The sequence below is a fragment of the Zootoca vivipara genome, chromosome 15 (assembly GCF_965207765.1).
Source record: "Zootoca vivipara chromosome 15, rZooViv2.hap1.1, whole genome shotgun sequence".
Taxonomy (NCBI): domain Eukaryota; kingdom Metazoa; phylum Chordata; class Lepidosauria; order Squamata; family Lacertidae; genus Zootoca; species Zootoca vivipara.
In genome coordinates this window covers 15,832,067-15,884,716 of record NC_142598.1, presented here as the reverse complement: position 1 = coordinate 15,884,716, position 52,650 = coordinate 15,832,067, and the positions used below count along the sequence as shown (strand labels likewise).

General features: G+C 47.2%; 2 protein-coding genes across 4 annotated transcripts; both read right to left on the bottom strand.

Moving 5' to 3' along the window:
* Window positions 1-7,878: 7,878 nt before the first annotated feature.
* C1R (complement C1r) lies at window positions 7,879-38,428 on the bottom strand. Of its 2 annotated transcripts, XM_060268735.2 has the most exons (12): window positions 38,301-38,428; window positions 33,664-33,725; window positions 31,532-31,760; window positions 29,095-29,287; window positions 27,395-27,535; window positions 25,853-26,049; window positions 24,859-25,006; window positions 24,651-24,772; window positions 18,017-18,095; window positions 15,014-15,151; window positions 12,839-12,913; window positions 7,879-11,103 (listed from the first exon to the last, which is right to left on the bottom strand). In XM_060268735.2, coding segments are annotated over exons 2-12 (2,160 nt in total). In that variant the 5' UTR covers window positions 33,666-33,725; window positions 38,301-38,428; the 3' UTR covers window positions 7,879-10,267. The 2 variants fall into 2 exon arrangements, with proteins under 2 accessions (XP_060124718.2, XP_034996830.3); XM_035140939.3 differs by lacking the exon at window positions 38,301-38,428 and having other exon boundaries at window positions 33,664-33,822.
* Window positions 38,429-40,785: 2,357 nt separating this feature from the next.
* Window positions 40,786-51,861, bottom strand: RBP5 (retinol binding protein 5). Of its 2 annotated transcripts, none has more exons than XM_035140940.3 (4): window positions 51,588-51,861; window positions 49,993-50,171; window positions 43,709-43,810; window positions 40,786-40,972 (listed from the first exon to the last, which is right to left on the bottom strand). In XM_035140940.3, exons 1-4 carry the CDS (start codon window positions 51,658-51,660, stop codon window positions 40,919-40,921), a joined length of 408 nt encoding a protein of 135 aa, XP_034996831.1. In that variant the 5' UTR covers window positions 51,661-51,861; the 3' UTR covers window positions 40,786-40,918. The 2 variants fall into 2 exon arrangements, with proteins under 2 accessions (XP_034996831.1, XP_034996832.1); XM_035140941.3 differs by having other exon boundaries at window positions 51,831-51,861.
* Window positions 51,862-52,650: the final 789 nt, after the last annotated feature.

Sequence of the window (52,650 nt, the reverse complement as noted above, 5' to 3'; positions counted from 1 at the left end):
CGGCTCCCTCGGCCAGTAAAGACAGATGAGCGCCGCAACCCCAGAGTCGGTCACGACTGGACCTAATGGTCAGGGGTCCCTTTACCTTTACTATGGTTTGAATCAGCTGAAGAAAACACAGTGCTCATCTCAACTTGTTCAATGTTAGGAATAAATCCTACTCGCAAGTTACAGTCAAATAAATACAGTCTCCTTCTTTGGAGGTCTTTATGCAGAGGCTTGATGCCTATCTGTCAGGAATGCTTTGATGGTGTTTCCTGCTTGGCAGGGGGTTGGACTGGATGGCCCTTGTGGTCTCTTCCAACTCTATGATTCTATGGTATGTATTCTGGTAAGACTAACAGTCTCTTGAACAGAACAAATGAATACAAACAAGAAATGAGCTTCAAGTTTACTAGAGTATATGTTACAACTTAGAAAATAATAGTACATTACAGTGTAAAGACACAAAAGCTATCAACTAATAATATCCGTAAATATCAGTCCGATTCCAAAAGTGTTCAAAAGGGTCGTTATATATAGAGCCGAAATGCCGAGTCGATTCAGTAGAAGAACCCAGGACAGGGTCCTGTTTCGATGTGGATGTCTTCGTTAGCTAATTTATGAGATCGTGTTGACTTGTGAAATAGAATTGTTTTTCAAATATCGTGTCTGAGTTTGTGGAGATCAGCGTGTATCAAAATATTTCTATGCGTTTTCACTCGGCATTCCAGCTCTATATAAAACGACCCTTTTGAACACTTTTGGAATCGGACTGATATTTACGGATATTATTAGTTGATAGCTGTTGTGTCTTTACACTGTAAAGTACTATTATTTTCTAAGTTGTAACATATGCTCTAGTGAACTTGAAGCTCATTTCTTGTTTGTATTCATTTGTTCTGTTCAAGACTGTTAGTCTTACCAGAATACATCCCTTATTTGACTGTAACTCGTGAGTAGGATTTATTCCTAACATTGAAATTTCTGGCCAGAGTTATTGGTGTAAAAAAACCTCTTTTTTTGGTGAATCGGAGCAAACGTCAGTTGGGTTTTCTCCAAACTGAAGTTTGCTCTGAGCGGGTTTTCCAGGGGAGAAGGAGCACAGCCCTTCAGTGGGAGCGGGGGAAGCCAGTTCACACCTTTAAGAAAATGATGATAAAGATGTCCTGCAGTGTTGGAGAAGGCAGCATGGGTGTAGGCAGGGGGGGCAGGAGGGGGCAGCTGCCCCCCTAGAAGCAAAAATAATAATGTATTTTACAGACCATAACCAGCACTTTTCCCCTCCAAAAACTGAAGTGGAAAGGGCTTTGCTTTAGCAAGAGCAGCTAAGTCTCCGCTTGCTGGGGGGGGGGAACACAGCAGTAACAAAAACACATCAAATAAATAAAGCAAAGTGGCCACCAGTAGTTAAGCAGTTAAGACAATGGAGCATATATCCCCAGGCAAGATTCGATAGCTGACCATTTCACCCTATTGTTCTTAAGTGGGAGTTGTTAATGAGCATTCAGGAGCATTAAAAGTTCTATTGGCGATTTAATGAGGGTGCAGACTCAGAGGATTCAATTTGACTAAGGTGGCTCTGCAAGGCTAAAAGGAAGTGAATAAGAAAGGGGGGCTGTAGCTTTGACAGACACAGTGATGTTTATAAAAAGCATTGGTGTTCCAGTCTGCCCCTCCTCCTGCATCTGTATACTGTAAATCAGGGGTGGCCACCTCCCAAGAGACTCTGATCTACTCAGAGTTTAAAACTGGGGGTGATCTACCCCCTTTTGGGGGGTTCAGGTCAAAGCTGTTGAGTTTTTTTAAAAGGAAGGGAAGCCCTGTTTTTTGGGGTTTAGGTCAAACTTGTTGAGCTTCTTTTAGGAAGGAGGGAGGCCCATTTTTGTTTAGGGCTTCAGGTCATAGTTCAACTTTTTTGAGGGAGGAGGAAAATTTTGGGTGAGCTTTTTTTAGGGGTGCCAGTGACCTACCAGTGATCTACCACAGACATCCAGTGATCTACTGGTAGATCACGATCTACCTGTTGGACGTGCCTGCTGTAAATCAAGCAGAGAGAAAGCTGCTTACAAGGCTCCTGTACATGCAGAGTTCCAGCATCACAGCGTCACCCAGAGGCACCCACAAATATGAGTTATCCCTCTCTCTATTTCTTCCTTCCTTCCCTCCCTCTTCCATCGTTAATAAAATACGGGGGGAGGCAGATAAGCCCCACATAGAAAGCCCATCAACATGGGGGGATGACTCTTTCAAATACGGTATTTACCAGTAATTGGGGGGGGCACCTAGGCCTCTAGGAGTTGGATGCTATGCCTAGGAGTAGGACAATTCAAGAAAGCAGAACGATGCATATGGTATGGTAATATATCAATAGAATCGTAGAATTGTAGTCGGAAGGGACCACAAGGGTCATCTAGTCCAACCCGCTGCAATGCAGGATTTTTTTCCTAAGGTGGGGCTTGAACCATGGTTGAAATATTATGCTGATATGCAGCAACGCCTCGGAGCCGTCGTGGCTGCGGCCATGCCTTGCATCGCCCTCGCCCGCCCTGCCACCCCCTCTCGCCTGCCCGACCCTCCCGTCCTCTTGCTGCAGAGTTCCAGCATCACAGCGTCATCCAGAGACACCCACAAATATGAGTTATCTCTCTCTCTATTTCTTCCTTCCTTCCTTCCCTCCCTCTCCCATCCTTAATAAAATACGGGGGGAGGCAGATAAGCCCCACATAGAAAGCCCATCAACATGGGGGGATGACTCTTTCAAATACGGTATTTACCAGTAATTGGGGGGGGGCACCTAGGCCTCTAGGAGTTGGATGCTATGCCTAGGAGTAGGACAATTCAAGAAAGCAGAATGATGCATATGCTATGGTAATATATCAATAGAATCATAGAATTGTAGTCGGAAGGGACCACAAGGGTCATCTAGTCCAACCCCCTGCAATGCAGGATTTTTTTCCTAAGGTGGGGCTTGAACCATGGTTGAAATATTATGCTGATATGCAGCAACGCCTCGGAGCCGTCGTGGCTGCAGCCGTGTCTTGCCTCGCCCTTGCCCGCCCTGCCACCCCCTCTCGCCTGCCCGACCCTCCTGTCCTCTCCAGCCAAGCAGGGTAGCCGCCAACGCTACCAGCCCCAGAAGCACAAGGTGGCCGCTGCTGCCACCGCCACGATGTCATCAGGCCCGCTGGCCCTTTAGCCCCGCCCACTTCATGGCCCCTCCCCTTCCGTGCCTTGGCCCCGCCCCTGAACGACCATGGCTTGCCCCCCCCTAGTTTTGATCCTGGCTACGCCCCTGGAAGGCAGGTGTGACTATGCTTCACAGGGGCCAACATTTCTGACAATTGTGTCACAACCAAAGTCCCAAAAATCATGACAGCGTCCTTCTAGTCACTAGTGCATGTAGAACACAACTGGGGGGGGGGAGAGACAGACTCTCCAAGTGTCCCTATTTTCCAGGGACAGTCCCAGATTTACAGAAGCTGTCCTGGTTTCCGATTTGATCCTGGAATGTCCCGCTTTTCCTTAGGACGTCCCTATTTCCATCGGAGAAATTATGCAAAGAGCACAAACCAAAACCCCGTTAAAAACCATTCCAAAAGCTACATGGACAGGGGGAGAGAAACAGCTCCTCACCCTCAGTGATGTCGCAAGGGCTTTCTAGCAGATGACCATACAATCTATAACGTACAGTACATATCTCTATTGCAGTAAGTTTTCTTTCTGGAGGATGGTTTTGGATTGAAGGAGGTGCCACTTGGAAGTGCAACAAAGTCTGGTTTGCTGCCATTGATGCATAGCGGGGGGAAACCACATGTATTGTGGGCAACAGGAAGACAGGAGTACTTGAAACAAGCCCTCGCTGCTGCTGCTGCTGCTACAGAATCTCCACAGCTTCATTTGTATGTTGAACACAGCCCTGATTTTCCAAATGCAGTGGTACCTCGGGTTAAGAACTTAATTCGTTTCGGAGGTCCGTTCTTAACCTGAAACTGTTCTTAACCTGAGGTACCACTTTAGCTAATGGGGCCTCCCATTGCCGCTGGGCCGCCGGAGCACGATTTCTGTTCTCATCCTGAGGTAAAGTTCTTAACCTGAGGTACTATATCTGGGTTAGCAGAGTCTGTAACCTGAAGCGTATGTAACCTGAAGTGTCTGTAACCCGGGGTACCACTGTACATTACATATTGCTTGTAACACATACTCAGTTGGGTTATATTAAAAAAAGAACCAAATGCAGAATCACGCGTGCTGCCTTCTTGCCCCCCCCCCCCGATAGACTTGAAAGAATCTTTACTGCTTCGTTAATGTATTGCACTGTGGAAATGCGACCAGATGCTCCTGGCAGTCAAATGTCGACATTTTGTGCAACTTTGGGCTTGGCCATATTTGAGCTGAATCTCACTTAGAATCCATGTTGACTCCATTCAAATTTGGCCTCACTAGTCGAAACATGCATGTATTCGCAGTTGAAAAATCAAATCCACTTACCTCTTTGATCCCGTTTCTCTTTGATACCATCTTCTAATTCGTTATTTTAAATGTGTTAATTTTGCACAAACCTATGCGTGCAAGGATGAGATGAGCAGTGTGCATTAAAAAAAGTGTTTGCCTAGGAATTGCACAATAGCACACATCCAGGAATTCCCAACTCAACACAAGCTTGCACGCTCACACTTTATGCTGTCTTAAAACGATGGGCATTTTGCATTCTGAAACCGGAAGTTGATTGTAGGAGAAATCAATATGGTAATATAGAGTTAAATCAATAAGAGGAGAGGAAGCATAGCAGGGAGATCTGGAGAAACCACTGTTTTTCATTATTGTACAAATTGATTTTTTTTTAATGGTTGTGGTTTCTGAAGCTCATTTGAAATCTTAAAAAAAATGTGGTATAAGCACTGATAACTGGGAAACATTGGCCTGCAAGGGCTCCAATTGGAGATCAGCCTTTACCAAAGGTGTCATGTGTTATGTATTCAATGGTCTGTGTTGGCCTGAGCTTGAGTCTGGACTAAGGATTCTGAGCTACTGTGTTCTGATTTGATACATGATATCCAATCACAGAACATTTCAGGATTTGGGCCTCTGCCATTGGCCCTTAAATTCTGAGTCATGATTCGCAGTTTGTAAGTTTAGACAGCCAATCACGTTGGGAGTGGGAGTGGGGGTGGCCCGGGCCTTCAGAAAAGTATATAAGCAGTTGCTTTGTCCCTGTTGTCCAGTTCTGTTAGTTCAAGGTTCTTGCTTGTTATCAAGGTTCTTGCTGTTATCACTGTGTCTTGCCTCGTGGGAACCCAGCTACACTTCATCATGGACTTTGAAGAAGCACGAACTCAGGGCGAAAAGGAGAAACAAGCTAAGAGGAAGGCACGTTTGGGAAACCCTCACCATGATCAACTCCCAGCTAGAAACCAATGTCCCCATTGTGGAAGGACATGCGGCTCCAGAACTAGCCTCCACAGTCACAGACTCACTGTTAAGACTGTGTTCATGGAGACATAACTGGTGGGAAAAGAGACACTTGGAGGGTCTGGAAAATCCATATTACTGGGTCCAGCTTTGGGGGGCGGGGTATAAGCACTCACCCCTTTCCCCCACCCCTGTCTGCTGACTCCTGCAGCATGCTAGTGGTCACATATTATATATACACATACACCCATTTCACAGATTGTTTCCCTTTCCTTTGTAACCTCCCAGTTGCTCCACTTTTTGTTCAGATGCTCAGGCACCCTCTGTGTCTTGAAAAGTACATTGTGCTGAAAGAGGAAGTGGCAAAAGACTATTGCTTTTCCAACTTCCTCCTCCAACAATATATATGTTTCAAGATGGAGACCCCATAACAAAGTGGGAACTGAGCAGTCAGTAGGATACTGGGAGATTTGGCAGCACCAGAGGAAGCCTTCAAGGGTGCATGCCTTAACCTGAGCTAGATAAAATGGCGACATACCTGTAGCTAGAAAGGTGCTTTTTAAAAAGGAAATTCAAGAAATCCAGGGTTCTCTTAGTTATGTGTTGGGATACTACATGTGCAAAATAGAGCTATAGCAGCAGCTGTTTAAATAAACACCAGGGTCAGGATCCTCGGAAATAATGACTAAGCAGGCTGGGATTTTCCCCATCTGGGCTCAATAACTTGGAGAAAACAAAAACACAATTTCATGATATAAGGCTTTTCTACCCAAACAGTAACATTCTTTCCTCATTAAAAAAAATAATAATTCCCAGATTTCTGCATCTTAGAAATTCCTTTGGAGGAGCAGAGCTATCCCAAAGCACTGAATTCAGAGAGTGGCAAAGAGGAAGGGAAGGCTTGAAGGAGTTTCCAAAGAGGAGGGACAGAAGGACTGAAAGGTCACGAGGAACTTAAGGGAGATAGATGTGCAGGGAAGTGGTGTTCCTGCACTTCCCATTAGCCATTTGTTCACAGGCTCTTCTGGGGTGTCATAAAGGTTTGAGTCCTGACTTCCTTTTTCTAAACAGAAAGCTGAAAAATTGCACACAACCCTGCCTCCTTTTTACCTGGGATAAATGATTTTTATGTAGAGGGTGGGTGGATGTGTCCACAAGGTAGGCCAACCCTATGGACCATTATTATTATTATTATTATTATTATTATTATTATTATTATTATTATTATTATTTGAATTTATATACTGCCTTATACCCTGGGGTCTCAGGGCGGTTCACAGAATCAAATGAAGATCTAAAACCACAAAATACATAATAAAAATAAAAACAACCCAATGCCACCCCCCAAAAAACCCCACATTTTAAAAGGGCATAGGATGTATAGGCATAGGCTGAAAAGTGGGACAGAAATTGATCTGCTATCCCCCCCAAAAAACTAATAACTACCAGCAGGTTGTTGAAAGTCTAGAGCAGGCATCCCCAAACTGCGGCCCTCCAGATGTTTTGGCCTACAACTCCCATGATCCCTAGCTAACAGGACCAGTGGTCGGGGAAGATGGGAATTGTAGTCCAAAACATCCGGAGGAACGAAGTTTGGAGGTGCCTGGTCTAGAGGGTAAAACCCAGAGTTTTGTAGGGAAAAGGTGATTATTGAATGACCAAGTGACTTAATAAAAGGCATGGGGGGAGCTGAAGCCTCTTAGATTTTGTGCTTTGTGTAGACACACAGTTTGTTGTCCTGGGATTATTTTTCAAGAATCTTCCCCAGTTTGGTGCCTTTGAGATGTTTTGGACTACTGTGTCCATCACCCCAGACAGCATGGCTGGTTTAGAAGGGGAAAGATCGCTGTGAGACAAGGCTCCCTGTCAAGGTTCTGTTGACCACCTGTCTTTCTCAGGATTAAGGCCAGGCTTTAGCTGCTCTGCAAACAGTTTTCCAAATGCAGCACTTTACCTTTGCCCACTGAAGTGAATGGCAGCCCTTATGTTATGTGGCAGAAAGAAAAGAGGTGCGTTCAGGGTGATGTCTTAACCCCATCTTTGCTCCTGCTGACCCCCAAGTACTGAAAACACAACTGTCCCTCCAACTGCATCGCCAAACCTGTGTACAGTGGTGCCTTGGTTGTCGAACTTAATCCGTTCTGGGAGTCTGTTCGACTCCCAGAACCATTTGAAAACCAAGGTGCGGCTTCTGATTGGCTGAAGGAGCTTCCTGCACTCAATCAGATGCCATGGAAGCCGTGTCGGATGTTCAGCTTCCAAAAAATGTTCACAAACCGGAACACTTACTTCTGGGTTCGCGGCGTTTGGGAGCTGATTTGTTCGGGAGCCAAGCCGTTCGACAACCAAGGTACCACTGTATTTGCAAAGCCCCTATGTATTTCCTGGGTCATGGCAGAGTGCAAAAGAACATTGGGTTAGTGTGATGGCTTTATGTATACAGTGAAAAGAGAAAAGCACAGAAGAGTCTTAAAATAGAACCCAAAGTTTTGTGCAGCAGTAATTTTAATATTTGTAGAATGCTAGTTTTGTGACGCGGTAAATGCAAATTTACAGTTATGAAGGAGCATTCTTTGGGGTGCACATAAGATGTGGTCAAGAATTTCTTAGCCCATAGTGGGACAGGTTCTAGATCTAGAAGTCTGGATTGCACCATCAAGAGTTGGATTAAAAGTATTGCACTAATATAGCTTTACCCAGTAGAGTAGAGTAGTTGCATTAGGAAAAAAACATCAGCAGATAATATGACTAGTAGTGAAGTAGGTTCTTTGGAGAAGTATGACTAATAATAACCTTTTAAAGGAAAACCAACTGGGCTAAAGCCTGACTCACAGATTCACATTTATCACTTGAGTACTGTACACTTGACGACTGTGTGATCATCAGCCCCCCCCCCTTCAAAAGCATTAAGATGTGAAAGTTATGTGTGTCATATTAGATCTGTCATGGCTCCATTGAAACATGAAAGTTTGGATGGGGCAGTCACCAAGCGATAAATATGCATGTGTGAATCAGTCTTTAGTTACCCCTTAACCACAAAGAGCCCAGTTGTAGCCTGGGCACAATGTGAAGCCATTTTATCTAGCTCTCAGTAGTCCTAACAAATTTGAATCGAGGCATGGAGAAATGTTTTATTTGTATCGGGCGGTGGGATTGAGCTCAAAAGTGGTTAGAGATGTTCTACACTTAAACCTCTATTTGGTGTTTGAATGCCATAGCCCAGGAATCCCCAAAAGTGAAGTAGGGTTGGCAACATTTGAACTAGCAACTGTAGCTGTGCCTTTAACAGTAGCTTGCAGACATTAACAGGGAATGATTTCCTCCAAACTGTGAAAAGTATCAGCTGCTAATTTTTGTGGGACATTCTCCTGTTAAAGGCAGAATAAGCACACCAGCCCTTTTTTTGTTGTTCCTTATCCATTGCCAACATTAGTGTAAAACTCACTGCTAGGTGGCGGCAATGACTTTATTTTAGATGAGCCTAAGAAATGGAGGACGGGGACGCGGGTGGCGCTGTGGTCTAAACAACAGAGCCTAGGGCTTGCCGATCAGAAGGTTGGCGGTTCAAATCCCCGCGATGGGGTGAGCATAGCTGCCAAGTTATCCCTTTTTTTAAGGGAAATTCCCTTATGCTGAATAGGCTTCCTTGCGAGAAAAGGGAAAACATGGCAGCTATGGGGGTGAGCTCCTGTTGCTCGGTCCCAGCTCCTGCCCACCTAGCAGTTCAAAAGCATGTTAAAGTGCAAGTAGATAAATAGGTACCGTTCCGGCGGGAAGGTAAACGGTGTTTCCATGCGCTGCTCCGGTTTGCCAGAAGCGGCTAGTCATGCTGACCACATGACCCGGAAGCTGTCTGTGGACAAACGCCAGCTCCCTCGGCCTATAGAGCGAGATGAGCGCCACAACCCCAGAGTCGTCCGCAACTGGACCTTAAGATCAGGGGTACCTTTACATTTACCTTTACCTTTAAGAAATGGAGGAGGATGGAAGAAAGGAAGCCCTTTTTGGACTATGGTATTTAAAGAAATATTATAATGTGAAGGATTTGTGAGCAGGATTTGAACTATGAACACCAGAAATAATTAGAGACTATTGTATTATGGCTATATGTAGTATAGAAGAGCAAAGATAAGTTGTGGCAATAAGTATAAAAAACCGCATCGGAAAATGGGATGGGAAGTCAATAAAACAGAAGAAAAATTATTATGTATGGGAAATTTATGTGACATTTGTGGAAATTCAATAAAACATATTATAAAATGGAGGAGGAGAGGATGTCAGTCTCCTCGACCATCCTTTGGAGAATGGAACTGATCCTGAATTTAGTGTCCCTGACTATCCCTTGTGACAGCCATCCCTGCCTGACATATTTGGATCCACTGACAACTTATGCAGCTGCCTTATTAACCACAAGAAACTAGCATTCTTCCTAGCACAAGGATGTAATCAAAGCCATGCTGTGCTCCTTTGGGGATAGTGACACAGGAATACAATACGTTGTTTTTATCTGTCCATTACTAAAGCAAGTAGTACAGAAATATTTTAGCAATTATTACATCAACACAGTTTCAAACAAGCTCTCATTCCTTTGGTTGTTATATCAACCAGCTCAACCTTAGATCATAGCTGCCAAGTTTTCCCTTTTCTCACGAGGAAGCCTATTCAGCATAAGGGAAAATCCCTTAAAATAAGGGATAACTTGGCAGCTATGCCTTAGATTGATTAATGAAGAGTATTTGCTAAACCATGAGTTAAGGTCCTACTTATTCATTCCTGGGAAGGAGCTATGAAACAATACATTGGAGGTGACAGTTCTTTCCAAAATGGCAGGAGCTTCCATTGATTGAATCACAACGGATGCTTATATTCCCATATGTTAATCTGACCCTTGCATTGAGACCCAATCCTTCCCCACTATGCCCTTGATCCAGTCCAGGTAGTTCATAACTTTGGTGTAAAAGCCATAGCCTTTGCCGCAATCGATGCCCCAAGAAACAATCCCCGAGACCACCCAGCGCCCAGTCTCCGGGTCGCGCACAGCAAAGGCCCCTCCACTGTCGCCCTCACAGGTATCTTTTGCTTCGTGAAGGGAACCTGCACAAAACATGTTCTCAGTGAAGACTGGGTCCTGGTCACCAATCTTCTTCCCTTTCAGCCACTGCTGACAGGATAAACGTCTTGCTACTGGAATCGGTACATATTTTAGCTTGTGAGCAAGGATGTTCCTCTCTACTCCGAAGCCACTGGCATAACCCATCCATCCTTGAGCGTAGAAGGTGCTGTTCCCTGGATCCGGGAGACAGATTGGCAGCACGTTGGGGCCGAGTGTCACTGGGTCCTCCAGCTCCAGAAGGGCAATGTCCCCGTCAAAGTTCTCATCAAGGTCCTGGTTGTACGCTGGGTGGATGTAAACTTTGCGGACGGGGCGATTGCCCAGCTTTATGAGCTCCTCCACGTCCGTGTGGCCCAGGAAGACTTGAGTCTTCTCAATCACCTCGGAGTGCTCAGGGCTCTGAGCCATCCGAGATGCACTGCTCCTCTTGGGGTATAAAGTGTGTGCGGCGGTCAAGATCCAGCGGTCACCCAGCAATGCGCCGCCTCCACGGCCAGTGACGAATGTTTTCGCTTGCCATGGGAAGCTGCCTGGTGGCGCCTCTTGGCCGTCAATAACCCGTTGGATTTTTACAATGGGGTTGTCTGGCCTTCCACAGACTGCAAGAGAGACAATATGGTCAAGAAAGGCAACTGCCTCCCGCCTCCTGGCTTTTCCCTATGTGACATTTCCTTATTTTGTGTGCTTCCATTCGCTCTTAAAAGAACATGTCAAACCTTTCCCACATAATCAATTCCCCCCCCACCAGAATTTGTTCTTATTATTAACATACTTAGCCCACTACCTGGAGATTCAGGACAGATAAAAGAACATACTCTTCTTAAACAGGGCATTGGTAAACTGTGTCATTCACCACCATAAGCTGGGTGGCTTTATCCAGTGCTTTTTTTTCGGGGGGAAGGGGACTCACAGGTACACATGCCCCTAAACATTTTGTGAATCTAACAGGAGAAGAAACTGAAATGTTAAAAAGTTTAAGTTTCTCCTCTAGCATGGTGAATCATCAGTTCCATTGCTACCCCTGATGGCGGCCTCATTTCCGTCTCAGACGGAAGCGAGCATTTAATGCAGGGGTCAGCAACCTTTTTCAGCCGTGGGCCGGTCCACTGTCCCTCAGACCATGTGGTGGGCTGGACTATCTTTTGAGGGGGGGGGAATGAACGAATTCTTATGCTCCACAAATAACCCAGAAAAGGGACACATTCTACTAATGTAAAAACACGCTGATCCCTGGACAGTCTGTGGGCCGGATTGAGAAGGCAATTGGGCCGCATCCGGCCCATGGGCCTGAGGTTGCCTACCCCTGGTTTAATGTGTGAAGCAGTGTGGAATGTGGATGTGTGGAATCAGGAAGATGTTAATGCACACAACCTCATGCCAATGTGGAAGTGACTGTGAGCTGTCAGCTGTGTCATATGAGGTAATGCATGTTCTTTGTACTTTTGTCCATTTACTGTACTTTTTTCCCCCTGATTTGAACTATAAAATGGTGATTTTCTTGAGTCAAAATGAGAGTGCCCCTAAACATTTTTTAAGGAAAAGAAAATCACCGGCTTTATCATAGAATTGTAGAGGATAAGGCTACCATGTTTCTCCGAAAATAAGACACCGTCTTATATTTATTTTTCCTCAAAAAAACACACAATGGCTTATTTTTCAGGGGATGTCTTATATTTTTCCTCCTCCTGCTGCTGCGGTTGGTATTGCTGCTGCGCCTATCACTATGTCTTATTTTTGGGGTATGGCTTATATTCCTTGAATGCTTAAAAATCCTGCTATGGCTTATTTTATGACTACGTCTTAAAATAGGAGAAACAGGGTATAAATGGCTACTTTTCATGATGGGTAAACTCTAGCAGCAGGACTTGAGGCAGAATAACTCCAAATACTAGTCAGTGGTTCATTGATCCTTCTCGCCTCTTCAATGGTGTCCCTCAGCTTTAGCTTCGACTTCTCATCTGAGCTGTGGACTCCACCCCTAACCAATGCCTCTGCTTTCAGCAGCCTGTTCACCTGAAGGAATCTAACCTTCAGGACACTAAGGAACTGAGTGCCTGACACAAAAAACTGTTTCTCCTCTCCCCCCCCCACTCCGACAAAATAAATCACCCATCCCTGGCAAAGATCCCTTTTAACTGGGAATTGCTCAAACCTCAGAACCTTAGGGCAGAAAGAATGTGCTTCACCGTCAGGCTGTTGTGTCTCTGTTTTCGATCCCATCTTTTCTCCCTCCTCTCCCTTTACCCTTATGTTCTGCCTTGTTCTTTTCTGCAGTGTTTGCCTGGTTGTTGTCTTTAGGCAACAGGAGGAGGAGGATGGAAGAGTGCTGATTACCTGGCAAGCACACGGGGATGTCCTCATGGTCATCTTGGTCTATCCAAGACCCCTTAGCAGAGCAGGTATATATATCTGAGGAAGGAAACAAGAATCATGAGAGCACAGTCTGAATAAACTTTGCCTGCTTAAACACCTCAGTTTTTCGACTCTGTAAGGGCACATCTGCACAGGCTGGGATGGAAGGAGCCGTTCTTGGAAGGAACAATTCTCTCAGTTTCTCATTTTTTTAAAATCACAAATTCAGTTCTCTCTCCACATACCTGCAACAACTTGTGATTATTTTTAAGCTCCAAAAGACAAGACCCAGCAGTTGTACTGCTTCTCTTGTCTTAACTACTTTCCCACCTTCATTGTGTCTTTAATGCAGAATAGCATTAAAATTGGGAAAGGAGTACGACAAGGTTGTATATTGTCTCCCTGCTTATTTAACTTATATGCAGAATTCATCATGCGAAAGGCTGGACTAGATGAATCCCAAGCCGGAATTAAGATTGCCGGAAGAAATATCAACAACCTCAGATATGCAGATGACACAACCTTGATGGCAGAAAGCGAGGAGGAATTAAAGAACCTTTTAATGAGGGTGAAAGAGGAGAGCGCAAAATATGGTCTGAAGCTCAACATCAAAAAAAACCGAGATCATGGCCACTGGTCCCATTACCTCCTGGCAAATAGAAGGGGAAGAAATGGAGGCAGTGAGAGATTTTACTTTCTTGGGCTCCTTGATCACTGCAGATGGTGACAGCAGTCATGAAATTAAAAGACGCCTGCTTCTTGGGAGAAAAGCAATGACAAACCTAGACAGCATCTTAAAAAGCAGAGACATCACCTTGCCGACAAAGGTCCGTATAGTTAAAGCTATGGGTTTCCCAGTAGTGATGTATGGAAGTGAGAGCTGGACCATAAAGAAGGCTGATCGCCGAAGAATTGATGCTTTTGAATTATGGTGCTGGAGGAGACTCTTGAAAGTCCCATGGACTGCAAGAAGATCAAACCTATCCATTCTGAAGGATATCAGCCCTGAGTGCTCACTGGAAGGACAGATCGTGAAGCTGAGGCTCCAATACTTTGGCCACCTCATGAGAAGAGAAGAATCCTTGGAAAAGACCTTGATGTTGGGAAAGATTGAGGGCACTAGGAGAAGGGGACGACAGAGGACGAGATGGTTGGACAGTGTTCTCGAAGCTACGAACATGAGTTTGACCAAACTGTGGGAGGCAGTGGAAGACAGGAGTGCCTGGCGTGCTATGGTCCATGGGGTCACGAAGAGTCGGACACGACTAAACGACTAAACAACAACAACAACAACAACAGCATTAACCTCCACCCCAGAATTGACCCATTTCTGCTTTTGCAGCTTCTGCAACACAGTGCTGTACTTTTTTGCCTATAAGATGCCCCCATGTATAAGACACCCCCTATTTTTGGGAACTCAAATTTAAGAAAATTGAGGGGGGGAGAGATAGCACCGGGTTGTCGACCTTTTTATGGGGAATTGCCCAGAGTTTTTGAGATTGGGGAGGGATCACCGAGGGTTGTTAAGCTTTTTGTTAGGGGGGGGGTGCCAAAAATAGCTCACCTGCACACATTGCAAAATCTGCCTCTCTTCTGTCCCATCTCCAGCAGAAGCTGCCAATCACCCACACAAATGCCCGATCACCAGCCAATCAGCACCACCCATTGACGCAGCAACCAATAACACGCACAATAGCTGCTGACAGCTGCAGCAGCAACCAATCAAACGCCCACCCTATGCACTACCGATGTATAAGACGACCCCCACTTTTTAGCAATATTTTTAAATAAAAAACATAGTCTTATACACGGAAGAGTACAGTAAGTACAGTGATGCTAGAGCTACACCCTGTGCTGCTTCCCTAATGTGATCGTGCAGCCTTTGTGAGGCAGTTATTTTCCATGGGTAGATGCCACAAAAGTGGAATCCCCCTAGTGAAACGGCTGTGAACATGGCCCCTCGTGGAATGGAGGGGAATTCCTGTGTCCACACTTCACATTTAAAGCACATTCAAAGCACATTCTTTCCTGGGAACCGTAGTTTTACCTGCCACAGGGATACTGCGTCAGCAATGCTTACCAGACTATAGAGTGTAGACAGAATGGAAAAAGGAATGGGGCTGAGGGGGGGCACGGTTTGCGCTGGGCAGGACTCACCTCCTCCCTTATTGAAAAGGCGGTAATAGCGTTCTTTGCAGCTGTACTTGACAACTGACAGGTATTCGTTATTGTTCGGCTGGGACTCATAGCTGAAGTCCCCGTTGGTCAGGCTTTTCGGCTCGCCGCAGTTCACAACTATGAGACAAATTTGGCAAATAAGTGAATGGGAGGGAATCTCTCTTTTAGGAATCCTTTCAACGTCCAGCTCAGTCACAATCATTCAGTGGTGCTTTCCTGCTATCAGTTGCCTAGTAAAAAAAAAAAGTCATACCCCTCAAGATGGCTTCCCACCCATGGGGAAATGATTACAGACCCTCCAAGTGTCCCTATTTTCCAGGGGCAGTCCCAGTTTCTGATTTGATCCCAGAATGTCCCGCTTTTCCTTAGGAACAAGAGTCTCCTAACAATAATCAGCATCTTTAACAAAAAGCTTCCCTTTGGGGGGAAGAAGCCGTGACTGCTTAAAGAGGTATGCTGCTCAGGGGCGTACCCAGCACCCGGCAGGTTAGGGCTCCTGCCCCCCTCTAGAAGCAATAAAATAAAAATAAAATAAACACCCGACACGGCAGCTTGCCGACCAGCTCCCTGAAAAGCAGCTCCTGCCCCTCCCTCGCCGCCTGACTGTCGGGCAAGGCAGCGGCTCGAGTTGGGAGAAGCAGCCTCGGCAAAGCTGCTGTTCTCCCTTCGGCTCCTTCCCTATCTCGCAGCCCCAGCGGGGCTCCTTCCCTCCCAGCAAAGTGGCTTCCCCTCCCCCTCCCCACCCGGCAAGGCAGCGGCTGGAGTTGTGAGCAGCAGCCTCAGCAAAGCTGTTCCTCTCCCTCCCTGACTCGCTGTCAAACTGAAGGAGGTTTTCCTGCAAGCTCTTCCTTCCTTCTTCAACCCTCCTTTTTAGTTCACTTTGGTCTGGCAAATTGTGAAAATTATTACTGTATGATAAATGGCCTCAAAAGTTTTGCTTTTTAAAATATCTTTTTTGCAGCAGCTCCTCCTGTGCCCAGCCCATTGTTGTTCGTTTGAGCTCAACAGCCACATAAAGAAGGAGCTGTGAGCTCAAATCCAATTCACACCCCAAGTAGATTTGCCTGGGGGCAGGGATTTAATTTGCATCTTGCAAATCCCTGACATTCTTTTGTTTCAAAGGAAGAACCTGTGTATTTCAGTTCTTCACCTCAAAGAAATGCAAGCCCCTCTCTTGAGCTGGTTTAGGTATCCAAAGCTTGCCAAATTATAGCAAACTGTTATTGTCCTTTCTTAAGTGCTACTCTGGTTCCTAGTTTATGCTTTCTGGGCTGTAGCTCAGTATAGATCAACTGCCTTGCATTGCCCTAGGACGGTTCAGTTGCAGGCATGTCCAGGTAGAGTCAGAAACTCCGGAAAGCTGCTGCCAGTCAGTGTAGACAATACTAAACAAGATTGACCAATTGACTTAGTATAAAGCAACTATAAACAAGCAGCTAAGCAGTTTACATTAAATAATAGGATGAATGGTTGACTCAGTGGATCATGTACCTGTGAGTACCATATTTGCAGTTTATCAGGTAGTAATTGACAGCATGTACACGGAACAAAACTGAAAGGCTATGTTGCTGAAGGTTGGGTCTATGAGAGCATACTTATTGCTATGGCAGCAAAGCACATTATTGGCGGGGCGGGGGAGTGACCAATATGATCCAGGGGTTGGAGCAATTCCCCTATGAGGAAATGTTACAAAACCTGGGGCATTATAACTTTTAGAAAAAAGGCAAGTAATTGGGGGTGGGAATGAGAGATTTTTATCCTTCTCATAATACTAGAACCAGGGAATATCCAATTAAGTGGATGTGAAATTCAATCTATTTCAGCATTTTAACTTTTTGTACATTTTAAAGTGGGGGGGGAATCAAGTTTTGTAAGAACAGAAGGCACCCCACCTATCAAGTCTTTGCTGGAGAGAAAATATGTCTGAAGATCTGCATATGACCTTCTCCACCTGCCCCCCCTTCTTATTTCTCTTCTTCCCAGGAGGGGTGAGGGGTTAAAATTAGGAGCTGGGTTTGATTTGATCACTGGCAGTTTATTAATCTTTAAATCCTACCTAAGATAAAATGAATCAGCCCTATAGATAGGTATAGATAGATCCCCAGCCAAGCTCTCCTGGGCAGCCCCATTGCCACTGCAGAGCACTCCTTCAGCTCACCAGGTCTCACCTGGTGAATGGGGCTTGGGCTAGAGGGTGGTTTGGCAGGGCACATACCAAACTTTCTGTGGGATGGCCGCCCCTGGAGCCCTTTCCAGTGACTGCCACAGAGAAGCCTGTTTGTATATTTCTTGGAGTATTTAAATCATAGGATCACAGAACTAGATGGTTGGAAGGGACCCCCGAGGGTCCTCTAGACCAACCCCCTCCAGTGCAGGAATCACAGCACAAGCATCTCTCCCAAAACAAGTTTGCTCTATCTTTCCTGTGAACAGCCCTTCAGATACAACAGAATCATTCACATAGTTGGAAGGGAACCACCAGGATCATCTAGTCCAACCCCCTGCAATGCAGGAATATTTTGCCCAACATGGGGCTTGAAACCACAACATTAAGAGTCTCATGCTTTACTGACTAAGGTTTGTTTATGTTTCCTGTTTTATTTTCCCAAGCAGAGATAATGTGTAAGCGTGGTGTCAGCTCCCCAAAAAAAGGTCAGTTTCACCTGGGCTCCGTAGCCCCGCCCACATTCCCACTTTGTGGCCCCTCCCCTCCCATGTCTTGGCCCCGCCCCTGAATGACCATGGCTTGCCCCCCCCCTAGTTTTGATCCTGGGTACGCCCCTGATGCTGCTGCTGTCAACGTTGAGTGCAGATAGGGCCCTAGACCTTGGGAACAGAGCCTAGCCCTAGATGTTTCGGCATTTGAAGGCTGCCCCCCACCCCTGTCCCTCTAGCAACTAAATGACCTTAAAATAAATGAATAAAATGATTGGCAACTTGCCACCCTTTAATAGTACTTCAGATCTGTGGCTAGCTACTCACTTTCACATCGGGGCATAGGGCGGTGCCATGTCCCATCCTTTTGGCAGACAGCGGTGAAGGATTTCAGTGCTTTGTCGCCCTGCTCAAAAACAGAAAAGCAGTCAAGAGTTGGGCAAGTCCCTAAACACAACTATGCCCCTTACCTTTGTCTCAGGCAGTGTAGAAATTAGCCAGGTGCGAATGCACCTGGCTATTGGCCACTTGCAATGCCTGGGGATCACTGGATTAGGACTGATTTCACACACAAATATCACATCCTGTAGAAATCGACCGGCTATATTTTATCTGCATAATCAGAATGAATTTCAGGAAACAAAATGCTTTTTCTGTGCAGCCTGAGCAGGAGCAGCAACAATGTTATAGCTAATTGTTGTCGCTTGGCTTCACTTACCCCACCCCCTGCCCTGCTCATACTGTAGTTGGGAAGACCATCCCTACATTTATGAATGGTCCGTGTCACCTTTAAGAAAAAGCAGTTGGAATAAGCCAATAGATATGTGGACTGTCCCTGGATCAAGTGACTTTTCTTCTTTAAGTTCTCAAAGCTCTTAATTTTAGCTCAAGGTCAGGGTCGGCTCTACAGCCAGGCTGGGTGGCGCAGCACAGCTGTGTCCGCCCGCCACAGAGCTGTGCCCCTGGCAGCCGCGCTGTGCGCTGTGTCCGCCCGCCCACCACGCTGGGAAATGGGGCGGGGCGGGGGCGCCGGAGGGATCAGTCGCACCACGGCGCCAGGGCACCAAATATACTTAAGACGGCCCTGCTCAAGGTTGTCATCTGAACTAACCAGATGAATCAATCACAGTCAGTCCAACATTTGAAAAATAAGAGTTAAGAGCCGTCTTGCCCCAAAATGGCAACTATACATTCAGTTTGGGATTAAGGAGTCATTTGTTGCCTAACTTATATGCTAACTTATATATCTGAGTTTCTAACACTGGCCTTAGGTTATCTGTTCTCCTGCCCCCAAACTTCTTGTAGCATTACTACTAAACAAAAACCAATTATTTGTACACTTGTTGTTAGTCAAATGGCTGAGAAGCTATTGAAAAGCAGTGGTTTTTTATTTTGTTTTTAATAGAAAAGACTTGTAACCACTACATAACCCACCCACCCACCGTAGGGGACTCTTCTGAGTTCTAGCCCCCGGCATACTTCCATTTTCGGAGAAGTCTGGGAAGGCATAAAAACAGCCTAGGAAGTGAACAGAGTGTCCCTGCGCCATAGAGTGTCCCTGCGCCATAGAGAGCTCCCTCACAACAGACACAGCTCCAGACACAGTTGACAAGAATTATCTTTCTTCTTTTTTGTTTTGTTTTGTTTTGTTTTGCCTTTCTCCTGACACTTTGCAGCACTCGTGAAAATTGACAAAATGAGCAATGTGTTCTAGCTCAGGCTCCTACATATAGTGCTCCTTTGCTTTGGTCAGCCTTAGCTGGAGTCCAAAATGACAGGAACAGCTTTGCTGCGCCCCACCTGGGATGGCTTCATGACCCACCGGTTGCATCCTGGCCAGTGGGTGGAAGACCTATATCTTAAGATAGCAAATACTGTTTTAAAAATCTGTTAATTTATTCAAAAGTTCTACCTCAGATTTAGGATCACTGAGTGGCAGTTTTTATTTTTTTCATTGTGGGGACTACGCCCTCTGCCTTGAATACCCTGCTACCCTAGATATCAAGTGTGGAAGGTGCTGGAGGCTAGCATGTTTAGGAAAATCCCCTTGGACATGCTTAAAGGAACTCACCATTGCTACTTTAAACCAGCCTTTCCCAACATCTCCCACCATCTCTGGTTTGAGGCCAAAACATCTGGAGGGCACCAGGATGGGGAAATGCGGTTTTAGATGCTGGCAGAGCTGAGTCATAACAGCCAAAACAAATTCCGGGGCTGAGCTCTGGATCAATTTAAGGCCTGCTTGTTTGTTATGCTCTACTTTCGATTTCCCCACTTATTCATCACGCTGGCCAGAAATTATGCAATCGCCACATCTCTTTCTGCCTTTAATCAGATCCACAAGCGCGGATGCCTTTGGGAGATAAATATTTGTTGAATAAAATGTTTCTCTTGCCCTGACGTATTCCTTAAACTGTTCCTAGGAGAAACGCTGGGAGATGTAAAAGGGAAGAGAAGCATTTAGGAATGGAGGAACACACACACACAGCCTGAGGGATCATGAGGTCAAGAGGAGGGAAAGGCTTAGAAGACAGAGAGATAAAGTAATGGAGAATCCACTCAATGTATATATTATACCTTTAAAAACACATCCAAAGCACATTATTTCCTTCTCTAAAGGGTTTGAGGCATTTAATTAGCGTTTACGTGTATCAGACCTTGAGAATGTAATCGAGATTCATGTGTGTAAACCTGCTTCTGAGCATCAGCAATTAGCATGTCATGAGTTAATTAACCTGGGCAAAGGTCCAAAGTGTGTACCAGCCTTTAACCCTAGTCCATCAACAGGTGTTGATGAAGTCACACAAGGAATCATGCTTGTATGTGCCCTGGAGACCAAGATAGGCTGCAGGACAAAAAAGGAGGCTGGTGACGCTTCCGTAAGGATACGCTGGCACCTTTAGGGGTGCGCCTGCTGTGCGCCCCTTCATTGCAGGGGGTTGGACTAGTTGGTCCCTTCCAACTGCAATTCCATGTTTCTATGACTGAAGACTAAAGGTTGTACATACCGTGTTTCTCATATTTTAAGGCATCCCCAAAAAATAAGCCATGACAGGATTTCTAAGGGTTGGTGAAAAATAAGACATACCCCGAAAATAAGCCATGTCGTGTAGCCCCGACCGAGCGAGAGGCGAAGGCGCGGGACCCAGCAGGAGCTCCCTGCCTGCTTCCCCGAGCCGTCGCGCATCGGGGGACAGAGCCGAAGATCGGCGGGCGCTCCTTGCTGGGCTTGACAAGCCCGGCAAACAGCGCCCGCCGATCTTCGGACCTGTGCTGTGTGACAGGCAGGGGTGGGGGGAAGCGGAGATCGTTCTCCGCTCTCCCCCCACCCCCGCCTGTCACCGAAGATCGGCGGGCGCTGTTTGCTGGGCTTGACAAGCCCGGCAAACAGCGCCCGCCGATCTTCGGACCTGTCCTGTGTGACAGGCGGGGGTGGGGGGGAAGCGGAGATCGTTCTCCGCTCTCCCCCCACCCCCGCCTGTCACCAAAGATCGGCGGGCGCTCCTTGCTGGGCTTGACAAGCCCGGCAAACAGCGCCCGCCGATCTTCGGACCTGTCCTGTGTGACAGGCGGGGGTGGGGGGGGAAGCGGAGATCGTGCTCCGCTCTCCCCCCACCCCCGCCTGTCACCAAAGATCGGCGGGCGCTGTTTGCTAGGCTTGTCAAGCCCAGCAAGGAGCGCCCGCCGATCTTTGGTGACAGGCGGGGGTGGGGGGAGAGCGGAGATCGTTCTCCGCTCTCCCCCCACCCCCGCCTGTCACCGAAGATCGGCGGGCGCTGTTTGCTGGGCTTGACAAGCCCGGCAAACAGCGCCCGCCGATCTTCGGACCTGTCCTGTGTGACAGGCGGGGGTGGGGGGGAAGCGGAGATCGTTCTCCGCTCTCCCCCCACCCCCGCCTGTCACCAAAGATCGGCGGGCGCTCCTAGCTGGGCTTGACAAGCCCGGCAAACAGCGCCCGCCGACCTGTGCTGTGTGACAGGCGGGGGTGGGGGGGAAGCGGAGATCGTTCTCCGCTCTCCGCCCACCCCCGCCTGTCACCGAAGATCGGCGGGCGCTGTTTGCTGGGCTTGACAAGCCCGGCAAACAGCGCCCGCCGACCTGTGCTGTGTGACAGGCGGGGGTGGGGGGGAAGCGGAGATCGTTCTCCGCTCTCCGCCCACCCCCGCCTGTCACCGAAGATCGGCGGGCGCTGTTTGCTGGGCTTGACAAGCCCGGCAAACAGCGCCCGCCGATCTTCGGACCTGTCCTGTGTGACAGGCGGGGGTGGGGGGGAAGCGGAGATCGTTCTCCGCTCTCTCCCCACCCCCGCCTGTCACGGAAGATCGGCGGGCGCTGTTTGCTGGGCTTGACAAGCCCGGCAAACAGCGCCCGCCGATCTTTGGACCTGTCCTGTGTGACAGGCGGGGGTGGGGGGGAAGCGGAGATCGTTCTCCGCTCTCCCCCCACCCCCGCCTGTCACCAAAGATCGGCGGGCGCTGTTTGCTAGGCTTGACAAGCCCGGCAAACAGCGCCCGCCGACCTGTGCTGTGTGACAGGCGGGGGTGGGGGAGAAGCGGAGATCGTTCTCCGCTCTCCCCCCACCCCCGCCTGTCACCGAAGATCGGCGGGCGCTGTTTGCTGGGCTTGACAAGCCCGGCAAACAGCGCCCGCCGACCTGTGCTGTGTGACAGGCGGGGGTGGGGGAGAAGCGGAGATCGTTCTCCGCTCTCCCCCCACCCCCGCCTGTCACCAAAGATCGGCGGGCGCTCCTTGCTGGGCTTGACAAGCCCGGCAAACAGCGCCCGCCGATCTTCGGACCTGTCCTGTGTGACAGGCGGGGGTGGGGGGGAAGCGGAGATCGTTCTCCGCTCTCCCCCCACCCCCGCCTGTCACCGAAGATCGGCGGGCGCTGTTTGCTGGGCTTGACAAGCCCGGCAAACAGCGCCCGCCGACCTGTGCTGTGTGACAGGCGGGGGTGGGGGAGAAGCGGAGATCGTTCTCCGCTCTCCCCCCACCCCCGCCTGTCACCAAAGATCGGCGGGCGCTCCTTGCTGGGCTTGACAAGCCCGGCAAACAGCGCCCGCCGATCTTCGGACCTGTCCTGTGTGACAGGCGGGGGTGGGGGGGAAGCGGAGATCGTGCTCCGCTCTCCCCCCACCCCCGCCTGTCACCGAAGATCGGCGGGCGCTGTTTGCTGGGCTTGACAAGCCCGGCAAACAGCGCCCGCCGACCTGTGCTGTGTGACAGGCGGGGGTGGGGGAGAAGCGGAGATCGTGCTCCGCTCTCCCCCCACCCCCGCCTGTCACCGAGGATCGGCGGGCGCTGTTTGCTGGGCTTGACAAGCCCGGCAAACAGCGCCCGCCGACCTGTGCTGTGTGACAGGCGGGGGTGGGGGAGAAGCGGAGATCGTTCTCCGCTCTCCCCCCATCCCCGCCTGTCACCGAAGATCGGCGGGCGCTGTTTGCTGGGCTTGACAAGCCCGGCAAACAGCGCCCGCCGACCTGTGCTGTGTGACAGGCGGGGGTGGGGGAGAAGCGGAGATCGTTCTCCGCTCTCCCCCCATCCCCGCCTGTCACCGAAGATCGGCGGGCGCTCCTAGCTGGGCTTGACAAGCCCGGCAAACAGCGCCCGCCGATCTTCGGACCTGTGCTGTGTGACAGGCGGGGGTGGGGGTGGGAAGCGGAGATCGTGCTCCGCTCTCCCCCCACCCCCGCCTGTCACCAAAGATCGGCGGGCGCTGTTTGCTGGGCTTGACAAGCCCGGCAAACAGCGCCCGCCGACCTGTGCTGTGTGACAGGCGGGGGTGGGGGAGAAGCGGAGATCGTTCTCCGCTCTCCCCCCATCCCCGCCTGTCACCGAAGATCGGCGGGCGCTGTTTGCTGGGCTTGACAAGCCCGGCAAACAGCGCCCGCCGACCTGTGCTGTGTGACAGGCGGGGGTGGGGGAGAAGCGGAGATCGTTCTCCGCTCCCCCCCATCCCCGCCTGTCACCGAAGATCGGCGGGCGCTGTTTGCTGGGCTTGACAAGCCCGGCAAACAGCGCCCGCCGACCTGTGCTGTGTGACAGGCGGGGGTGGGGGAGAAGCGGAGATCGTTCTCCGCTCTCCCCCCATCCCCGCCTGTCACCGAAGGTCGGCGGGCGCTCCTAGCTGGGCTTGACAAGCCCGGCAAACAGCGCCCGCCGATCTTCGGACCTGTCCTGTGTGACAGGCGGGGGTGGGGGGGAAGCGGAGATCGTTCTCAGCTCTCCGCCCACCCCCGCCTGTCACCGAAGATCGGCGGGCGCTGTTTGCTGGGCTTGACAAGCCCGGCAAACAGCGCCCGCGTGCACTTTATTAAAAAATAAGACATCCCTCAAAAATAAGCCATGTCGTGTTTTTTTGAAGAAAAAATTAATATAAGACATGACTTATAATATGAGAAACACGGTAAGTGTAAAATAAGCCATATGTTATTAAGACACTAGCCTCCATTTTTGCAGTGGTGGGTTGCCCAAATGCACAGAGGAGGCACCGGCCTAGGAACCCCATGCCTTTTAGGGCCCCCGCAACAATGGATCAAAATAATATTGATTTAGCTTATTAAAATTGTTGCTTGGTAAAAATTTTAAAAAAATGTCTTAGGAGATAATTTGCAAGGGGGCTCTCGAGATTTTGACTGTCTAGGGACCTCCACAGGGTTTAATCCTGCACTGCCATTGTGCCTCATTTCCCCATAAGAACACAGAGGTCGATGGAGGGCCAAGACCCCCTGGAATCTTCTACACTGCTAGGCAGAGATTGGTGTGGCTTGCAACCCTGGTGTCAGAAGTGGAGTCTCTTCCTTGCCCTGCTCAAAAGGTTCTGGGCGCTGCTGTTTATTAAGGCTTGCTGGGAATTGTAACTCTATGAGGGGTAAACCGGGGTGCCGGTAATTCTTTGAGGGGTGAAATGCACTCCAAATGTGCTTTAATGTGTCCGCAGTCCTAGATAAATGAGTCCCACCTCCATCAGCCGGTATCCAGTCCTGCAGCTGGCAATGAAGTAGTCCTGGTATTGATACGACGGCTGTAGGTCTCGAATGATGGTGAACTCATCATTTGGAACAGGCTGCGGGCAAGGGACTCCTGTTGGAGATAAGAGAGGAATGAAGGAAGCGCTGGCAGATGGCTGAGTACCATTTATCTCCGTCTGCTGGATGGGGATACTTTACTTTCTGTGCTGTACCGGATCTTCCACCCACGGCTGTATCCTGAATCATCCGTGTGGAAAAGTACATCCACCGAAGAGCCATTGGTTTCGATGCTTCCTGGAGACATTGTGCCACAGAACTCACCAAGCTCTTCCCCACCAACTTGGATCTAGTGAGAAGCAGAGAGTTTGGGAGCAAAGGATTTGCAGTCCGTACGAGTGTGAACGCTATTCTGCACTACACTTACTACTACTACTACTAATAATAATAATAATAATTTATTTGTACCTCGCCCGTCTGGCTGGGTTTCCCCAGCCACTCTGGGTAGCTCCCAATAGAATAATAATAATAATAATAATACTAAAGTGATAAAACATCAAACATTAAAAACTTCCCAAAAGAGGGCTGCCTTCAGATGTCTTCTAAAAGTTAGTTGTTTATTTTCTTCACATCTGATGGGAGGGTGTTCCAAGTGGTGGGCACCACTACCGAGAAGGCCCTCTGCCTGGTTCCCTGTAGCTTCACTTCTCGCAGTGAGGGAACCGCCAGAAGGCCCTCGGAGCTGGACCTCAGTGTCTGGACTGAACGATGGTATTGGCGAATAAATCAGCTATTTCAAAAAACACTCTAATGATTTCTCTTTCCAAAAGAAGTGCAGCCCAGGGAGAAGGTGGCAGTGAACATACAGAACACCATTCTATATTCCAAAAATGGCTTTCTTTATTCCACATGCTGAGAACTAGATACTCCAAAGACCGATTGCAGACCTTGGACACTTCGGAGCATCCCCCTTTCCTCATTTGTGATCCGTTTGGGGGTAAGCAGGGCTGAGCGGGACAGCCCCAGCCGGGGGTCCAGTGATCTACAACAGTGTTTCCCAACCTTGGGTCTCCAGCTGCTTTTGGACTACAGTTCCCATCATTCCTGACCACTGGTCTTGCTAGCTAAGGATGATGGGAGTTGTAGTGCAAAAACAGCTGGAGACCCAAGGTTGGGAAACACTGATCTACAATACCTTGAGCTGGTCATAAGGACAGTGGACTTGCTGGTGATCATCAATTTCGAAAGGCTCCAGGAATTTGAGTGTGATGAGCAGGCCTGCCTCCACTCGTATGCTGTAGTTACAGCGCAAATCAGCTGGGTAGGGCTGAGGATAACCAGGGCTTGACAAGTACCCGGATTGCTCCGTGAACAGTTCGTTGCTGCAATTCACTGCAGGGCAAGGAAACAAAATAAGGTTTGCCAAAAGCCAGGTACGCACAGAGCATCCTTTCCTTGTAGGTGGTCCATTTCTCTCTCTTTCACCACACTATTCAACTGGAATAACGATCGGTCCCTGTTCTGTAGTCACAATTTCTAACACAGATTATAGACCTCAACACGGATTGAAAGTGCAGGAAAAGCTCCCCTTTCGTCGCTCCGATGACCCATACTGTGAGCGCAACAGATTAAATGGGATTATGAAGGTAGCTAATCCATACTCAGTTTTATCTTCGGTATGGACCACATGGCTAAAACAGGAATACCGAGCATTTGTACAGCATTTGCCATGTTCAAAATACTTCACATGCGTGATTACAGAAATATTTACATCCGCACTGTAGCGAAAACCACTACCATTTCCTATACATTGCGGGTGTGAGACTGCGGCCAAGAGAGAGTGGCTTACTTAAGAAATTAATAATGAAGATGATAATAATAATAATAATAATAATAATAATAATAATGCCCCATCTGGGTGGGTTTCCCCAGCCACTCTGGATAGTTTCCAGCACATATAAACACATAATAAAACATTCCCGATAAAGTTTCTAATGTTTAGCATTTTCTTCTGTTTTTATGTGATTATAGACTAGAATGGGTGACATCTTAGACCACAGCTCTCCATAGGCACTGCAATGTACCAGCCCTCCGTATTCCCACCCATTATCTTTCTGCAATACCATAAAGAAGGCTGATCGCCGAAGAATTGATGCTTTTGAATTATGGTGCTGGAGGAGGCTCTTGAGAGTCCCATGGACTGCAAGAAGATCAAACCAATCCATTCTGAAGGAAATCAGCCCTGAGTGCTCCCTGGAAGGACAGATCGTGAAGCTGAGGCTCCAATACTTTGTCACCTCATGAGAAGAGAAGACTCCCTGGAAAAGACCCTGATGTTGGGAAAGATGGAGGGCACAAGGAGAAGGGGATGACAGAGGACGAGATGGTTGGACAGTGTTCTCGAAGCTACGAACATGAGTCTGACCAAACTGCAGGAGGCAGTGGAAGACAGGAGTGCCTGGTGTGCTCTGGTCCATGGGGTCACGAAGAGTCGGACACAACTAAACGACTAAACAACAACAACATCTTTCTGCAATATACACACTATAACTTTAAAGCGTGCATTCGAAGCACACTGTTTCCCTCAAAGAATTCTGGGCGCTGTTGGTTAAAGGTTGCTGGGAAGTGTAACACTATGAGGCATCAGCGATGGTGCCCAGAATCCTTTGCAGCGGGAAATATGCTTCAAATGTGTTTCAGAGGTATAGTGTGCATAAAGCCTGACTTGTCCTCTTACCTTTACAGGAATGTTGGTCACTCTGGAGACGGTAGCCGGGCTGACAAGAGCAGAAGTAGCCCCCTATGTAGTTGTGGCAGAAGTGCTGGCACCGAGGTGCGCCATCTTCAATGTCGTTTTCAAGGGCGCACTCATCCAAGTCTGGGGATATCCCACAACGAGAGTTAGAAAAGGTTTATACATTAATTTGGCTTAAAGGTATGCAGGGGATTGGACTTGATGACCCTCAGAGTTAAAGCTTACTGGGAATTGATATATAATGAATTGAAAAAAGAAGTTTAAAATAACATTTGTAAAAACAAACAAACCCAGAAGCTTTCCTTTGGGGAATTATAGGGACAGAACTACTCAAGCGGTATAGAAATTTATTTATGTTATGCGACTACAGCGGCAAGAATGTTATTTGAAAGAAGAATGGATACAAAAACTAATGGAATATGCAGAAATGGCAAAACTTTCCGGAAAAATAAGAAATCAAGGTAACAAACTTTTTTTTTAATAAAAGAATGGAAATGGTTTATTGAATATTTACAAACAAACTGTAAACCGAGAAGAACATTGGCAAGATTGTTGCAATAACCTGCAGTTTTATAAGAGTATACATTTAAAGTAGATGAATAAATGATTAAGTTAATTTGGAATATGCAGAAAATATTGAAAAATAAATTTAAGGAACTGCAGAAAGAAGGGGAAGGAAGTCGAGTTTCAAAATGTTAAAATGATTGTAAAATAATTGAAATGTATAAAATTGAAAATCATAAATATTTTTTAAAAACAATTCTATTCGGACTGAAGCTGGATTGGGAAAAAAACCCACATCAAACAGCAGTGTTTGTCAAGAACAGGATCAATATGAATTGTGCCTAATATTGTGTGCATGCAGCTTTGAAAACTAGCAGTGAGAGCACAATGGATGGCAGCCTGAACACACCTGACACAGGGGGGTGACTTTATACTGAGAGACCCCTCCCTACTCAAAGTAAGCTTTGTCCATAACTCCCCAATCAGGCCTCTGCCTGTATAGTCATACCTCGGAAGTCGAACGGAATCCATTCTGGAAGTCCTTTCAACTTCCAAAACGTTTGGAAACCAAGGTGCGTCTTCCAATTGGCTCCAGGAAGCTCCTGCAACCAATCGGAAGCCACAGAACCCGCACCGGACGTTCGGGTTCCAAAGAACGTTCGCAAACCGCAACACTCACTCACCTCCGGGTTTGCGGTGTTCAGGAACCCAAATGTTCGAGTCGAAAGGCGTTTGACTTCTGAGGTACGGCTGTAGTTAGACTGGCATCATTTGCACCAGCCCCACCTGTCCCCTTCATAGCTGCCAAGTTCCCCGTATTCCCTGGGAAATCCCCATTTTTCCAGCTGTTCCTAGCTGAAAAAAATGGATTTTTTTTGTTTTTCCCCGGTTTATTCTGACGCGGCGGCCATTTTGGAACTGGGCGGAGCATGCTCAGAAGCGACTTTTGATGCTACTCTGCCCAGTTCCAAAATGGCTGCAGTGCGACTTCTGGCGCGGTGGCCATTTTGGAACTGGGTAAAGCAGCATCAAAAGTCACTTCTGAGCATGCTCCGCCCAGTTCCAAAATGGTGGCAGCGCTACTTCCGGTCTGCTACTTCCGCCCGGTCCCTTATTTCTCCGACAGCAACTTGGCAGGTATGGTCCCCTTCTGCAGAGAATGGAGGCTCTATGCTCACCCACTGCTTGATAATAAGCCTGGAAGCCCTTGTAGAAAACATTGGTGCCATTTTCTTCATTGGAGAAGTCAGAGTGGAACAGCAGCCGCACTCGGTTCCCGGCCGACAAAATCTCTTTGCCTCCAGGGTGGTTGCCGGTGGTTGAGTCTTGCTGGCCACAGTACCGGCCTAAGTCTTTCTTGTTGGCCGTGATCTGCCAGAACCCAATAAGGCGAGGAGAAAGCATTAGAAACGGTGCTGTTAATAGACCAAGATCTAAAGAACCTCATCCCTAGTTCAGCATGCACCCAAGCCAAGCGGGTTTCCGGCTTCCATTTCTTAAGCAGTGGTGTCTCTTTGAGGAGGACTTGTTTTTGATACTGGGGTGTGTGTTAGAGAAACAGTGCTGCTGCTGTATGTTGGCCTGCTGTTTGGAAAAAAGGGAAAGGCAACACCTCCAAGGTGTGGGCCCTTGGATGGGCCTAAAGTAGCTCAAAAAAGAGGAGGGAAGGTAGGTTGCTGGCATCGTTCTGCCCGGATACTGAGGTCCAGCGCTGAGGGCCTTCTGGCGGTTCCCTCACTGCGAGAAGCAAAGCTACGGGGAACCAGGCAGAGGGCCTTCTTGGTAGTGGCACCCGCCCTGTGGAATTACCCTCCCATCAGAGGTCAGAGAGATAAACAACTACCTGACATTTAGAAAATACCTAAAGGCAGCCCGGTTTAGGGAAGTTTTTAATTTGTGATATTTGATGTATTTTAATGTTTGTTGGAAGCCGCCCAGAGTGGCAGGGGAAGCCCAGCCAGATGGGCGGGGTATAAATAATAAATTATTATTATTATTATTATTATTATTATTATTATTATTATTATTATTCTGTCTCAAGAGACAATGGAGTGCACCTCCAGGGGTGAAGACAAACTGCTGCTTGAGCAACACCAAAGTGACCTCCCCTGGGTGCAAGTCTGGGCAGTGTGTATGGAGGTCCTGGGCTGCCCAGACAACAAGACCCCCTATTGGTCTTGCTGATATGGTCCAAAGGAAAGCAGGACAATACGTTTGGCACCAGCTTGGCTACAGGAGTTGCTGGAAGGGGGCTTACAAGGCGCCATCCACTCTGGATTTGCATAGGTTTTTTTTCAGGAGTCTAGGTTCCCAGCTTGATAACACAATAAAGGTAAAGGTAAAGGGACCCCTGACCATTAGGTCCAGTTGTGACCGACTCTGGGGTTGCGGCGCTCATCTCGCGTTATTGACCGAGGGAGCCACAGCTTCCAGGTCATGTGGCCAGCATGGCAAAGCCGCTTCTGGCGAACCAGAGCAGCACATGGAAACGGTGTTTACCTCCCTGCCATCTACTTGCACTTTGACGTGCTTTCAAACTGCTAGGTTGGCAGGAGCTGGGACTGAGCAATGGGAGCTCACCCCGTCACAGGGATTCAAACCACCAACCTTCTGATCGGCAAGCCCTAGGCTCTGTGGTTTAACCCACAGCGCCACCTGCCTCCCTGATAACACAGTAAGCGTAGGTAATTGAAAAGGAGGATTTATTGCAAAAAACAAACAAACATAGCTCCGGACGGCTCTGACAAAGCTTCTGGCATCATTACTCAAGATGACCCTTCTGAATACTTTTTCCGGCTGCGACAGAAGAAATTTAACTTCTGATTCTTACGTCTCTTGTTTTGCTTCCTATCTAACAGCCCTCGCATTCATCGACTCTTAGGGCTGAGTGGATCAGCTCCAACCTCTTCCTGGGAGCTTTGGCTGTGTTCCCACCTGCTCTCAGCTACTGCCTTAATAGCCGGTCAAGAAGAGCCGAAGTCTGCAGCTGCCGGCTCTCTCCTGTCTGACTAACATCTAAGCCTCTCTGTTCCTGGCTGCTTTCTGCAGTTGGCTGCAAATCTTCTCTTGGAGCTGGCTCATTCCTGACAGGTTTACTCCTTAGCCTTTTCTTCTCCTGAAGATGTCCTGCAATGCAGCAGGGGTTTAGAATCAGAGCTTTCCTTCTCCTAGATGGGCTATCTTCCCAGATGGATGAGCTCCATCTTCCCCTCACTTCCCTCCGCAGCACATGCAGAAACCGCCTTCTTGAGCGATGGAGACCCACTATTGGTCTCATCTGCTCAATCCACCTGAACCTGTCTTTGCATGCAGGGGAAGTCCCTAACTCACCAGCTACCCTCACCTGGTTTACCCAGCCAGTGGAAGCCATTCCTGGGGTGTGGCTGCTGTCACATGCTGACAGCTTCTAGGTGCCACAGAAGGAGTGCTTCATGTCCCCCAGCAGAGGTACTACCCCACCCCTAATACCCCATACACCCTGGGGAGAGAGGGAAACAGAGCAGAGACTTGTGGGGCCAAGCTACGCAAAATGGAGATTCAGCCACTTGGAAATGCAGCAATTCCTCTACCACCCACTCTGCATCCCAGTCTCTGTCCACACACACACACACACACCTTGACGTAATCGTAAGTGCAGTCCTCGGATGGCTCCAGATCGAACTGCCAGAAATTCAGCTTCACTCTGAAGCCCTTTGGCACAGAAATGTCCCAGGTACTGTCATTGTTGTTTGGGTACGGCTTGGGGTAATTGGGGGACCTGATCTCCCCAAAGAGCTTCCTTGCAGTTGGGGTGGAACTGACAGCTCCGAAGATCAAAGCTCCCTGCAGAAGGAGTCGGAGGAGCCTGTAAACGCAACACACACATTTGAGAATGGAAGGCATGACCAAAAGGAAAAGGAACTATGAAACATCTGCTTATGTTGAAATGTTTTTGCATCTGCTTCTGATAGTCACAGGATGGGCAAAGGAGCTAGGTTGTGATCTCAAGTCATATTAAATATCTGACTTAGCTACTATTCCTGATTTTGAGGTTTCACCAGGGATTCCCCGTGTAATCTTAAGCTTATATGTGCAGCCTTAAGGGCTGAAAATTTGCTTTTTAAAAAAGTTTTTTTAAAAAAATAGAAGCTTATATTTAGCAGACTGGTGAATTCTGCACTCATTTCTGCACTTGTGCAGTAGTGATTTTTGCATAATCACACTATAACACATCTCTTTATGTGGGCTAGATATGGAACTGGGTCTTGAATCTTTGGGTAGAATTATGGATGTGCTGGAAACTGATCAACTGCACTAAAAAGGGTCCTAATTTTTTTTTCTAGAAAAGGCGTAAATCAGCACCCATTAAATGAAAGGTAGCTAGTCTTTGGCCCTACAGATGTTGTTGGTTTCCAGGTCCCATCAACCCTGGTCATTAACCATGGTGACTGGAGCACTATAAGACCTGGATCCCTCAGAATTGGCATGACAGCCAGAGAGCATCACAAAACTTGGTGGTCCTTGATGGCTATGCACATCTGTTCAGAGACCCTGGAACCAGTGAGGAAGAGTTGCAGGCAGCACTGAGGCCTAGTGAGAAGCCACAATCCTCTTGTACAGTTCTTAGTTGTGCTTTCATTACTCCCAAGGCAGCAGCTTTTGTTTTTGCTATTTTTCTGAGTATGTTCTAAGCACAGCTCTTTAGACCTGAAGGCCTCAAACTTTCTGGAGAAGGGCTGGGAGGGAAATCACCAGCCATTCGCAAGAACTAAAGGCTTTGGGTCTACACACCCCTGCCTTGACTAGTGTAGTTGTGACTAGAAAGGGTCTTGGAAGAAGCACCCTGTTGAGAGAAGAGAAGGATCTAAATGGTAGTGCCAGCCTCTTCAGGGGGCTGCTAGAGCAGACTGAGAACATGCCAGGTTAGAGACATCAGACTATACGTTGCACTCCCCTAAAGCTAAATGCTGCTCTATAGGTCACTTCCCAGGGGTTTCCAGTTGAGGTTAATACTGCAAATGGGCCATTCAGATATTGCAAAGGGGTTGTTGGCAATACCTTGTTGTTGTTGTTTCAAACCTTATTGAAATTTCTCCAGAAAGAGTGAATGGGGACTAAATGGGGAAAAGGGACGCAGGTGGTGCTGTGGGTTAAACCACAGAGCCTGGGGCTTCCCGGTCAGAAAGTCAGTGGCTCAAATCCCCGCGACGGGGTGAGCTCCCATTGCTCGGTCCCTGCTCCTGCCAACCTACCAGTTCGAACGCACGTCAAAGTGCAAGTAGATAAAAAGGTACCACTCCGGCGGGAAGGTAAACGGCATTTCCGTGCGCTGCTCTGGTTCGCCAGAAGCGGCTTAGTCATGCTGGCCACATGACCCGGAAGCTGTACACCAGTACAGCTCGGCCAGTAAAGCGAGATGAGTGCCGCAACCCCAGAGTCGTCCACAACTGGACCTAACAGTCAGGGGTCCCTTTACCTTTAAATGGGCACAAAATATAGGCTGGCATTTTGATGCCAGTGAAGTCGGGTGAACGCTACGGGAAAAATCTGTGCGCATGAAGCGCACCCATCCCACAACAAACACCCATCTGGCAGCAGCCCCAGACACCATACTTTGTCCAGGCATCCAGCATCATTTGATAACGGAGAACCCTGTAATATAGTCTTTGGGTATTAGATTTGACCCCAGGCTTTTCCAGAGTAAAGTGAATCCTTTTGCTACCGTTACCCATGCCACCCTCTCCCTTCGCGGCACAGTCAACACTCACATGCTTCCAGACTTGAGTTAACTCTCTTTCTCTCTCCCGTTCTGGTGGTCTCTGCTTGGGAGCTGCAAACAGATTTCCACAAACACTTAACCCTTTTAAGCCGTGATTCGGGGAAGCTGGGGCAGACCTTGCTGAGAGGGAGGGAAGGGGGAGATAACTGGTTTCCAAAGTCAGTTGGGCAAGAGAGGCGCTTTCCTTTCTGCTGTATTCTGCTGCCCTCTGCTGTCTCCACAGAAGCTTTCACAATCAGAATCCAGAAGAGTAAAACTGTTGCACAAACAGTTCGGTTGTGCCTTAACTGCAAAGGTTGCGACCCTTGCAAAGCTCCAACCCACATCAGATGCAGGACAGCCTCAAGCAACACTCCCCCCCCCCAAAAAAATCACACATTCCCAGTGCCTTCTCCTCCAAAGGAAATCAAAGCATGGGGAGTGCTCCCCTGAAATAACTCACTGCTTGGGGAAATGGGGAGCTTGGAAGAAAAGAAATAAGTAACATCCCTGGGACATAGAATCATAGAATCATAGAGTTGGAAGAGACCACAAGGGCCATCCAGTTCAACGCCATGCCAAGCAGGAAACACCATCAAAGCATTCCTGACAGATGGCTGGCAAGCCTCTGCTTAAAGACCTCCAAAGAAGGAGACTCCACCACACTCCTTGGTAGCAAATTCTACTGCCGAACAGCTCTTACTGTCAGGAAGTTCTTCCTAATATTTAGGTGGAATCTTCTTTCTTGTAGTTTGAATCCATTGTTCCATGTCCGCTTCTCTGGAGCAGCAGAAAACAACCTTTCTTCCTCCTCTATATGACATCCTTTTATATATTTGAACATGGCTATCATATTACCCCTTAACCTTCTCTTCTCCAGGCTAAACATACCCAGCTCCCTAAGCCGTTCCTCATAAGGCATCGTTTCCAGGCCTTTAACCATTTGGGTTGCCCTCTTCTGGACACGTTCCAGCTTGTCAGTATCCTTCTTGAACTGTGGTGCCCAGAACTGGACACAGTACTCCAGGTGAGGTCTGACCAGAGCAGAATACAGTGGTACTATTACTTCCCTTGATCTAGATGCTATACTCCTATTGATGCAGCCCAGAATTGCATTGGCTTTTTTAGCTGCTGCATCACACTGCTGACTCATGTCAAGTTTGTGGTCTACCAAGACCCCTAGATCCTTTTCACATGTACTGCTCTCAAGCCAGGTGTCTCCCATCCTGTATTTGTGCCTTTCATTTTTTTTGCCCAAGTGTAGTACTTTACATTTCTCCTTGTTAAAATTCATCTTGTTTGCTTTGGCCCAGTTGTCTAATCTGTTAAAGTCATTTTGAAGTGTCATCCTGTCCTCTGGGGTATTAGCCACCCCTCTCAATTTGGTGTCGTCTGCAAACTTGCTCAGGATGCCCTCAAGACCATCATCCAAGTCCTTGATAAAGATGTCAACACGGAGTTCGCCAGTCCTTAGGTAAAAAAATAAAGGACCCCTGGACAGTTAAGTCCAGTCAAAGGCAACTATGGGGTTGCAGCGCTCGGCCAATAGTGCGAGATGAGCGCCGCAACCCCAGAGTCGGTCACGACTGGACCTAATGGTCAGGGGTCCCTTTACCTTTTAAACTTCTGGTATGTGCTAGCATCTCTCCCACAAGACAGAGACAAGCTGGAAGCATCCTAAAAATCAAAATGAAGATTCTCCAAAAGCTGAATTCTTTAGTCAGGATGGCCATCTTATCCTATTTTTTCTGTGCTCTTGAAGAAGCCAGGCAAATGCACAATTTAGCTCAATCCACACTTTCACTTGACCTGTATTTTGATTGTGCTATGTACCAATTAGTTCCCCCAGGTCTGAGAGCTTTTCCTGTTGCTCTGCAGCTCTGCCTTATGAAAACCTTACCCACTGAACTGAAGTTTGGCTAAGCAAAATCTCTCTGTGGGTTTTCTCTCTATGGGTTTTCCATGAATCAGATCCAATTCAGCAGGTGCGATCAGATATTTCACAAGGCACAGCCATGGAATGAGAAAAGCTCCTGTACCCGAGGAAATTCATTACACAACATTACCATGTGATCAAAATATGGGTCGAGCCCTAAAAACCAGAATGTTGCTCTACTGCCCCAATGCCACTCCACACCCTTAGGAAACCACAATACTTAATTTTCTTCTTCTTTGTCCCTGCACCAGGCTCTGAGCTCTGAATATTCATTTGCATTAGGCTGAATTTTAGAGTTCTGTGGATAAAGTTAGTAACACTCAATATGGTTGCAGACAGTTCCAATATCTATGCCCTCACCCACGAGACCATCAAGTTTATAACGCTTCTGAAAGATAGGAGGGGGTATATGGGACTTGTGGGATAGAGAAAGGAAGAATGTGGGCAGGGGACCGGCTGGTGAGGTTTGGCAAACGGTGCAATTGAACATTTAGATTAAAATTGGGGAAAAGGGGGAGGCAGAACTGCAGGAGTTTGGATGGGATGACTAGCATGGCCCAAGCAGCTATTCAGAGAAACCATGGTAGGGTTAGTACAGGCATCCCCAAACCGCGGCCCTCCAGGTTTTTGGCCTACAACTCCCAAGATCCCTAGCTAACAGGACCAGTGGTCAGGGATGATGGGAATTGTAGTCCAAAACATCTGGAGGGCCGAAGTTTGGGGATGCCTGGGTTAGTACCTCTTTTGCAAAGGGCCAACTTTAGCACTTAAAAGCTGAAAAAGGAGTGCAGATCTGGAATGAAGCCCAATACGTTCCCATTCATCACCAGCGCAATCTGCATGCAGATCAGCCTGCACACCTGCTTTGATAGTCTTCCAAAGCAACTACAGTGGTACCTCACTAGACGAATGCCCTGCTAGACGAATTTTTCGCTAGCCGGATGGGTTTTGCGATCGTAGGTTGCCTCGCAAGACGAATTCGTTTTGTGAAAAATTTGTCTAGCGAATTGCGGTTTCCCATAGGAATGCATTGAAATTCAATTAATGCGTTCCTATGGGGGGGAACCAATGCATTCCTATGGGATTCACAAGATGAATTTTTCGCAAAACGAATTGACTCACAGAACAAATTAAATTCGTCTTGCGAGGCACCACTGTACTCTATTCTGAACTTAAAAATGGTAAGCGTAATGCTGGTGGTCAACAAAAGAGGTTTAAAGACTGTCTCAAGGCAAATCTTAAAAAATGTAGTATAAACACCGACAACTGGGAAACATTGGCCTGCGAGCGCTCCAGTTGGAGAACAGCCTTTACCAAAGATGTCACGGGTTTTGAAGACACTCGATCTCAGGACACAAGGGAGAAACGTGCTAAGAGGAAAATCCACACTGTGATCAACTCCCGCCCGGAAACCAATGTCCCCACTGTGGAAGGACGTGCGGATCCAGAATTGACCTCTACAGTCACTTACGGACTCATTGTTAAAACCATGTTTATGGAAGACAATCTTACTCGGCTACGAGTGATCGCCAAAGAAAGAACACACCTATAGCTGGGAAAGTCAGCAGGGGAAAGGAAATTTGCAAGTACTTGATATGCTTTCAGACAGGAGCCTTATATCGCAGCTAGGTCACAAGGATCTGGTTTTCCTGTGCATACTTTTGGCCCATTAGCTTTCCCCACTTTCCTGTTTCTTGGTTTCAACCATGGATTTTCATTGTTACTTTTCTGCTTTGCCGCCCAAGCCGGTGAGCAGAGCTTAATGGTATGTATGGGGTGAGGTTTCACCTCTCCCATTCACTCCTCCTTTGCCATCAGCTGCCTTGTTCTGTTCTGGGCACGCACACAGGTATTTCTGTACCTGTGAACCTGCACTTTCAAAGAAAATCAAGCCAGGAAGTGCAGAAGAGAAAAGTTGCCAAACTTAACGATCATATTCCGCTGCATGCGCAATGGAGTCTTGTGCTTATTTGGAGGAAAGGGCTGCAATATCAATTTTCATTAAATAATAAACAAGAATATACTGTACCGAGGTATTGTGCAAGAGTGGCATTTGCCTAACTTGCATAAGACTTGGATAAAGAGGTCCTGTGCAAAACCTCTGTATTAAAAACTATTTTCTTTTTAAGCCCGGATGACTCAGTTGGTTAGAGCATGGTGCTGATAACGCAAAGGTTGCAGGTTCGATCCCCGTATGGGACAGTTGCATATTCCTGTGTTGAAGGGGTTGGGCTAGAGGATCCCTAGGGTCCCTCTCAACTCTAAAAAAATCCTATGACTCCAAGCCCAAAATATGTACCACAATTACAGTCTTCAAGATAATCCTTCACATGTACAGCGTGGTGAAATCTCGAAAGAATAATATCTCCCAGCTGGTTTGCTGGAGTTCAGATGTGCCTTCTGCATGGGACAATCGGTGGAAATAGGCACACATATATTGCACCTGGTGAGGAGCAAGTGGAAATAGTAGTGTGACAATAGAGGCCACACATCAAAACATCACAATGCATGCAACAAACTGCACACATTCCACTTCCACCCCAAAATGCACTGACAAGTGTCCATACCATCAGGGGTTATTTTTAGGGTTTTCCATGTTAAAGGGGAATCTGAATTAAATATTATTTTTTCAAAGTATTTCAATGATCATTGAATTGTGTGGGTGCTGTGAAAGACGCACAAGAAAAGCATCAGCTCCACAATCCACCCACCTGGAAGCACCCTTGGTTCTTTCTCAGTAATTCTGCTCCTCATAGGAATAAGAATTAAACATGCTAAGAGGGCTGAACCCCCATTTTTCGTAAACCATGCCCGAGATTTCTGCTGCCACTCTGAGCGATGCTTTACAAGGCTCCAGGAGGATGCATCCTGCTTCGCATTCTTAACTTGCTCTGCATCATCGCCATCCGCTTTAAGATGAAAGAATGCCCTTGCTTCTTTTGTTACTGAACTACAGACATCCTTTTGCTGAAGTTCTCCAGCAAAGCACTGTCCTTTGTTACCGATAGCTCCTCCCTTCTGCCTGGGATGCCAGAACTCTTATTCTGAAAAGGATCCCACTGCAACTTGAAGCTCCAGTTCCCCCCCCCTTTTCTGTTCCCAACTCACTCACTGGCTAGGTCCTGGCCGCAAGGGCATGTGGTTTTGGCAGGCAGAATCTGTCTGCATGAATTTCTGGGTTTCCCCCTGCACAGAGATAACTAGACTTGCCTGCCTGAGCTTGTGGGCATTGCCTTCCTGTTCCTGCTCTAACCATGGAGCAGAACTGCCTCAACCAGGAATCTGTGGCCCTCAAGATGCTTTTGGGATGCATCGACCATCACCCACCCCTGCTGGTTGAGGCTGATGGCAGTTTGGGGGGGGGGGTCCAACAACCTCAGAGAAGGCTACGGGCTTCCTCACCCTTGTTTTAGGCTCATAAACTATAGCCATAGATAGCTCCCTTCCCAAGCCTTTTCCCCAGCTCAGCCATGAAGGGCGACTTTGGGTTACGTACTCACATGCTTCCTGGTAGCCTCATCTCAGGGTCCCAAACTAAGGCCCGGGGGCCGAATGCGGCCCAATCACCTTCTAAATCTGGCCCGCGGACGGTCTGGGAATCAGCATGTTTTTACATGAGTAGAATGTGTCTTTATTTAAAATGCATCTCTGGGTTATTTGCGGGGCATAGGAATTCGTTCATTCCCCCCCCCCCAAAAAAAATTATAGTCCGCCCTCCCCCACAAGGTCTGAGGGACAGTGGACCGGCCCCCTGCTGAAAAAGTTTGCTGACCCCTGCCTTATCTGTTTCATAGGGATGTTGCTGTGAGGATGGAGGGGAGGAAAGAAAATGCACTGTTTAGCCATTTTGAGCTCCTTCGCAGGAAGACATTAATCATAAATTTGGTTTTGGCAAAGGCTATGAAAAGATTTCTTCTTTTTTTAAAGAAGCAAGTGTAGCAAATGATTGTGCTTGAACGCTTCCTCTTTGATCTGGATACATCTGCTAAGTTTAGAAACCTATTTACTGCCGCAATACATCAGGGTGGGGAATCACGTTCCCTTCTGGGCAACATTTCAAGGCCCAAATGCCAGCAGTGGGCAGGGCCAAGGCAACAAAGGTGAATTTTGCTTTTGTACCAGTGCTTGTTTTTCTAGAAAAAAAGGTGCTGGAGCTGACCATGAACTTCTCCCTTGTTCTGTAAGAATGGCAATGGAGTCCACCTGAAAGGTGCTGGAACTGAGCTCCGGTGAGCTCTGGGTGAAAAAAAGCCCCCCTTTGTAATCACCATCATCATAATTTATTATTTATACCCTGCCCATCTGGCTGGGTTTCCCCAGCCACTCTGGGCGGCTCCCAAGAGAATATTAAAAACCTGACAAAACATCAAACATAAAAAAAAATATCCCTAAACAGGGCTGCCTTCAGATGTCTTCTAAAAGTCAGATAGTTGTTTGTTTCCTTGACATCTGATGGGAGCACGTTCCACAGGGAGCGTGCCACTACTGAGAAGGCCCTCTGCCTGGTTCCCTGTAACCGCACTTCTCGCAGTGAGGGAACCGCCGCCAGAAGGCCCTCGGAGCTGGACCTCAGTGTCCGGGCTGAACAATGGGGGTGGAGACGCTCCTTCAGGTATACTGGGCCGAGGCCGTTTAGGTCTTTAAAGCAGTAGGCTAGCTTCTACACAGACTCACAGTAGGCCTGGGTGATGTACTGATACAGCGTCCAGGACCAGTTTGAGGGCCAGAGTGTGATGGCGTCTTCACCTAGCAATATATCACAGGTAGGGCTTGTCTATGCCTTACCTTCTTTTTCCAGTTGCTGCCATCTTCCTCCCTGTGGAAACAGTGGCAGTTTCACAACAGTGCCTTGTGAGGGCAGGACTAATGCTCCTTCCTTTTCACCATCGCGATGTATCACTATATCACGATGTTTAGGTGATGATACGTCGCACTGTTGAAAAGCTGATATCACTGAGCCCCGCTGTGTCCACTAGCCTGGCAGGCGAGAGGCAATATCAGAGTTCAAGCCAGTCAAAACACTCAGAGACTTTCCCCCCCCCGAGGGCAAAGTCGGTCATAGTGCAGGATGTGAACCTGAGGTATGGAGGGGACAGACTGGAAGGGGGAAGACGAACCTGCCTACGTGTCTACGTTATTCAGTAACAAAAGCCAGCGCAGGCAGCAGTTAACAAAAAACACATTAACGCCAAGCCGTTGGTCATCTGTATTATTTTAATGCAGAAGAGAAGGTTCGGCACAAGGAATGAAAAGCTGGTGGCTCGATTCTGGTCCCAGTTTGAGGCTCTAATGCCTGTTGCATCCAGAAGTTAGCGCTTGCTGCTAAGAATCATTTCACTTTCTGAAAAACCTGGACACAAACCACATCCTCTGCTGTCAAGCGCTAGGAGGAGAGAGAGAGAAAAAGAGAGTGAGGGAAGAGACACTCCAGGCCTGAGACTTTTGGAGCATTTTTCATTTGTGAAGCTTAAAACAGCTCATAACATTTCGGCTACCATGTACATCCAATTTCTCTTTTGCGTTTTTTGTCCTGGATTGACAACACTCAAGTCACGCAACATGACGCAAGCAGCGTCGAGACAGCAAATTTAAGTATAGGGCCGCTGCTTAGGAGCAGGGAAGATTAATAGCAAGGTTCCAGGGCCTGCTTCTGAAATTAAAATACAGTGGTTACTTGCAGTTTAAGAGCATTTGTTGTGCTGACTTTTGAATACTTTAATGTCTAAACCAGGCATCCCCAAACTGCGGCCCTCCAGATGTTTTGGCCTACAACTCCCATGATCTCTAGCTAACAGGACCAGTGGTCAGGGATGATGGGAATTGTAGTCCAAAACATCTGGAGGGCTGAAGTTTGGGGGTGGCTGGTCTAAACCAATAATCACATGCTTCTTAGCATGCGCAGGGGGGGGGGGGAGGCTGCTCAAATGGAGCTTCTGCTTTAAGCATCTTGTATGCAAACTCCGAGTGATAATCCATTGCCTGACCAGTGTTCTCTGTGTGGACATGGAAACATATCTTCTGGCAAAGAAGGGCCTCTCCAACCTCCTCTATGGACATGATCCACCAAGAAGCTCTCCTGCACATAAGTCACTGAAAGAAACTGAAATCCCTCAACATTCATTTTTCAATGGCATACAGTGGTACCTCGACTTACGAACGACTCGACAACCGAATTTTTCGACTTACGAATGGCGCAAACGGCCGCACGCCGTACGAATTTCTCGACATCCGAACGGAAACCGCGGTGGTTTTAGGTAGGGTTTTTTCAACTTACGAATTTTTAGATGGGGTTGCTTCGACTTACGAATTTTTCCGTTTCCAATGCATTCCTACGGGAAATCGCGTTTCCAATGGCGCTTTTCGACTTACGAATTTTTCAACCTACGAAGGTGCCTTCGGAACGGATTAAATTTGTAAGCCGAGGCACCACTGTATATTCAAAAGGATCTCCTATGAGTTTACTTGTACACAAAGCCCCCCACCCCCAATCAGTTCGGTATCCCACCCTTAATGGCAACTCATGAGCTACTTGTTCTTAAGAACAGGAAGTTTTTCTGCCTGGAATATATGGTTCGCAAATTCTTTCTGTAGTATAGGAAGAGCCCATTCAGAAGCATTTTAACAGCCCAATGAAATTCGACCCAGCCCTTGTACTTGGAAGACGGGCATTTTGCTCTGCTTGGGTCACACAGACATTAATAGTTGCATGTCACCAAAGAAGATCAGCAAGCCAATGGAAATCGGGCAACTGGAGGCTAAGCATTTCAGCGGATAAAATTGTAGACATGCAGTTCAAGCCATACATGTTTGTGAGCGAATGAACATGCACTTCTATCATTAGTGCTGTGGCTTCATTCTCCAAAGTTATTGTTATTCTGCTTAGTTTTTTTAAAAAACACTGTATTTAGCTTATATGCAATAATAAGCTAACAGCAACAAGAAAAGTGCTTTATACCAGAACTGGCATTTTGTTTTGTTTTGTTTTGTTTTAATCTATTCTACTCTATTCTACAGTATACAGTGGTGCCTCGCTTAACGAATGCCCTGCTTAACGAAATTTCCGCTTAACGAAAGGATTTTTCGAGCGGAGGTTGCCTCGCTAGACGAATTAGTTTTATGAAAAATTCGTCTAGCGAATCGCAGTTTCCCATAAGAATGCATTCAAATTCAATTAATGCGTTCCTATGGGCAAAAAAAAATTCAAAAAATTTCAATGCATTCCTATGGGATTTGCTAGACGAATTTTTTGTTATAAGAAAAGACCCTGTGGAACGAATTAAATTCGTCTAGCGAGGCACCACTGTATTCTATTCTAGTATTCTATCCTATCCTATCCTATCCTAGGCTTTAAGATGCCACAACAGCCCATTGTTCTTGTATTTAGCAGATGTCTTCTGATTTCAAGCTTCTCTCTGAACACTTTGAATAAATTCATTTTGTAGCCTAACTCTTGAGAGCGAGGCAGATGTTCTCACTCCCTGTTAAATAATTTCACCTGTGCAACCTCGTGGACCTGCGAGGAACTCTCCATGATTACAACAGGCATCTGCAGCTGAGCTTCTCCCCCCAAGCCTCTGGTACAGCTATCCAGCACAGATGGCGGTCATCCCTTCATACTTAACGTAGCAGAGGGTGATGGCAGTGGGAGATGCCATGAATTAATGGATGGCACAGAATGACACGCCATGGACACCTTCTGTGAATCACTGCTTCACCCTCCCCTTGAAACAGCTTGCCGGCATTGTTGCATTGGCAATTGTGTGGAGATCTTGCACAGGCCATGCACAGAGTTTGTGAGCAACACTAAAGCCGTTTTTTGAAAAGAGTGTCATGCACAGAGGTGTTGGGTTTTGACTTAATCATTTCCCCCACTCCCTTACAGAAAGCCCCAGGAGCTGCGGTCAAATTTCAAGGAAGATGCAGGACAATGGATGCCTCCCACTGAGCTCAGCCAAGTCAACTTTTGAACTCTTGGGAAAGGATGTTTTTGTCAAGGGGCCATTGCCTCCACAGATGACAGGCATAACTCATGGGGCCTAGCTTTGGCTTTTCAGGGCCAGAGCCATAGAAGGAGAGGGCTCTGTGCTTGGGGCAAGCTTCTCAGGCTGCCTTTCCTCACCAGATGCAGCCGGTCCCCTTCAAGCCAGTGTCTCCAGCCTCGATTTTGTTTCTCTCCTCGCTGTTCACACACCAACTGATCTCCATCCCAGAAGACCTTTGTCTGAAGGGGGGGCGAGAGAAAGAAGAGACTATATCGTTAGCTAACAGAATACGCCTTCAATTCTAGGGTGGTGTAGAGCATGTGACTGATCCACTTTACTATAAAAAAACAGAGCCAGGTAAATTGGATAGAAGTACAGTCGTACCTTGGTTCTCGAATTTAATCAATTCTGGGAGTCCGTTCAACTCCTGAAACGGTTCGAAAGCCAAGGCATGGCTTCCAATCCGAAGCTGCGGAAGCCCTGTTGGACACTCGGTTCCCAAAAACGTTTGCAAACCGGAACACTCACTTCCGGGTTTGCGACATTCGGGAGCCAATTTGTTCAACGACTAAGGCATTCAACCAGCAAGGTACAACTGATTGTTTGCAGACCAAAAGGTCCCAGTGCAATGTCTCCTCTGTCATGAACTCACTAGGGAGCTGCGAGTCTGCAGTGTGGGGATAATACTGATATACCTTACAACAGGCATCCCCAAACTCGGCCCTCCAGATGTTTTGGGACTACAACTCCCATCATCCCTAGCTAACAGGACCAGTGGTCAGGGATGATGGGAATTGTAGTCCCAAAACATCTGGAGGGCCGAGTTTGGGGGTGCCTACCTTACAAGGTTGTTGCAATTGTTTCAGAATAACGAAGGGATCTCAACACTCAAGAGCACTATATAGTCAAATCTTACCAATGTCTGTGGATTTTGCTTTCTGGAAAGGCCATTTGATCAAACAGGACACACACAAAAATAGAACAGGGTTGCTGTGGTCCTGAAATTGTGTAGAACCTACTGGAGAAAACAATATGTTCCACTTTTTAAATCCTGATAGCTAAATTATAGCCACAGCTTCTAGACAGCCCAGGAGTCTGGTGCTTTTATGACCCAACTTGGAATCATTTCAGAGTAAGGTCCTAAAGGTTATTTCAAGCATCCCAGGGTACCTTTGGTTTTTATTATGAACTGAAATGGGAGATGGGAATCCAGTAGAGAGGAGACTATGCTAGCCTGTCTTTTGCTTGTAAACCACCCGGGGAACAGTTTCGGCTGAATGGTGGCACACAAATAGCCCCAAAGCAAACAAACAAACCACCATCTCTGATTATTGGTTGAAACTTATGCATACAGCAGAAATAAACTTCCAAGGATATGACTTCTCAAACCTTTGCATCTTTTTTTTTTTAACCCAAGGCTGACCACTTGGTCTCCAGCAATAATTGGGTTGCTTTAATTCTATGGCTTTTTCTAGATTGTTTTCCTGAATTTGATGTGTCAATTGTTAAAATGGAATTTAAAAAGAGGACCAGAGTTCTCTCTGTTCGGTGTAATGTCTCTCTAATGGCAAATGTTAATGCGGCTCCCCAGTACAAAATGATTAGGTTTCACCAGGGAGTAGAAATTTTATCATTTTAAATATAAGTTTATTGTTGTAGCCAAAGGCCATGACAAACCTGCAGCAACAGTACCAATAAAACAATACGGGTCAAACATCCATCATTCAAGCCAACATCCATGATGTAAGAGAGAGAGGTTGCCAAAGCACCAACAAACTCAAATCCAGCTTGACTTCAAATTAAACCTCCGACAATTTACAACAATTTTATCTATCTCCTTTTTCCTTCTCCGCTCCTTTTTTTGCAGCCAGTACTTAGAGAGTCACTCTGTGTGTTATGAAGCTATCATAGTCACTCAAAAGAAAACCAGACCATTTCTGCCAGGGGGTGCCTGCTTGCTTGTGTGAACAAAGGTTTCAGAAAGTGATCTCTTGGGTCACTATATAAGGGGCGGGCTAACAGATAATGATGTCTTCCACCTGAGGATGACCACAAATACAAAGTTTGTCCATGTACGGGGACCTTGTTGTAGCAGCCACCCATGACTTCAGTGGGCATGACTTGGAAACGCAGCTCAATAAAGGCAATTCTTAAGGAAGCCGGTGAGAGTTTGGTCAAATAAGTAGGTCTAAAATGCTCTGTTCTCAAGTGGGGATACCAAGGGGGAAATATGGTGTTTCTAATTACTTTCAGGTTCCCTCTTGATTCAATTCAGAAGAGCCAATCCCTTAGTTGACACTTATTCAGGATCAAAGCATAGCTCACTTCTGGAAAATAACAATAATCTAAAACATCTTGACAAGCTCAAAAAGCTTTGGAAATGCTATTCTTACACTCTGTGTTGCTTTGTGCTGTATTCTCTGTTTTATTGAACTTGCATGTGGTTATTTTACTGCATTTTAAATTAAAAGTAAAGTAATAATAATATATTGACAAGCTGCTTTCCGGTGTTGCTTATCTCCTAATTCCATATAGCACAGAGCAGGAAAATGCTCAACAGGCATAGCAGCCATTTTTAAAATATACTTTAACTGAGCGAGTTTGCTCTTGCCTCAATTATTGGCCACCCATATTCTGTTATGAAGAAGAGTTACTGATCCAAAGCTTTAATGGAATTCAAACCAGAGCCCCAGATTTCAATGCTATAGGGTATTTGAGTAAGCACTTTGAAGCTAGGGTTGCCAGACTCAACAGTGGACAGGACTTCTGTGCCTTTAATTGCCCTGCTCTCTTTTGAGTCTGGAAACCTTAAAGAGAAACCAGCAGACCCTTTGCTTGGAAATTAAACAGAGGGTCTGCTGGTTTCTCTTTAAGGTTTCCAGACTCAAAAGAGAGCAGGGCAATTAAAGGCACAGAAGTCCTGTCCTCTATTGAGTCTGGCAACCCTATTTGAAACACTTTGCTACCAAATATCTTTCTGGCAGCTTCAATCAGCTGCCCACCCTTATCGTAACAGAACTTCATCAATGTCCCTATGCTTTTCTGTGCTTTGACTTTCACTGCCTCCGTACAGCCCTTCCAAGAGAGTATTTCAATAGAGTACACCCAAGTATCTGAATGAGCGAGTTTGGTCTATGGCCTGCTGATTTAACACTATCTATATAGTACCTTAGTGTCTGCCAAAAATCACAACCCTACCGCTCCCCTGAAAGGACCCAGCTATTGATTACAGGAAGTTCCACAAGGAGGGAGCTACTTTTGAGAAAGAGTCTCCAGATGTGCACTACAGAAGTCTTCTCACATGGCTAAGATTTCAGTTAATGCCCTGTCTTTTGCGCTAGGTGGGCTGCATTGCAACTTTCTTCCTGTATAATTTTGTGGCAAGGAAGGAGTAAAAGAAGAGAACAACTAAATAAATGTTGGCTATTCCAGGACAGTGACCATTGCTTGAGGAGTAAGTCAGAAATAAAAAATAAAATAAAATAGAAGCCAACAATTATTATTTTTCTTGCCAAGCTTTAAAATACCAAAGTAACATTATAGTAAGGGGCTAGCCTTACCAGAAGAAAAAAATCAGGCAGCAGCTTCTGGTGGAGGGCAGTATCCCTGCCCACAATATCAATCACATGCCTCCCTTTTAAAAAATAGTTCTTAATCTATAGCAGTGGGATGGCATTTAAAAAACAAAACAAAACAAAATCATCCCAACCCACAATAATACAGTGGTACCTTGGTTGTTGAACTTAATCCGTTCCGGAACTCCTGAAACTGTTTGAAAAGGAGCTTCCTGCACTCAAAGCAGAAACCGTGTCAGATGTTTGGCTTCCAAAAAACATTCGGTAACACTCACTTCCGGGTTTGCGACATTTGGGAGCCGATTTGTTCGGGAGTCAAGCCATTCGACAACCAAGGTACCACTGTATTCAATCAAGGGGCAGGCAATGCATGATGATCTCCAGAAATGGAAGCAATGACTGTGAGACGATTTGAAGTTGAGATATAACTGGTGGAGCGCTACCCCAGTAACCGATTCCAGAAGGGCTATATTCTTGTTTTATTCAGGTGTGAGTCTTAGGCAAAGAACTCTTGATAAGAAATTCTCCCATTAACCCCACAGATATCAAATGCAATTTTTAGCCACTATTCCAAGATTTGGAGGCAGTATACATTTAGTAATAAAAGCAAATTAATACAAAGTTCATTGATTGGCTTTGTCATAAGCTCGTTAGACAAGCCACTCATTCTCAAACCCCCTCATCTGGGGATAATATGGGCCTAGCTTCCAATGCCATTAAAATTACCAAAAAGAAAGCCAGCAACTTTGAATGCTTGACAAACCCTTAATTAGCATTCAAAAATTATTTCTACTATTACTACTACTTCCTCCGCCCATGGCCTTTATTTCCAAAACCTTTATTTGAGGCTGTGCATTCATTTTTTGTGTGTGCTTAGCCATTGAGGGAGTGTTTGTCTATCCCTCATTTGTAAAACAGAGTTCTCCTTAAAGTGTGCAATATCTCTGGCAGCTACAAACGAAGTTGCCCCACTCCGAGACTGGAGCTGGTGTGAACACTGAGCTCCTAATAAAAGCCACCTCGTAAAGAGAGGGAGACACTGAAAGATGTTTTTGTTCCAAACACATCCTTTCCCAAAACTAGGCTGCTGGCGTATCAGAAGCACAGCCCCAGTGAAACCATGACTCACAAAGCTGAAAAGTGCCCACAAGAGGTCAACAAGTTTGTTTTGCTGCATGTATGCAAAAGAGACAGGCCCTGTCAAGCATCTGAGAGTACACTAGAGGTAGCAGTTGTGTTACAAGTCGTGCAGGCTTAACATGGAGTCTAGTTTGGGCAACAAATAAGTTTCAGTTGATTAGATTAGATTAGATTTCTTTATTGTCATTGTGTAACTACAATGAAATTGGATGCTATCCCAAAAAAACAAAAACAAGAAACAAAACAAAAAACACATTTTCAGCCACACATGCACATGCCTACACAACTCTTCAGGTCAATTATTTAGTTACAGTATTTAAGATGGATATAGCTTTTGGGCAGAAACTGGTTTTTTTTAGTCTATTTGTTCTTGTTCTACCGTATATCTCTTGCCTGAAGGCAGTAGTACAAAAAGACTATATCCCGGATGAGGTGGATCCTGTAAAATATTTTTTACTTTTTTTGAGGCAACGGGAACTGTATAGATCTTCCAAAGATGGGAGGGGATGACCAATAATCATTCCGGCTGTGGTTATGACCTTCTGGAGCATCTTCCTCTCCATCACGTGAGTTCAGTTGTCTCCTTGCGTGAACAGTGCAACATGGGAGGAGATGTTACGAGTAGGCATTTCTGCACCCCCAACGCATGGAGATGAATATTACGCCTTCCACACACACACACACACACACACAAACTCCTTTCCCTGTGAGTAGGCTGCTCTACCGAGTGGTTTTTATTTGCACAAATGTGCTTCTTTCTGCTTGTCAGGTGAACAGAAAGCTTCACAACACTGCTGAGCTAGCACAACCAGTGGCAGAGCAAGCCGATGGGCGCCTGTGGCAGCACGCGTGCCCTGCGTCTGGGGACGGGGCCAGCCGCCCGCGGGGTGGGGCAAGCTGAAGCAGGATATTTTGCCAGGCGGACCGTTTGGGGCAACACGGAGTCTGCGGGCGCCCAAGCCACCGCGTCACTCCCAGGAGAGATGCATGGCTCGGGCGCGCTGCAGGCCCTGCGGTGAGTGCCGCCTGGCATTTTGTCACACCCCCCCCATTGGTGACACCTGGAGCGGCCTGCACCCCCCGCACCCCCCTTCCTCTGCCCCTGAGCACAACTCAAGGCCAAGAATCAATGTGTGTGAAACCATGTCGACACCGTAGCTCTCCTTTTGCAATCTCTCTCATAGGCGGTGTCAGGGTGACTCCCTACAGGGAGCTTCTCCCCCCCCCCCCCAGTCATCCTGACCAGCACTTCGCCTAGCGACAGCACAAGCAGCGAGTCAGGAGGAGGGAATGAGGAATGGAGCGGTTTGGAGAGAGGGCTCGGTGAGGTGTCTGAGCCCTGTCAACGCTATGGAGGACAGAGAGTGCAGGAAGGGTTAAGAGACATGTCAGAGCCCCAGGCAGCAAGAGGGGAAAACTCTCCTTCCAGTGCCCGAATTGAGGCGCACGCCCACACGTAGGGCGAAGGGGCGGTGTTTTGGGGTGCCCAGGCTTTTATGCTGGCCGAAAAGCAGGAGGCAGCCATTGCCGGGTTCTGAATCTGACTAGGCGGTTATGTTTTCTGTTATCTCTGCACTGTAAAACTCTTAAAGACAGTGCGGACTGGAGCGTCTTTACTCGAGAGTAGCCGCAACAATCCCCTGACAGGCAGCCACCGAACGGGTCTGTTCCCACAGTCCAACGGCTGGCAAGCTTCCGCTTCTTACCTGGCACTTGCGCCCATCCACTGGTCCCAAGTCCTCTTCAAACTCAACCCCAAGGTCAAAGTCCATGTTATAATTCCGAAGCGAAGTCAACGTGCGGATGGTCATGTGGTCTCCGTTGTGGGTGATCTCCTTATCCGGCTTCAGGAGGCAAACCAGTTTCCTTAGAGCGACATTGATGTCTAACATATGACAGTGTGAGAAAATAATTTGGATAGGTCAGGGCAGTGCGTGTTCATGAAACTGTGTACTGTATGTGGCAGGATAAGTACAGTCATACCTTGGTTCTCGAACAGAATGCGTTCCAGGAGTCTGTTCAAAAACCAAGGTGCAGCGTCTGATTCATTCAGAAGCTGCAGAAGCTGCGCCGGATGTTCGGCTTCCAAAAGTTGTTCGAAAACTGGAATACACACTCCAGGGTTTTGATCGTTCGGGAGCTGGTTTGTTTGGGAGCCAAGGCATTTGAGATCCAAGAAACGGCTGTAACAGCTTAGTATGCAGAAACGGCAATGACCTTTCTTGTTACTTAGCCCTTGCTGTAGATAGTTCTCTAGTGTTTAAGCCACCTTGCCCAACCCTTAGTGAGGAAAGAATCATAGAATCATAGAACTGTAGAGTTGGAAGGGACCATGAGGGTCCTTCCAATGCAGGGACCTTTTGCCCAACGTGGGGCTCGAACCCATGACCCTGAGATTAAGAGCCTCATGCTCTACCAAGCTATCAGGAGGACAACACAAGAACACATCTGTCTCAGGCGTTTATTTTGAAACTTACACCCTTGTCTTCTTTACCAAGATGCAGCCAACGTAGTAAAATCAAGTAAAAATGCAATTAAATATAGCATTTAAAAACAAATCATTTTAATATCTCTGCATTATTTCCCTCACCAGCTTGCCTAGAAAATTGGACCCTGGCTAAGAAATTGAGCTACATCTCAGGAAGTCCTTACTGTATTTGAATCTCATTCATGCTATTTGCAATACAGTGGTTAATAATACCACTGTATAACCCCATTTGCAATACAGTGGTTAATAATACAGACCTACCTTACGGACCTGTGGTAAGGATTGCCAAGTTGGTAGCCAACGCTAGACCCTTCAAAATTACCATATAAATGCTAAGTTGATTTCGTCTCAAATGTGAAGATCTTGAAAAAGCATCAGTGAAGCATACTGGAAGAAGGGACCCCTCTCCTAACTCCAGAATGTGTGGGCCCAGCTGCAGGATCTCATGTGCGGCCACAAAGGCACTCTGCACATGCTCCAGTTAATGTTTTTTCCAGATCTTCAAGTTAGGTATTCATGGGGGTTTGGGAGGGAATATTAAGCACTGTATCAAATTCATTCTCAGAGTTTGTGGGGTTGGTGTGAAAGGGGGGGGAATGAGAGCGTGAGAGAGAATAACAGAATCCCGGAATTATAGAGCTGGAAGGGACCCCCAATGGTCATCTAGTCCAACCCCTTACAATGCAAGGAGAGAGAGGGAGAAAGAGAGAAAGAGAGAAAGAGAGAAAGAAAGAAAGAAAGAGACTGGCGGAGGGTGAGAGTGAGAGAGAGAGAGAAAGAGAGAGACTGGCGGAGGGTGAGAGGGACGCTTACCTAAGGCACGAAGGTAGTTGTCCATGTTGTCCTGGGAGACGAATCGGTAGTAGCCGGTGAGATTGGGAGGCATCAGAAGGCAGGAGCAGGAACGGATGAGAGAAAGAACAACCGCGGGGAAGACAGAGAGAGCGAGAGAGAGACAAGAGCGCCAAGCGGCACGTGTGAACACGATAAGAGAGCAGCCCCGGAGGAAAGAAAAGACTCTGCTCGGGCTTTTCGCCCCACGGAGCCTCTGCTTACTTTGCCGGATGCTTTAAGCCGCCGGGTCTGTCTCTCTGCCTTCCTCGCTTGCCCTTCTCTGCCTCCGCTTATATAGCGCCGCTGCGCTCCCAAATCTCGCCGCCGTAAGAGTCGCTTCGCCCCGGCCCTCGGTAGGTGGGGGACGCAGCGGGGGAGGAGCCGGGAAGACGGCCTCCCTCCCCCTTTCTTCTTCCTTTCTTCTTCCGATTAAGACTTTCACACACACACACACACACACACACACACACACACACAACACACACACACACACACACACAAACACACAAGCGCTGAAAGAAAAGAGAAAAAACTTTAAAGGGACAGCTTGACTTTCCAGTAAGGATGGGCAACGACTGTCAAGTTTCCCTATAAAGAGGGTCAGCGTCCTTGGGATCATCTCTCACCACGCAGCAGCCCTGCGGATCGGAGATCCAGCAAACTCCAGAAACCTGGTTTGCCCTGAAACAACTTATTTCTCTCTGGGCCACACACGTTCTAAGTACAAATTGGCTGGCGCCGTACCAACTTTTTATTGATTAAAAAATACATTTGGAAACAAAAAGGAACAACTCCTAGCAATGCTTGATTTGTAACCTAGAATGCATCTACTTTGTACTATGATCACAGGATCATAAAGCAATGCAGCTACATAAGAACATGAACCGTTCCTAAAATATAATGACAAACAAGCCTCTTATACGGTATATGTACCTTAAGCATGTATACAAACTCAATGGGAGGTGTGAGCTTGCTTTTGCCAGGCGATCTCATTTATATGAGGTCTGATTTGAGACAAACTCTCATCTCTTCATGGACACAA

Coding starts and splice junctions, on each gene's coding strand:
- C1R (XM_060268735.2), bottom strand. Junction 29,288..31,531: donor GCACTTACGATTACGTCAAG/GTGTGTGTGTGT, acceptor GGGTTCTGGCAG/ATCACGGCCAACAAGAAAGA. Junction 25,007..25,852: donor GTCCTTATGACCAGCTCAAG/GTATTGTAGATC, acceptor GCTTCTCACTAG/ATCCAAGTTGGTGGGGAAGA.
- RBP5 (XM_035140940.3), bottom strand. CDS start 51,660: ATGCCTCCCAATCTCACCGGCTACTACCGATTCGTCTCCCAGGACAAC. Junction 50,172..51,587: donor CAACTACCTTCGTGCCTTAG/GTAAGCGTCCCT, acceptor GTCATATGTTAG/ACATCAATGTCGCTCTAAGG. Junction 43,811..49,992: donor TGGATGGGCGCAAGTGCCAG/GTAAGAAGCGGA, acceptor CCCCCCCTTCAG/ACAAAGGTCTTCTGGGATGG.